Source organism: Rutidosis leptorrhynchoides, chromosome 5, assembly GCF_046630445.1.
Source record: "Rutidosis leptorrhynchoides isolate AG116_Rl617_1_P2 chromosome 5, CSIRO_AGI_Rlap_v1, whole genome shotgun sequence".
Lineage (NCBI taxonomy): Eukaryota > Viridiplantae > Streptophyta > Magnoliopsida > Asterales > Asteraceae > Rutidosis > Rutidosis leptorrhynchoides.
The window spans coordinates 81,739,593-81,811,681 of record NC_092337.1 but is presented as its reverse complement, the minus strand read 5'-3'; positions in this window follow the sequence as shown (position 1 = coordinate 81,811,681).

Below are 72,089 nucleotides of genomic sequence, written 5' to 3'. Positions count from 1 at the left end.
AGGTTTAACCTATATATATCAAATCGTAACAATAGACCACAAGATTTCATATTTCAATACACATCCCATACATAGAGATAAAAATCATTCATATGGTGAACACCTGGTAACCGACAATAACAAGATGCATATATAAGAATATCCCCATCATTCCGGGACACCCTTCGGATATGATATAAATTTCGAAGTACTAAAGCATCCGGTACTTTGGATGGGGTTTGTTAGGCCCAATAGATCTATCTTTAGGATTCGCGTCAATTAGGGTGTCTGTTCCCTAATTCTTAGATTACCAGACTTAATAAAAAGGGGCATATTCGATTTCGATAATTCAACCATAGAATGTAGTTTCACGTACTTGTGTCTATTTTGTAAATCATTTATAAAACCTGCATGTATTCTCATCCCAAAAATATTAGATTTTAAAAGTGGGACTATAACTCACTTTCACAGATTTTTACTTCGTCGGGAAGTAAGACTTGGCCACTGGTTGATTCACGAACCTATAACAATATATACATATATATCAAAGTATGTTCAAAATATATTTACAACACTTTTAATATATTTTGATGTTTTAAGTTTATTAAGTCAGCTGTCCTCGTTAGTAACCTACAACTAGTTGTCCACAGTTAGATGTACAGAAATAAATCGATAAATATTATCTTGAATCAATCCACGACCCAGTGTATACGTATCTCAGTATTGATCACAACTCAAACTATATATATTTTGGAATCAACCTCAACCCTGTATAGCTAACTCCAACATTCACATATAGAGTGTCTATGGTTGTTCCAAAATATATATAGATGTGTCGACATGATAGGTCGAAACATTGTATACGTGTCTATGGTATCTCAAGATTATATAATATACAATACAAGTTGATTAAGTTATGGTTGGAATAGATTTGTTACCAATTTTCACGTAGCTAAAATGAGAAAAATTATCCAATCTTGTTTTACCCATAACTTCTTCATTTTAAATCCGTTTTGAGTGAATCAAATTGCTATGGTTTCATATTGAACTCTATTTTATGAATATAAACAGAAAAGTATAGGTTTATAGTCGGAAAAATAAGTTACAAGTCGTTTTTGTAAAGGTAGTCATTTCAGTCGAAAGAACGACGTCTAGATGACCATTTTAGAAAACATACTTCCACTTTGAGTTTAACCATAATTTTTGGATATAGTTTCATGTTCATAATAAAAATCATTTTCTCTGAATAACAACTTTTAAATCAAAGTTTATCATAGTTTTTAATTAACTAACCCAAAACAGCCCGCGGTGTTACTACGACGGCGTAAATCCGGTTTTACGGTGTTTTTCGTGTTTCCAGGTTTTAAATCATTAAGTTAGCATATCATATAGATATAGAACATGTGTTTAGTTGATTTTAAAAGTCAAGTTAGAAGGATTAACTTTTGTTTGCGAACAAGTTTAGAATTAACTAAACTATGTTCTAGTGATTACAAGTTTAAACCTTCGAATAAGATAGCTTTATATGTATGAATCGAATGATGTTATGAACATCATTACTACCTTAAGTTCCTTGGATGAACCTACTGGAAAAGAGAAAAATGGATCTAGCTTCAATGGATCCTTGGATGGCTCAAAGTTCTTGAAGCAAAATCATGACACGAAAACAAGTTCAAGTAAGATCATCACTTGAAATAAGATTGTTATAGTTATAGAAATTGAACCAAAGTTTGAATATGATTATTACCTTGTATTAGAATGATAACCTACTGTAAGAAACAAAGATTTCTTGAGGTTGGATGATCACCTTACAAGATTGGAAGTGAGCTAGCAAACTTGAAAGTATTCTTGATTTTATGAAACTAGAACTTTTGGAATTTATGAAGAACACTTAGAACTTGAAGATAGAACTTGAGAGAGTTCAATTAGATGAATAAAATTGAAGAATGAAAGTGTTTGTAGGTGTTTTTGGTCGTTGGTGTATGGATTAGATATAAAGGATATGTAATTTTGTTTTCATGTAAATAAGTCATGAATGATTACTCATATTTTTGTAATCTTATGAGATATTTCATGCTAGTTGCCAAATGATGGTTCCCACATGTGTTAGGTGACTCACATGGGCTGCTAAGAGCTGATCATTGGAGTGTATATACCAATAGTACATACATCTAAAAGCTGTGTATTGTACGAGTACGAATACGGGTGCATACGAGTAGAATTGTTGATGAAACTGAACGAGAATGTAATTGTAAGCATTTTTGTTAAGTAGAAGTATTTTGATAAGTGTATTGAAGTCTTTCAAAAGTGTATAAATACATATTAAAACACTACATGTATATACATTTTAACTGAGTCGTTAAGTCATCGTTAGTCGTTACATGTAAGTGTTGTTTTGAAACCTTTAGGTTAACGATCTTGTTATATGTTGTTAACCCAATGTTTATAATAACAAAAGAGATTTTAAATTATTATATTATCATGATATTATGATGTACAAATATCTCTTAATATGATATATATACATTAAATGTCGTTACAACGATAAACGTTACATATATGTCTCGTTTCAAAATCATTAAGTTAGTAGTCTTGTTTTTACATATGTAGTTCATTGTTAATATAATTAATGATATGTTTACTTATCATAATATCATGTTAACTATATATATAACCATATATATGTCATCATATAGTTTTTTACAAGTTTTAACGTTCGTGAATCACCGGTCAACTTGGGTGGTCAATTGTCTATATGAAACCTATTTCAATTAATCAAGTCTTAACAAGTTTGATTGCTTAACATGTTGGAAACATTTAATCATGTAAACATCAATCTCAATTAATATATATAAACATGGAAAAGTTCGGGTCACTACACGAACTGGTTTAGGGATTCATCCCGTACGATCAGATGAAGGATTTTCGATAAGAAATAGATTATAGGATATAGATTAGTACCCTGCAGTACATAATTTACATATGCATATATAATACTAAAATTCCATAAGTTACGGAGAAATCTACGGAAGCTGTCAGGCATCGGTAACAATAACAGGTATGCTAAGGTATGAATTAGCAGATATGCTAAGATATAAATTTTTGTCTATACACTAATCATGCAATTAATGCAATAAGATGTGTCTAGACTAAGGATGATAAGCAAGTGATTCTCTAAGAATGATAAGCAGGAAATTTTTGACACAAAATGATAAGCAAAACTTTTGACATGCAAACACGGTCAAAGTCCAGACTCACTATTGCATCCTAACGACTTATCAGTTAGACACACTAATGCAGACCCGGTTCACTAAGACCACCGCTCTGATACCAATTGTGAAAGGACCCGTCCTAATCCATCGGGACAAAGTCCATATCGATTACAAACGATTCACAATAGTTGGTTACATCGCTAGGTACTTGACCTCTATATGATACATTTTACAAACATTGCATTCGTTTTTAAAAGACAAACTTGCTTTATATCGAAAATTGATGACATGCAAATCATTTCATAATATATTCAACTATAATTGACTAAATAATAATCTTGATGAACTCGACGACTCGAATGCAACGTCTTTTGAAATATGTCATGAATGACTCCAAGTAATGTCTTTTAAATGAGCAATTGTACAGCGGAAGACTTCTTTCATACCTGAGAATAAACATGCTTTCAAGTGTCAACCAAACGGTTGGTGAGTTCATTAGTTTAACATAAATAATCCTTTCATAATTTTAATAGACCACAAGATTTCATATCTCCATTTCTCATAAACATACGTCCCATGCATAGAGACAAAATATCATTCATATGGATTGAACACCTGGTAATCGACATTCACAATATACATATAAGAATATCCCCATCATTCCGGGATCCACCTTCGGACATGATATAAATTTCGAAGTACTAAAGCATCCGGTACTTTGGATGGGGCTTGTTGGGCCCGATAGATCTATCTTTAGAGTTCGCGTCAATTAAGGTGTCTGTTCCCTAATTATTAGATTACCAGATTTAATAAAAGGGGCATATTCGATTTCGATAATTCAACCATATAATGTAGTTTCAATTACTTGTGTCCATTTTGTAAAACAGTTATAAAAGCAGCGCATGTATTCTCAGTCCCAAAAATATATATTGCAAAAGCATTTAAAAAGGGAGTAATGAAACTCACACATATAAATATTGTAAAAACAGTTATTAAAACATTTGCATATATTCTCAGTCCAAAAATGTAAAGAGTAAAAGGGGCAAATGAAACTCACGCATATAAATATTGTAAAATAGTTATTAAAACATTGCATGTATTCTCAGCCCAAAAATATATATAAAAAGGGAATAATGAAACTCACGCATATAATTATTGTAAAACAGTTAATAAAATATTTGCATGTATTCTCAGCCCTAAAAATGTAAAGAGTAAAAGGGGAGCAAATAAACTCACGCATATAAATATTGTAAAACAGTTAATAAAACATTTGCATGTATTCTCAGCCCAAAAATATAATGAGTAAAAAGGGAGCAAATGAAACTCACACATATAAATATTGTAAAACAGTTAATAAAGCATTTGCATGTATTCTCAGCCCAAAAACGTAAAGAGTAAAAAGGGTAAATGAAACTCACGCATATAAATATTGTAAAACAGTTAATAAAGCATTTGCATGTATTCTCAGCCCAAAAACGTAAAGAGTAAAAAGGGCAAATGAAACTCACCATACTGTATTTCGTAGTAAAAATACATATGACGTCATCGAACAAGTATAGGGTTGACCTCGGATTCACGAACCTATATCATTTGTATATTTATTAATATACATAGTTGTAATCAAACGAATTTTCATATATTATTGATGATATAATTATAATATTAATAACCTATTTGTTTCATTAATTAGTTAACTATATTTATTTTATATATTTTAAATAAATACTTAGTATTTATTATAAAAATATAATATAGTTTATTTTATATGTAATAAATATATTTTCTTATATATAATATTGATTTAGTAAATTAATAATAATAATCGTAATAATAATATTAATGATTTTAATAATAATAATAATAATAATAATAATAATAATAATAATAATAATAATAATAATAATAATAATAATAATAATAATAACTACAATTGTAATAATCATTTTTATAATAATAATAGTGACACTAATAATAATTTTTATAAATGACATCAACATTAACAATAATAATAATAATAATAATAATAATAATAATAATAATAATAATAATAATAATAATAATAATAATAATAATAATAATAATAATAGATTTTACCATCATTATTTTAATATAATCTTAAACTTAATATACTACTTCCATATTTATACATATATCATTATTTTCTTATTTAAATTTATATTAACAATAAGACAATATAAATGATAATATATTAGTAATTACCATAATCTTAATCTTATAATAATAATACTTATTTTAATAATAGTAATAATATTAGTAATAATTAGGTTATCACTAATCACCAATAATAATAATAACAATAAGTAATAATGGTAATAATAAATTATAATAAGTAGGAATGAAGTTACTACCTTAATGAAATAGCCTTAAAAAAATAAACACCATTGCCCGGGTTCGAACCCGTGACCTCTCGTTCAAACCCAAAACTCCCTAACCACTCCGCTGCTCGTTTCTTTTCTGAATTATTTACTACACTTAATTTATTTATACCTAAACTCGGCCCAACAGGAAAGTCTCGGCCCAAATAAAGAACACGGCCCAAACTGCAATTACAAAGTTCTCGGTCCATAAAAAAAAATAAGACATTCGGCCCAACAACAAACCAATCTGTAACTTCGCTTCTCTTTTTTTTTAATTAACAGTAGTAGCAGATAGCATATAGAGTTGTTCTTGGGTGCGGCTTGGGTAAGGAAGAAAACCGAATCATCATAATCACGTCTATCATCATATACTCGAAGTATCACCATCTTTTATTTATTTTATTTTTTTTATTTTTTTTTTCGTTTATCATCTCCCCACATCACTTTCTTATCTTTAACATCGTATGTCATCATCATGTACATCATCATCGTCTTCATAACTGTAGGAGCAGGCACCGAATAAAATAGCAGAGCTTAACGGTGGTTTTTCGAATGCAAACAGAATCGATAATGAGTGAGTAGAAGTAGAAGTGAATCACAATGATGGTGGTGGCTGTTTCGATATTGAGAAGAAACAAAAACAGATAGTAGATGTGAGAGAGAGAGGATGAGAGAGAGTAAGGTTGTTACTAGTGATTTTATGATTGTGTTTTATGGTTATTAAAACAGAAACTTTCGGTGGTGGTGACGGATTTCCATGGTGGCTGTTGAGCTTGGTTTAAACCGCAAATAGTTGCAGTAAACTTTCTTCTTTTACTAGTAGTTATCGGTGGTGTTGGGTGGCGATTATGGTGATGGGTGGTTCCCGGTTATGGTGGCGGCAGTGATGATGATTGTATGGTAGCCGGTGGTGATTGGCGTCCATGGTGGTGATCAAGGTGTCGGGATGGAAGAGGGTGTTGGGTTCTCGTTTGATACTTAACCATTTGTATATACATATAACATATATACACATACACAATTGCAGTTAATCAAAAAAAAATATAATATAATATAAATATTATAATATAAAGTAAGATCAAATGAATCATGAGGGTACAGTAACAGCAGTGTTTTAAACTTATTCTACCGACACTTACATATTTTTACTTCGCGGAGTGCTATATCGTGTCCATTGCTAAACAGTTGACGTTTGAAAGTGTTCCTAAAAATCCCAAATTTTTAGGTTAAATATATTTAATTATTCCACTCATTTACTGTTTGAAACCTGATTAAAAAGGTTCAAAAATTATTTATTTTCTGTTCCGATTTATATGTACGGAGTACTAATATTTAAACTTTAAAAGATAAAAATACTTTTAACAAATCTAAAAGGTTCGAATTCGATTTACAGTTCAACTTTTATTTTAATCCGTCATAAACTTATATTAAATCTATATGAATACTAATGAAATATCAACCGAGTATTACTAACGTTTACTAATTAAGCTCGAATTCATTTAATTTTAATATGTTCTCTTTCTATATATAAACAGTGTTAAATAGCAAGTTTAACTACTAAAATAATATATTATATATTCTTAAACAAATAGATTATTTATATATTTACAAGTAATATTTATACACCTAATTATATATATATAGTTATCTATATATTTTTAATAATAGTTTTTATTATATCGCATACAATTTTACATATTTATTTCCAACAGATAAATCATATATTATTTCAAATAACATTTCAAATTATAATATTTAGATACATATGTATCTATTTACAAATAGTTGTTCGTGAATCGTCGAGAATGCTCGAAGGTCAACTGAATATATGAAACAGTTCAAAATTTTTTGAGATCCAATCTAACAGACTTTGCTTATCGTGTTGAAAATACAATATCCTATCGAGAGTTTGGTTTAAAATTAGTCGAAATTTTTCCGGGTCGTTACACTTTTACACTCATTGGCCTTATGACCAATTCCTTGGCACCGATAGCACGTTAGCTTGCCACATTCGCCAAAGTGATGTTTGTTGCATTTTTTGCAAAGAGGTAGGTTTCCGGCATAACCCTTCTTGCCGTCGGAGGTGTAAGGCTTCTTGGCAAAGTTGTTGTTGCTTGATTGGGGGGTTTCCCACTTTCTTTTGTTGTTACCCGACTTATCCTCGGCTTTAGGTGCCGGCACTACAATTTCGTCCACCGTTTCTATCAACTTGCTGGCCATGTTCAAAGCTTCTTGATGATTAGTGGGTTTGGATGACATTACCCCGTGTTTGATGCTCTTTGGGAGACCATCCATGTAAAGTTCAACCCTTAACGCTTCGGGGTTCACAAGGTTTGGGCACATCAAGGCTTGTTCGGAAAATCGTTGATTATAAGCCTTGAGATCATTTCCGACCGCTTTCAAAGTTCTTAGCTCTTGTTCGAGCCTTCGGGTTTCTTCACGAGGGAAATATTCGACGATCATCTTTTCCCTTAAGTCGGCCCAAGAGAGGGCGTGAGCTTCATCGGTACCCACCGATTGTACATAGGTGTTCCACCATGTGAGGGCGACACCGGCGAAAGTGTGAGTGGAATATTTGACTTTATCTTGGTCTCTACAACCGCTTATGCTAAAAACGGCTTCCGTTTGTTCGAACCATCGGGTGAGTACAACCGGTCCTCTGGTTCCATCAAAGGTGTGAGGTTTGCACCCCATGAAGGCTTTGTAGGAGCACCCTTCGCTTGAGTTACCGGCCCCTTGATTGTTATTGTTGTTATTGTTATTGTTGTTGGTGGAGTGATCGGCCATGGCCGCCTCTACGGCGGTGGCTACCATTCGTTGTAGAGCTTGTTCGGGTGTCTCATGGCATGGCACACGACGAGGAGGCATTGTTCCTTCAAAACACAAGAATACCGTTGATTAGTATTCTTAATAATACTAACCATGATATGGAATAAGGATAGAGAGAAATTTTCCTTGACTCGCCTTAAATTCTTTATGTCATAATGTTGGAATGTTCATATGAGTCACCGTAATATAATCCCGGAAATTATATTACCCTAATTCATATGTGCATTCGACACTATTTCATATAGTCAAGGTGGCGCGTCAATTAAATCAAGTAACGTGAGATTAAGGTTGAATAAGAATTAGATATGATAGAAGAGTTCGAGTATAATGCACAAGTAGTCAAGTAATTCCTACTTCAAGTCTATATGCCGGTTGTAGTCTAGACTCACTAATGTACCCTATGACTTGGGGTTGACACCAATGAACTCTAAATCCCTACAACCAAAGCTCTGATACCATCTGTAGCGACCCGACAAAATCGTCATTGACGGCGTCGGCTACTTAGGTCCCATTACGTGGTCATAAGTCTTTAAAATGACGTTTGACCGAAAATATGTCGCATTCATTTCAAAAGTTAATATTTGTTCCCAAGTTTACAAGAATCGTTCATCCAAAAGTTACGTTACAAAGTTATAAGTACAATTGAAATCTATGCGACACGATTTAAAAGTAGCCAAAAGATGCTCCATGTATGCATGTATATACTCGACATCCAAGCAAGTATCAAAAGTAATGAGCGGAAGCATGTATCACAAAACGTTCAAGGACCTGAGAAAAAGATAGGAATCTGTCAACGAAAACGTTGGTGAAATCATAGGTTTAAGTAATTAAGTACAAGTGAACCACAAGATTTGTAACATTGATATAATAGTAATACATTCCAAAAGTTTGTTTCACGAGCACCCAATTATCAATGCTTAACATTCCTTTCATAGAACCCCATCACAATAGTGTTAGAATATACACTGTTTGTTGAAAATATATTTCATTCGTAAACGGTAGCGAACCGTTTGAATGAGGGTTTGTCAAACCCATATGGCCATATAACATAAGTTCTCGCTTACACCCGGCAAGTGTAACTAATGATAATCGAATTGAGGATTTATGTTCAAACTCGTATGTAGAATGTTTGTTTTCATGTACTTGTGTTCACTTAGTAAAAAGAAACGTTTATGTTTTCTCATCCCAAATGTAAGTTCAAAAGAGTAAAAGTGGGACTATGATCTCACCTTGAGTGCACGTATGAAAAGTACTTCACAAAGTAACGTGTGCAAAGGACAATTCTAGTCTTGACCTAAACAAATAGGTCATATCAATAACGGTAAACACGATAGGTCAAAGATGTTCAATTAGTCCTATGGCTCGTTATGACTCGATTATGTAGCATGTGAATCAATTTGTCAAGTTTCATGCAAGATACAAGTATAGAAACAAGCTAGGAAGGTTGCATAATCATTTGGTTAAGTTTGACAAAAAGTCAAACTTTGGTCGGTCAAAGTCAACGAAAAAGTCAACACGTTCGGGTCGGGTCCCGAACTATTTTTCTGAGGTTTTTATTCATATATAAGCATGTTAGAACAAGTCTCATGTGAATCGGAGGTGCATAGCGTGCCAAACATTTTTCGTATTTTGACCAAGTAGGTCAGAACCTGGTCACGTTATATGTCGCGCCGCGACCCAAGGCTGCCGCGCCGCGGCATTTAACTGGTGCTGGTACCTAGTCAGTTTCAATTGTTCAAGTCTTTTTCCGAACTTCAATCAAACACAAAACACAAACCGCAAACACTTATGACACGCATCTTATATCATTGGAAAGGTAATTTGACAAGGAACACAACTAAATACATTTTACCAACCAAAACCTTATTTGCAATAACCGACTTTTCAAATCAAAAGATCAATCAATGCCCACATTTAATGCTTCAAATCTTACAAGTGCACATTTATGATTCGGGCATTTAAAGCATACATAAAACACGCCGTTTTGTAGGTAATCAAGCATACAATACAACTAACTACTTACTAACAATAATTCATGGCATTCAATGCATCAAATATTCATTTCAAGCTTATCAAACCCTAACCCAAATTCACCAAAATCACTAATCAAGTTTATGGAGTTTTCTCAAGCAACCTACACATCAAATTGAAGCTAGTGATACTAGGAACACATTTAATACATGCATTTATAACATTTAACAACATTCAAACAACCAAATCAGCAAATCAAGCACAACAAAGTTCATACTCAAGCTAGTTACTTTAAATAACAAAATCGAACATATAAATCATATATTCATGTTAGACTTGAGCCATAGACACTAATTAATAACTTTATAAGTTAAAAACATCAAGAACACAAAATCTAGTGATTTTAGAAAGTTACCCAAACGTAATGAAATCGGTATGGAATCGAAGAGGAAGTTGCAAGGATTCCAAATATGTAATTTGTTTTGCAAGACACCCGCTAGCTTGGATTTAGATGATGATTCTTTGTTTGAAGATTTGAGAGAAAAATGGAAAGTATAGAAAGAAAAGGAAAATGAAATGGAAAAGAAAGAGGAGGTGGGTTGACTAGTCAAATGCTAGTCACCTCTTTGTCACTTTGGCAAAACTAGTCCCTTGAGTTCGGTTGCGGGTGCGTGAATTTACCTAAACGAGATATTTTTAAAACGCGTATGAACGAGGGATGTCATAATCATATAATGGAATTTAAATAGTTAAACGGAAAAGTAAACGAAAAAAGGCGGGATGTTACATTACCTACTCCTTAAAAGAAATTTCGTCCCGAAATTTAAGTAGGCGTAGTATTCGTTGTTTCTTCTTCGAAATTTTGCGTTTCCGGAATCGGGAATAAGTGAGGGTATTTCTTCTGAATTTGATCTTGCCTTTCCCAAGTAAACTCGGGTCCCCTTTTGGCGTTCCAACGGACTTTAACAATCGGAATTCGGCTTTGTTTCAACGTCTTGATGGAGGTGTCCACAATTTCAACCGGTTTTTCCACAAAATGAAGTTTGTCATCAATAGTAAGTTCCTCGAGAGGGATGACGATATCGGGTTCGGCAAGACACTTTTTCAAGTTAGATACATGGAAGGTAGGATGAACGGAGTTCAATTGAGGTGGAAGATCTAAACGATAAGCAACGGTTCCAATACGCTCCAAGATTTCGAAAGGACCAATATACCGCGGATTTAGCTTCCTGCATTTCCCAAAATGGATTACACCTTTCCAAGGTGCGACTTTTAACATTACTCGGTCACCGACTTGAAATTCGAGGTCGTTGCGTCGTTTGTCGGTATAGCTCTTTTGACGACTTCGGGCCGTCCTAAGCCTATCTCGGATTTGGACGATTTTCTCGGTTGTTTCTTGAATGAGTTCGGGTCCGGTGATTTGTGTGTCGCCTACTTCGGCTCAACAAAGAGGTGAGCGACATTTTCGGCCATATAAAGCTTCGAATGGTGCGGCGTTAATACTCGCATGATAACTATTATTGTAAGAGAATTCAGTGAGAGGTAAGTGCTTATCCCAAGCTTTTCCAAAGTCGACAACGCAAGCTCGTAGCATGTCTTCCAATGTTTGAATTGTGCGTTCGCTTTGTCCGTCGGTTTGCGGATGGTATGCGGTGCTCATGTCTAAACGCGTTCCCAACGCTTCTTGTAAAGTACGCCAAAATCTAGAAACAAAACGGCCATCTCGGTCGGAGATAATCGATAACGGTACACCGTGTCGGGCTACGATCTCCTTGATGTAAAGTTGTGCAAGTTTCTCCATTTTGTCGGTCTCCTTCATGGCGAGAAAGTGTGCGGATTTGGTGAGACGGTCAACAATAACCCAAATGGTATCATAACTGCCCATTGTTTTTGGTAGTTTGGTGATAAAATCCATTGTTATTCCTTCCCACTTCCATTGCGGGATTTCGGGTTGTTGAAGTAACCCGGACGGTCTTTGGTGTTCGGCTTTGACTTTGGAACATGTCAAACACTTGGAAACGTAAGTAGCTACGTCCCTTTTGATGTTCGGCCACCAATATTGTTGTTTAAGGTCGTGGTACATCTTATTGGCACCGAGGTGAATCGAGTATCGTGACTTATGGGCTTCATCTAAAATAAGACTTCGTAGGTCCCTATAACTAGGCACCCAAATCCTTCAGGCAAAATATCGGAGTCCGGTTTCCTTAGTTTCGAATCGAGAGATGAGAATGCTCAAGAGCTCGCATGAAACGTTTTCACCCTTGAGAGCTTCATCTTGGGCTACCCGAATTTGGCTATTAAGGTTTGTGTGGATGGTGATGTTTAAGGCTCGGACACGAAGAGGCACCGCTCTTTCTTTTCGACTTAAGGCATCGGTTACTACATTTGCCTTTCCGGGATGGTAACGAAGCTCGCAATCATAATCATTTAAGGTTTCAATCCACCTTCGTTGTCTCATGTTTAGTTGCTTTTGATCGAAGATGTGTTGGAGACTTTTGTGATCGGTAAAGATAGTACTCTTGGTTCCATAAAGATAGTGTCTCCACATTTCAAGTGCAAAGACAACGGCTCCGAGTTCGAGATCATGTGTCGTGTAGTTTCGTTCATGAATTTTGAGGTGTCGAGAAGCATAAGAAATGACTTTCGTTCGTTGCATCAACACACACCCAAAACCATGTTTCGAGGCGTCACAATACACAACAAAATCATCGTTTCCCTCGGGAAGTGACAAGATAGGAGAAGTGGTTAGCTTTGTTTTCAAGATTTGAAATGCGGATTCTTGTTCGGTTGCCCAAACGAATTTTCTTCCCTTATAAGTTAACGCGGTTAGAGGACGAGCGACCAAAGATAAATCTTTGATGAATCTACGATAGTATTCGGCGAGACCCAAGAATTGACGAATGTGAGTAGGAGTAGTAGGAGTCTCCCATTTACTAATGGCTTCGATTTTCGTTGGATCGACTTTAATACCTTGGTCACTTACAACATGACCAAAAAATTGAACTTCCTTCAACCAAAATTCACACTTGGAGAATTTGGCATAGAGTCGTTCTTGTCTTAAAAGTTCAAGCACAAGTCGGAGGTGTTTCTCGTGTTCTTCTTCACTTTTAGAATAAACCAAAATATCATCGATGAATACGATAACGAAATTGTCAAGATACGGTTTGCACACGCGGTTCATAAGATCCATGAACACTACCGGTGCGTTAGTGAGACCAAATGGCATTACAAGAAATTCATAGCTACCATAACGAGTTCGGAAAGCGGTTTTGGAGACATCTTCCCCCTTAACCCTTAATTGATGATAACCCGAGCAGAGATCGATTTTTGAATATACACGTGATCCTTGTAATTGATCAAAGAGGTCATCGATGCGCGGAAGAGGATATCAGTTCTTAACTGTCAATTTGTTTAGTTCACGATAATCAATGCACATTCGTAGGGATCCGTCTTTCTTTTTAACAAACAAAATCGGAGAGGCCCAAGGTGAATGGCTAGGTTGGATAAAACCACGATCAAGTAGTTCTTGGATTTGACTTTGCAATTCTTGCATTTGGGATGGAGCGAGTTTATATGGTGCACGTGCTACGGGTGCGGCTCCCGGAATAAGATCGATTTGGAATTCAACCGGTCGATGAGGTGGAAGACCCGGAAATTCGTCGGGAAATACATCGGAATAGTCACTAACAATTGGCACATCATCGATGTGCTTCTCATTGGACTCGACTTTCTTAATGTAAGCAAGGATCGCAAAACAACCCTTACGGAGTAGTTTTCTAACTTTAATGCATGAAACGAGGTTGAGTCCGGTGCAACTCTTATCGCCATAGACAATCAAAGGTTCACCATTCTCAATAGGAATTCGGATTGCGTTAAGATCACAAAGGATGTGAGATTTTGTTTTGGCTAGCCAATTCATACCAATTATTACATCGAAGCTTCCTAGTTCCATGGGTATTAAGTCAATTTCAAACTCATTACCCAAAATGTTTAACGTACACTCCCGGTAATATGTGTCGGCACTTAATAGTTTTCCGTTGGCCACTTCAATGGTATAAGTGGTATCTAGTGGAAGTGGTGGAGTGTTAAAAGAATGAGTCAAAGTCTTGAATACAAAACTCTTAACGGCACCCGAATCGAATAAACAAGTAACATAAGTGTTGTTGAGAAGAAACGTACCCGTGACTAGTTCATTGTCATCCCGGGCTTCCTCGGTGTTGATGTTGAAAGCTCGGCCGCGTGTGTTGGGGTTATCTTTCTTCTTTGGGCATGCATTTCTATAATGGCCCGTTTGGCCACATTCGTAACAAGTGCCCGTTTTTGGTGCATTGGGCCCCTTTCGAGCGATGGGGGCGACACTTTTACACTCATTGGCCTTATGACCAATTCCTTGGCACCGATAGCAAGTTAGCTTGCCACATTCGCCAAAGTGATGTTTGTTGCATTTGTTGCAAAGAGGTAGGTTTTCGGCATAACCCTTCTTGCCGTCGGAGGTGTAAGGCTTCTTGGCAAAGTTGTTGTTGCTTGATTGGGGGGTTTCCCACTTTCTTTTGTTGTTACCTGACTTATCCTCGGCTTTAGGTGCCGGCACTACAATTTCGTCCACCGTTTCTATCAACTTGCGGGCCATGTTCAAAGCTTCTTGATGATTAGTAGGTTTGGATGACATTACCCCATGTTTGATGCTCTTTGGGAGACCATCCATGTAAAGTTCAACCCTTAACGCTTCGGGGTTCACAAGGTTTGGGCACATCAAGGCTAGTTCGGAAAATCGTTGATTATAAGCCTTGAGATTGTTTCCGACCGCTTTCAAAGTTCTTAGCTCTTGTTTGAGCCTTCGGGTTTCTTCACGAGGGAAATATTCGACGATCATCTTTTCCCTTAAGTCGGCCCAAGAGAGGGCGTGAGCTTCATCGGTACCCACCGATTGTACATAGGTGTTCCACCATGTGAGGGCAACACCGGCGAAAGTGTGAGTGGAATATTTGACTTTATCTTGGTCTCGACAACCGCTTATGCTAAAAACGGCTTCCGTTTGTTCGAACCATCGAGTGAGTACAACCGGTCCCCCGGTTCCATTAAAGGTGTGAGGTTTGCACCCCATGAAGGCTTTGTAGGAGCACCCTTCGCTTGAGTTACCGGCCCCTTGATTGTTGTTGTTGTTATTGTTATTGTTGTTGGTGAAGTGATCGGCCATGGCCGCCTCTACGGCGGTGGCTACCATTCGTTGTAGAGCTTGTTCGGGTGTCTCATGGCGTGGCACACGATGAGGAGGCATTGTTCCTTTAAAACACAAGAATACCGTTGATTAGTATTCTTAATAATACTAACCATGATATGGAATAAGGATAGAGAGAAATTTTCCTTGACTCGCCTTAAATTATTTATGTCATAATGTCGGAATGTTCATATGAGTCACCGTAATATAATCCAGGAAATTATATTACCCTAATTCATATGTGCATTCGACACTATTTCATATATTCAAGGTGGCGCGTCAATTAAATCAAGTAACATGAGATTAAGGTTGAATAAGAATTAGATATGATAGAAGAGTTCGAGTATAATGCACAAGTAGTCAAGTAATTCCTACTTCAAGTCTATATGCCGGTTGTAGTCTAGACTCACTAATGTACCCTATGACTCGGGGTTGACACCAATGAACTCTAAATCCCTACAACCAAAGCTCTGATACCATCTGTAGCGACCCGACAAAATCGTCATTGACGGCGCCGGCTACTTAGGTCCCATTACGTGGTCATAAGTCTTTAAAATGACGTTTGACCGAAAATATGTCGCATTCATTTCAAAAGTTAAGATTTGTTCCCAAGTTTACAAGAATCGTTCATCCAAAAGTTACGTTATAAAGTTATAAGTACAATTGAAATCTATGCGACATGATTTAAAAGTAGCCAAAAGATGCTCCATGTATGCATGTATATACTCGACATCTAAGCAAGTATCAAAAGTAATGAGCGGAAGCATGTATCACAAAACGTTCAAGGACCTGAGAAAAACATAGGAATCTGTCAACGAAAACGTTGGTGAAATCATAGGTTTAAGTAATTAAGTACAAGTGAACCACAAGATTTGTAACATTGATATAATAGTAATACATTCCAAAAGTTTGTTTCACGAGCACCCAATTATCAATGCTTAACATTCCTTCCATAGAACCCCATCACAATAGTGTTAGAACATACATTGTTTCTCGAAAATATATTTCATTCGTAAACGGTAGCGAACCGTTTGAATGAGGGTTTGTCAAACCCATATGGCCATATAACATAAGTTCTCGCTTACACCCGGCAAGTGTAACTAATGATAATCGAATTGAGGATTTTTGTTCAAACTCGTATGTAGAATGTTTGTTTTCCTGTACTTGTGTTCACTTAGTAAAAAGAAACGTTTATGTTTTCTCATCCCAAATGTAAGTTCAAAAGAGTAAAAGTGGGACTATGATCTCACCTTGAGTGCACGTATGAAAAGTACTTCACAAAGTAACGTGTGCAAAGGACAATGCTAGTCTTGACCTAAACAAATAGGTCATATCAATAACGGTAAACACGATAGGTCAAAGATGTTCAATTAGTCCTATGGCTCGTTACGACTCGATTATGTAGCATGTGAATCAATTTGTCAAGTTTCATGCAAGATACAAGTATAGAAACAAGCTAGAAAGGTTGCATAATCATTTGGTTAAGTTTGACAAAAAGTCAAACTTTGGTCGGTCAAAGTCAACGAAAAAGTCAACACATTCGGGTCGGGTCCCGAACTATTTTTCTGAGGTTTTTATTCATATATAAGCATGTTAGAACAAGTCTCATGTGAATCGGAGGTCCATAGCGTGCCAAATATTTTTCGTATTTTGACCAAGTAGGTCAGAACCTGGTCACGTTATATGTCACGCCGCGACCCAAGGCTGCCGCGCTGCGGCATTTAACTGGTGCTGGTACCTGGTCAGTTTCAATTGTTCAAGTCTTTTTCCGAACTTCGATCAAACACAAAACACAAACCGCAAACACTTATGACACGCATCTTATATCGTTGGAAAGGTAATTTGACAAGGAACACAACTAAATACATTTTACCAACCAAAACCTTATTTGCAATAACCGACTTTTCAAATCAAAAGATCAATCAATGCCCACATTTAATGCTTCAAATCTTACAAGTGCACATTTATGATTCGGGCATTTATTGCATACATAAAACACGCCGTTTTGTAGGTAATCAAGCATACAATACAACTAACTACTTACTAACAATAATTCATGGCATTCAATGCATCAAATATTCATTTCAAGCTTATCAAACCCTAACCCAAATTCACCAAAATCACTAATCAAGTTTATGGAGTTTTCTCAAGCAACCTACACATCAAATTGAAGCTAGTGATACTTGGAACACATTTAATACATGCATTTATAACATTTAACAACATTCAAATAACCAAATCACCAAATCAAGCACACCAAAGTTCATACTCAAGCTAGTTACTTCAAATAACAAAATCGAACATATAAATCATATATTCATGTTAGACTTGAGCCATAGACACTAATTAACAACTTTATAAGTTAAAAACATCAAGAACACAAAATCTAGTGATTTTAGAAAGTTACCCAAACGTAATGAAATCGGTATGGAATCGAAGAGGAAGTTGCAAGGATTCCAAATATGTAATTTGTTTTGCAAGACACCCGCTAGCTTGGATTTAGATGATGATTCTTTGTTTGAATATTTGAGAGAAAAATGGAAAGTATAGAAAGAAAAGGAAAATGAAATGGAAAAGAAAGAGGAGGTGGGTTGACTAGTCAAATGCTAGTCACCTATTTGGCACTTTAGCGAAACTAGTCCCTCGAGTTCGGTTGCGGGTGCGTGAATTTACCTAAACGAGATATTTTTAAAACGCGTATGAACGAGGGATGTCATAATCATATAACGGAATTTAAATAGTTAAACGGAAAAGTAAACGGAAAAAGGCGGGATGTTACATTACCTACTCCTTAAAAGAAATTTCGTCCTGAAATTTAAGTAGGCGTAGTAGTCGTTGTTTCTTCTTCGAAATTTTGCGTTTCCAGAATAGAGAATAAGTGAGGGTATTTCTTTTGCATTTGATCTTGCCTTTCCCAAGTAAACTCGGGTCCCCTTTTGGCATTTCAACGGACTTTAACAATCTGAATTCGGCTTTGTTTCAACGTCTTGACGGAGGTGTCCACAATTTCAACCGGTTCTTCCACAAAATGAAGTTTGTCATCAATAGTAAGTTCTTCGAGAGGGATGACGATATCGGGTTCGGCAAGACACTTTTTCAAGTTAGATACATGGAAGGTAGGATGAACGGAGTTCATTTGAGGTGGAAGATCTAAACGATAAGCAACGGTTCCAATACGCTCCAAGATTTCGAAAGGACCAATATACCGCGGATTTAGCTTCCTGTGTTTCCCAAAACGGATTACACCTTTCCAAGGTGCGACTTTTAACATTACTCGGTCACCGACTTGAAATTCGAGGTCGTTGCGTCGTTTGTCGGTATAGCTCTTTTGACGACTTCGGGCCGTCCTAAGCCTATCTTGGATTTGGACGATTTTCTCGGTTGTTTCTTGAATGAGTTCGGGTCCAGTGATTTGTGTGTTGCCTACTTCGGCCCAACAAAGAGGTGAGCGACATTTTCGGCCATATAAAGCTTCGAATGGTGCGGCGTTAATACTCGCATGATAACTATTATTGTAAGAGAATTCGGCGAGAGGTAAGTGCTTATCCCAAGCTTTTCCAAAGTCGACAACGCAAGCTCGTAGCATGTCTTCCAAGGTTTGAATTGTGCGTTCGCTTTGTTCGTCAGTTTGCGGATGGTATGCGGTGCTCATGTCTAAACGCGTTCCCAACGCTTCTTGTAAAGTACGCCAAAATCTAGAAACAAAACGGCCATCTCGGTCGAAGATAATCGATAACGGTACACTGTGTCGGGCTACGATCTCCTTGATGTAAAATTGTGCAAGTTTCTCCATTTTGTCGGTCTCCTTCATGGAGAGAAAGTGTGCGGATTTGGTGAGACGGTCAACAATAACCCAAATGGTATCATAACTGCCTGTCGTTTTTGGTAGTTTGGTGATAAAATCCATTGTTATTCCTTCCCACTTCCATTGCGGGATTTCGGGTTGTTGAAGTAACCCGGACGGTCTTTGGTGTTCGGCTTTGACTTTGGAACATGTCAAACACTTGGAAACGTAAGTAGCTACGTCCCTTTTGATGTTCGGCCAACAATATTGTTGTTTAAGGTCGTGGTACATCTTATTGGCACCGGGGTGAATCGAGTATCGTGACTTATGAGCTTCATCTAAAATAAGACTTCGTAGGTCCCCATAACTAGGCACCCAAATCCTTCTGGCGAAATATCGGAGTCCGGTTTCCTTAGTTTCGAATCGAGAGACGAGAATGCTCAAGAGCTCTCGTGAAACGTTTTCACCCTTGAGAGCTTCATCTTGGGCTACCCGAATTTGGCTATTAAGGTTTGTGTGGATGGTGATGTTTAAGGCTCGGACACGAAGAGGCACCGCTCTTTCTTTTTGACTTAAGGCATCGGCTACTACATTTGCCTTTTCGAGATGGTAACAAAGCTCGCAATCGTAATCGTTTAAGGTTTCAATCCACCTTCGTTGTCTCATGTTTAGTTGCTTTTGATCGAAGATGTGTTGGAGACTTTTGTGATCGGTAAAGATAGTACTCTTGGTTCCATAAAGATAGTGTCTCCACATTTTAAGTGCAAAGACAACAGCTCCGAGTTCGAGATCATGTGTCGTGTAGTTTCGTTCATGAATTTTGTGTTGTCGAGAAGTATAAGAAATGACTTTCGTTCGTTGCATCAACACACACCCAAAACCATGTTTCGAGGCATCGCAATACACAACAAAATCATCGTTGCCCTCGGGAAGTGACAAGATAGGAGCGGTGGTTAGCTTTGTTTTCAAGATTTGAAATGCGGATTCTTGTTCGGTTGCCCAAACGAATTTTCTTCCCTTATGAGTTAACGCGGTTAGAGGACGAGCGACCAAAGAGAAATCTTTGATGAATCTACGATAGTATCCGGCGAGACCCAAGAATTGACGAATGTGAGTAGGAGTAGTAGGAGTCTCCCATTTACTAATGGCTTTGATTTTCGTTGGATCGACTTTAATACCTTGGTCACTTACAACATGACCAAGAAATTGAACTTCCTTCAACCAAAATTCACACTTGGAGAATTTAGCATAGAGTCGTTCTTGTCTTAAAAGTTCAAGCACAAGTCGGAGGTGTTCCTCGTGTTCTTCTTCGCTTTTAGAATAAACCAAAATATCATCGATGAACACGATAACGAATTTGTCAAGATACGGTTTGCACACGCGGTTCATAAGATCCATGAACATCGCCTGTGCGTTAGTGAGACCAAATGGCATTACAAGAAATTCATAGCTACCATAACGAGTTCGGAAAGCGGTTTTGGAGACATCTTCCCCCTTAACCCTTAATTGATGATAACCCGACGTGAGATCGATTTTTGAATATACACGTGATCCTTGTAATTGATCAAAGAAGTCATCGATAAGCGAAAGAGGATATCGGTTCTTAACCGTCAATTTGTTTAGTTCACGATAATCAATGCACATTCGTAGGGATCCTTCTTTTGTATTAACAAACAAAATCGGAGCGCCCCAAGGTGAATGGCTAGGTTGGATAAAACCACGATCAAGTAGTTCTTGGATTTGACTTTGCAATTCTTGCATTTCGGATGGAGCGAGTCTATATGGTGCACATGCTACGGGTGCGGCTCCCGGAATAAGATCGATTTGGAATTCAACCGGTCGATGAGGTGGAAGACCCAGCAATTCGTCGGGAAATACATCGAAATAGTCACTAACAATTGGCACATCATCGATGTGCTTCTCATCGGACTCGACTTTCTTAACGTGAGCAAGGATCGCAAAACAACCCTTACGGAGTAGTTTTCTAACTTTAATGCATGAAACGAGGTTGAGTCTGTAGTGACCCGAAATTTTCCATGTTTATATATATATTAAATGAAATTTTTATTTACATGATTAAGTGTTTCCAACATGTTAAGCAATCAAACTTGTTAAGACTTGATTAATTGAAATAGGTTTCATATAGACAATTGACCACCCAAGTTGACCGGTGATTCACGAACGTTAAAACTTGTAAAAACTATACGATGACATATATATGGTTATATATATAGTTAACATGATTTTATTATAAGTATGTATCTCATTAGGTATTTTAACAATGAGTTATATACATAAAAATGAGACTATTAATTTAAGAAACTCGAAAACGATATATATAACGATTATCGTTATAACAACGTCTTACTAGGTACATATGAATCATATTAAGATATTGATACACTTGGTTAATTATGTTAAATGATAAGTAAATATATTATTAAGTGTATTAACAATGAAATACATATGTAAAAATAAGACTACTAACTTAATGATTTCGAAACGAGACATATATGTAACGATTATCGTTGTAACGGCATTTAACTGTATATATATCATACTAAGATATATTATATATCATAATATCATGATAATATAACAATTTAACATCTCATTTGTTATAATAAACAATGGGTTAACAACATTCAACAAGATCGTTAACCTAAAGGTTTCAAAACAACATTTACATGTAACGACTAACGATGACTTAACGACTCAGTTAAAATGTATATACATGTAGTGTTTTAATATGTATTCATACACTTTTGAAAGACTTCAAGACACTTATCAAAATACTTCTACTTAACAAAAATGCTTACAATTACATCCTCGTTCAGTTTCATCAACAATTCTACTCGTATGCACCCGTATTCGTACTCGTACAATACACAGCTTTTAGATGTATGTACTATTGGTATATACACTCCAATGATCAGCTCTTAGCAGCCCATGTGAGTCACCTAACACATGTGAGAACCATCATTTGGCAACTAGCATGAAATATCTCATAAAATTACAAAAATTTGAGTAATCATTCATGACTTATTTACATGAAAATAAAATTACATATCCTTTATATCTAATCCATACACCAACAACCAAAAACACCTATAAACACTTTCATTATTCAATTTTCTTCATCTAATTGATCTCTCTCAAGTTCTATCTTCAAGTTCTAAGTGTTCTTCATAAATTCCAAAAGTTCTAGTTTCATAAAATCAAGAATACTTCCAAGATTGCAAGTTTACTTCCAAGTTTTCTAAATCCATTCCAAGTAATCATCCAAGATCAAGAAACCTTTGTTACTTACAGTAGGTTATCTTTCTAATACAAGGTAATAATCATATTCAAACTTTAATTCAATTTCTATAACTATAACAATCTTATTTCGAGTGGAAATCTTACTTGAAATTGTTTTCGTGTCATGATTCTGCTTCAAGAACTTTCAAGCCATCCAAGGATCCTTTGAAGCTAGATTTATTTTTCTCATTTCAAGTAGGTTTATCCAAGGAACTTGAGGTAGTAATGATGTTCATAACATCAATCGATTCATACATATAAAGCTATCTTATTCGAAGGTTTAAACTTGTAATCATTAGAACATAGTTTAGTTAATTCTAAACTTGTTCGCAAACAAAAGTTAATCCTTCTAACTTGACTTTTAAAATCAACTAAACACATGTTCTATATCTATATGATATGCTAACTTAATGATTTAAAACCTGGAAACACGAAAAACACCGTAAAACCGGATTTACGCCGTCGTAGTAACACCGCGGGCTGTTTTGGGTTAGTTAATTAAAAACTATGATAAACTTTGATTTAAAAGTTGTTATTCTGGGAAAAATGATTTTTATTACGAATATGAAACTATATCCAAAAATTATGGTTAAACTCAAAGTGGAAGTATGTTTTCTAAAATGGTCATCTAGACGTCGTTCTTTCGACTGAAATGACTACCTTTACAAAAACGACTTGTAACTTATTTTTACAACTATAAACCTATACTTTTTCTATTTAGATTCATAAAATAGAGTTCAATATGAAACCATCGCAATTTGATTCACTCAAAACGGATTTAAAATGAAGAAGTTATGGGTAAAACAAGATTGGATAATTTTTCTCATTTTAGCTACGTGAAAATTGGTAACAAATCTATTCAAACCATAACTTAATCAACTTGTATTGTATATTATGTAATCTTGAGATACCATAGACACGTATACAATGTTTCGACCTATCATGTCGACACATCTATATATATTTCGGAACAACCATAGACACTCTATATGTGAATGTTGGAGTTAGCTATACAGGGTTGAGGTTGATTCCAAAATATATATAGTTTGAGTTGTGATCAATACTGAGATACATATACACTGGGACGTGGATTGATTCAAGATAATATTTATCAATTTATTTCTGTACATCTAACTGTGGACAACTAGTTGTAGGTTACTAACGAGGACAGCTGACTTAATAAACTTAAAACATCAAAATATATTAAAAGTGTTGTAAATATATTTTGAACATACTTTGATATATATGTATATATTGTTATAGGTTCGTGAATCAACCAGTGGCCAAGTCTTACTTCCCGACGAAGTAAAAATCTGTGAAAGTGAGTTATAGTCCCACTTTTAAAATCTAATATTTTTGGGATGAGAATACATGCAGGTTTTATAAATGATTTACAAAATAGACACAAGTACGTGAAACTACATTCTATGGTTGAATTATCGAAATCGAATATGCCCCTTTTTATTAAGTCTGGTAACCTAAGAATTAGGGAACAGACACCCTAATTGACGCGAATCCTAAAGATAGATCTATTGGGCCTAACAAACCCCATCCAAAGTACCGGATGCTTTAGTACTTCGAAATTTATATCATATCCGAAGGGTGTCCCGGAATGATGGGGATATTCTTATATATATGCATCTTGTTAATGTCGGTTACCAGGTGTTCACCATATGAATGATTTTTATCTCTATGTATGGGATGTGTATTGAAATATGAAATCTTGTGGTCTATTGTTACGATTTGATATATATAGGTTAAACCTATAACTCACCAACATTTTTGTTGACGTTTAAAGCATGTTTATTCTCAGGTGAATACTAAGAGCTTCCGCTATTGCATACTAAAATAAGGACAAGATTTGGAGTCCATGTTTGTATGATATTGTGTAAAAACTGCATTCAAGAAACTGATTTCGATGTAACATATTTGTATTGTAAACCATTATGTAATGGTCGTGTGTAAACAGGATATTTTAGATTATCATTATTTGATAATCTACGTAAAGCTTTTTAAACCTTTATTTATGAAATAAAGGTTATGGTTTGTTTTAAAAATGAATGCAGTCTTTGAAAAACGTCTCATATAGAGGTCAAAACCTCGCAACGAAATCAATTAATATGGAACGTTTTTAATCAATAAGAACGGGACATTTCAGTTGGTATCCGAGCGTTAGTCTTAGAGAACCAGAATTTTGCATTAGTGTGTCTTATCGAGTTTGTTAGGATGCATTAGTGAGTCTGGACTTCGACCGTGTTTACTTGAAAAATGATTGCTTAACAAATTTTGTTGGAAACTATATATTTTTAACATGTGAATATTATGTGATATATTAATCTCTTAACGCGTTTGATATTATGTGATAGATGTCTACCTCTAGAACAAGTCCCATTGACTCACCTATTAATAATGAAGAGTCAAATATAAATTGAAATGATTCGTGGACTGATTCACAAGTTCCCGAAGAGGAACCGGAAGAAGAGTCGGAACCGGAAGAAGAATCAGAACCGAAAGAGGAGGAACCGGAGGAGGAAATAGAACCGGTGGGGGAAATAATAAAACGGTTAAGTAAAAGAAAATCCTCAACCAACCGACCAAGGTTAATTATGGTCAATGGTGTTTCCACCAAGGAAGCAAAATATTGGGAGGATTACCAATTCTCCGATGAATCGGATTCCGACGAGAATTCCGATAATGTTATAGAAATTACCCCAACTGAATTTAAAAAGGCAAAAGAAAATAATAAGGGAAAGGGCATAAAATAGAGAAATCTAATTCCAACCCCGATGAACTTTATATGTATCGTCAACCCCCGAAGCCCTTAAGTTGTAACAATGACCCGGGAACCTCTAAACCACCAGGTTTTTCTAAACCAATGTGGAAAACGACGGCTCGTATTAGGGGAACATCATATATCCCTAGAAACTTGGCAAAACGAACCAAAACCGAAGAAGAAGAAACGAGCGAGTCGGAATAAGATAGTTGTATTAGTGTGGTGTAATATATGTAATATAGTGTGCTTATGCTTTATGATATATGTAAAAATTGCTTGTATTAATAAGTAATTTTTTTTATGAATCTAACTCTTGTCTATTTTACAGTTTAAAAACACAAAATGGATAGACAACCCAATATTTTAAGAGACCTACCCGGAGACATGATTGATGAAATCTTGTCTAGAGTCGGTCAGAATTCCTCGGCACAACTATTTAAGGCAAAATCAGTTTGTAAGACATTCGAAGAACGTTCCAAGAATGTCTTGGTTTATAAGAGACTTTCGTTTGAAAGATGGGGGATATCACATTGGGAAACCCATAAGTTACGATGTGTTTACTTTGACGCATATATTGCGGGGAACCCAAATGCTATTTTACGCAACGGGTTAAGAAATTATTTTGACTCAATGTATCCGAATATAGGACTTCATGATTTAGAAAAAGCGGCTAACATGCAACATAAAGAAGCATGCTATGCTTACGGGTTAGTAATGTTCGCTTCTCACCAAAGTGAGAACAAGAACATCGGGCTACAACTATTAAATAAAACGTTCCCACAAGTAACGGAGTCGGTAATTGGGGTAAGAAATGAGCTTTTTAGATTGTTACGGGACTGTTGGACATTACGTAACCCTCCCTTTGACGACGTTACAACACGCTGTCTTATCAACGGCCATAACAGTTATGTTCCACAAGACCAAGGATGGGAAGTAGTCCTAGTAAAACCAGAATGCATGACTTGTTTTTGGACGTATGAATTACGTGTCTTTATTGCCTTTGCTGAACGACTTGTGTACTAGCTAGAATTATCTTCACAACTATCTTGTATCAAAGTTATTGTGTGCTATATTTCATGCTTTATGTAAAATAAGCGGTATTGTAAGTTTGTAAAATATTGTATAAAAGTTTGAACGCGAAATATTATTATAATCAGTTTTTCATATAGAATTGTAGTAGTTGAATTGTATATTAGCTACTAAGTATGAACTTAACGGGTAGGTACTACCCGAATTTAAACTTATAAAATGCTAATATGAAGAAAAAGCTTTTATAAATGAGTTCATATTATGCTACGAAATACTATTAACTACTCTTAATATTCTGTATGATTAACTTGTTCCATTTGACTATTTTGAAGGAAATGGCACCGACTACTCGACACACCGTGAATATGAATGAAGAGGAATTCCGTACTTTTCTAGCTTCAAACATAGCCGCAGTACAGGCTGCGCTACATACCAACAATAACCTTGGATCTAGCAGTACAGGAAATCGTGTAGGATGCACCTACAAAGAATTCACTGCCTGTAAACCTTTGGAATTTGATGGAACCGAAGGACCGATCGGATTGAAACGATGGACCGAGAAGGTTGAATCGGTGTTTGCCATAAGTAAGTGTACTGAAGAGGACAAAGTGAAGTACGCTACGCATACCTTCACAGGTTCTGCGTTAACATGGTGGAATACCTATCTAGAGCAAGTGGGACAAGATGATGCGTACGCACTACCGTGGTCAGCATTCAAGCACTTGATGAACGAGAAGTACCGTCCCAGAACCGAGGTCAATAAGCTCAAGACAGAACTTAGAGGGTTACGAACCCAAGGATTTGATATTACCACATACGAAAGACGATTCACAGAATTGTGCCTATTGTGTCCGGGAGCGTTCGAAGATGAGGAAGAGAAGATCGACGCGTTTGTGAAAGGATTACCGGAAAGAATCCAAGAAGGTATAAGTTCACACGAGCCTGCCTCCATACAACAGGCATGTAGAATGGCTCACAAACTAGTGAACCAGATTGAGGAAAAAATTAAAGAACAGATGGCTGAAGAGGCCAATGTGAAGCAAGTCAAAAGAAAGTGGGAGGAAAACGGTGATAAGAATCACCAATACAACAACAACAGCAATTACAATAATAATCGCAACAATTATCCCAACAATCGCAACATCAATTGCAACTACAACAAACGGCCCAACAACAACAACAACAACAACAACAACAACAACAACATCAATAACTACAACAATCATCCCAACAACAATAACAACCGCAACAATAACAACAATCAGAAGCAGCTATGCCAAAGGTGTGAAAAGTATCACTCGGGGTTCTGCACCAAATTTTGCAACAAGTGTAAAAGAAATGGTCATAGCGCGGCGAAGTGTGAGGTCTACGGACCAGGGGTTAACAGAACGAAAGGAATAAATGGTGTTGGAACGAGTAATGGCGGAGCAAGTAGTGTCGGAGCAAGTTATGCCAATGTAGTTTGTTATAAATGTGGAAAACTGGGCCACATTATTAGAAATTGCCCGAACCAGGAGAACATGAATGGACAAGGCCGCGGAAGAGTTTTCAATATTAATGCAGCAGAGGCACAGGAAGACCCGGAGCTTGTTACGGGTACGTTTCTTATTGACAATAAATCTGCTTACGTTTTATTTGATTCGGGTGTGGATAGAAGCTATATGAGTAGAGATTTTTGTGCTAAATTAAGTTGTCCATTGACGCCGTTGGATAGTAAATTTTTACTCGAATTAGCAAACGGTAAATTAATTTCAGCAGATAATATATGCCGGAATCGAGAAATTAAACTGGGTAGCGAAATATTTAAGATTGATTTGATACCAGTAGAGTTAGGGAGTTTTGATGTAATAGTTAGCATGGACTGGCTGAAGAAGGTGAAAGCAGAGATCGTATGTTATAAAAATGCAATTCGCATTGTACGAGAAGAAGGAGAACCCTTAATGGTGTACGGAGAAAAGGGCAACATGAAGCTACATCTTATTAGTAATTTGAAGGCACAAAAACTAATAAGAAAAGGTTGCTATGCTGTTCTAGCACACGTCGAGAAAGTACAAACTGAAGAAAAGAGCATCAATGATGTTCCCGTCGCAAAAGAATTTTCCGATGTATTTCCGAAAGAATTACCGGGACTACCTCCACATCGATCTGTTGAATTTTAAATAGATCTTGTACCAGGAGCTGCACCAATAGCTCGTGCTCCTTATAGACTCGCACCCAGCAAGATGAAAGAACTGCAAAGCCAACTGCAAGAACTATTAGAACGTGGTTTCATTCGACCAAGCACATCACCATGGGGAGCTCCTATTTTGTTTGTCAAGAAGAAGGATGGTACATTTAGGTTGTGTATTGACTACAGAGAGTTAAACAAACTTACCATCAAAAACCGTTATCCACTGCTGAGAATTGACGACTTATTTGATCAACTACAAGGCTCGTCGGTTTATTCAAAGATCGATTTACGTTCTTGATATCATCAAATGCGAGTAAAGGAGGATGATATTTCAAAAATTGCTTTTAGGACGCGTTATGGTCATTACGAGTTTATGGTTATGCCGTTTGGATTGACTAACGCACCGGCTGTGTTCATGGACCTTATGAACCGAGTGTGTGGGCCATATCTTGACAAGTTTGTCATTGTTTTCATCGATGACATACTTATTTATTCAAAGAATGATCAAGAGCACGAAGAATATTTGAGAAAAGTGCTAGAAGTATTGAGGAAAGAAAAACTGTACGCTAAGTTTTCAAAATGTGCATTTTGGTTGGAAGAAGTTCAATTCCTCGGTCACATAGTGAACAAAGAAGGTATCCAGGTGGACCCGGAAAAGATCGAAACCGTTGAAAAGTGGAAAACCCCAAAAACTCCGAAGCATATACGTCAATTTTTAGGATTGGCTGGTTACTACAGAAGATTCATCCAAGATTTCTCCAAAATAGCAAAACCCTTGACTGCATTAACGCATAAAGGGAAGAAATTTGAATGGAAGGATGAACAAGAAAAGGCATTTCAATTATTGAAGAAAAAGCTAACTACGGCACCTATATTGTCATTGCCTGAAGGGAATGATGATTTTGTGATTTATTGTGACGCATCAAAGCAAGGTCTCGGTTGTGTATTAATGCAACGGACGAAGGTGATTGCTTATGCGTTTAGACAATTGAAGATTCACGAGCAAAATTATACGACGCATGATTTGGAATTAGGCGCGGTTGTTTTTGCATTAAAGACTTGGAGGCACTACTTATATGGGGTCAAAAGTATTATATATACCGACCACAAAAGTCTTCAACACATATTTAATCAGAAACAACTGAATATGAGGCATCGTAGGTGGATTGAATTGTTGAATGATTATGACTTTGAGATTCGTTACCACCCGGGGAAGGCAAATGTGGTAGCCGACGCCTTGAGCAGAAAGGACAGAGAACACATTCGAGTAAAATCTATGAATATAATGATTCACACTAATCTTACTACTCAAATAAAGGAGGCGCAACAAGGAGTTTTAAAAGAGGGAAATTTAAAGGATGAAATACCTAAAGGATCGGAGAAGCATCTTAATATTCGGGAAGACGGAACCCGGTATAGGGCTGAAAGAATTTGGGTACCAAAATTTGGAGATATGAGACAAATGGTACTTAGAGAAGCTCATAAAACCTGATACTCAATACATCCTGAAACGGGGAAGATGTACAAGGATCTCAAGAAACATTTTTGGTGGCTGGGTATGAAAGCCGATGTTGCTAAATACGTAGGAGAATGTTTGACGTGTTCTAAGGTCAAAGCTGAGCATCAGAAACCATCAGGTCTACTTCAACAACCCGAAATCCCGGAATGGAAATGGGAAAATATTACCATGGATTTCATCACTAAATTGCCAAGGACTGCAAGTGGTTTTGATACTATTTGGGTAATAGTTGATCGTCTCACCAAATCAGCACACTTCCTGCCAATAAGAGAAGATGACAAGATGGAGAAGTTAGCACGACTGTATTTGAAGGAAGTCGTCTCCAGACATGGAATACCAATCTCTATTATCTCTGATAGGGATGGCAGATTTATTTCAAGATTCTGGCAAGACATTACAGCAAGCATTAGGAACTCGTCTAGACATGAGTACTACCTATCATCCACAAACTGATGGACAGAGTGAAAGGACGATACAAACGCTTGAAGACATGCTACGAGCATGTGTTATTGATTTCGGAAACAGTTGGGATCGACATCTACCGTTAGCAGAATTTTCCTACAACAACATCTACCATTCAAGCATTGAGATGGCGCCGTTTGAAGCACTTTATGGTAGAAATTGCAGGTCTCTAATTTGTTGGAGTGAAGTGGGGGATAGACAGATTACGGGTCCGGATATAATACAAGAAACTACCGAGAAAATCATCCAAATTCAACAAAGATTGAAAACCGCCCAGAGTCGACAAAAGAGCTACGCGGACAGTAAAAGAAAAGATATAGAGTTTGAAATTGGAGAAATGGTCATGCTTAAGGTTTCACCTTGGAAAGGCGTTGTTCGATTTGGTAAACGAGGGAAACTAAATCCAAGGTACATTGGACCATTCAAGATTATAGATCGTGTCGGACCAGTAGCTTACCAACTGGAGCTACCTCAACAACTCGCAGTTATACATAACACTTTCCACGTCTCAAATTTGAAGAAATATTTTGCTAAAGAAGATCTCACTATTCCGTTGGACGAAATCCAAATCAATGAAAAAATTCAATTCATTGAAGAACCCGTCGAAATAATGGATCGTGAGGTTAAGAGACTTAAACAAAACAAGATACCGATTGTTAAGGTTCGATGGAATGCTCGTAGAGGACCCGAGTTCACCTGGGAGCGTGAAGATCAGATGAAGAAGAAATACCCGCATTTATTTCCAGAAGATACGTCAACACCTCCAACTGCTTAAAATTTCGGGACGAAATTTATTTAACGGGTAGGTACTGTAGTGACCCGAACTTTTCCATGTTTATATATATATATTAAATGAAATTGTTATTTATATGATTAAGTGTTTCCAACATGTTAAGCAATCAAACTTGTTAAGACTTGATTAATTGAAATAGGTTTCATATAGACAATTGACCACCCAAGTTGACCGGTGATTCACGAACATTAAAACTTGTAAAAACTATACGATGACATATATATGGTTATATATATAGTTAACATGATTTTATTATAAGTATGTATCTCATTAGGTATTTTAACAATGAGTTATATACATAAAAATGAGACTATTAATTTAAGAAACTCGAAAACGATATATATAACGATTATCGTTATAACAACGTCTTACTAGGTACATATGAATCATATTAAGATATTGATACACTTGGTTAATTATGTTAAATGATAAGTAAATATATTATTAAGTGTATTAACAATGAAATACATATGTAAAAATAAGACTACTAACTTAATGATTTCGAAACGAGACATATATGTAACGATTATCGTTGTAACGGCATTTAACTGTATATATATCATACTAAGATATATTATATATCATAATATCATGATAATATAACAATTTAACATCTCATTTGTTATAATAAACAATGGGTTAACAACATTCAACAAGATCGTTAACCTAAAGGTTTCAAAACAACATTTACATGTAACGACTAACGATGACTTAACGACTCAGTTAAAATGTATATACATGTAGTGTTTTAATATGTATTCATACACTTTTGAAAGACTTCAAGACACTTATCAAAATACTTCTACTTAACAAAAATGCTTACAATTACATCCTCGTTCAGTTTCATCAACAATTCTACTCGTATGCACCCGTATTCGTACTCGTACAATACACAGCTTTTAGATGTATGTACTATTGGTATATACACTCCAATGATCAGCTCTTAGCAGCCCATGTGAGTCACCTAACACATGTGGGAACCATAATTTGGCAACTAGCATGAAATATCTCATAAAATTACAAAAATATGAGTAATCATTCATGACTTATTTACATGAAAACAAAATTACATATCCTTTATATCTAATCCATACACCAACGACCAAAAACACCTACAAACACTTTCATTCTTCAATTTTCTTCATCTAATTGATCTCTCTCAAGTTCTATCTTCAAGTTCTAAGTGTTCTTCATAAATTCCAAAAGTTCTAGTTTCATAAAATCAAGAATACTTCCAAGATTGCAAGTTTACTTCCAAGTTTTCTAAATGCATTCCAAGTAATCATCCAAGATCAAGAAACCTTTGTTACTTACAGTAGGTTATCTTTCTAATACAAGGTAATAATCATATTCAAACTTTAATTCAATTTCTATAACTATAACAATCTTATTTCGAGTAGAAATCTTACTTGAAATTGTTTTCGTGTCATGATTCTGCTTCAAGAACTTTCAAGCCATCCAAGGATCCTTTGAAGCTAGATCTATTTTTCTCATTTCCAGTAGGTTTATCCAAGGAAATTGAGGTAGTAATGATGTTCATAACATCATTCGATTCATACATATAAAGCTATCTTATTCGAAGGTTTAAACTTGTAATCACTAGAACATAGTTTAGTTAATTCTAAACTTGTTCGCAAATAAAAGTTAATCCTTCTAACTTGACTTTTAAAATCAACTAAACACATATTCTATATCTATATGATATGCTAACTTAATGATTTAAAACCTGGAAACACGAAAAACACCGTAAAACCGGATTTACGCCGTCGTAGTAACACCGCGGGCTGTTTTGGGTTAGTTAATTAAAAACTATGATAAACTTTGATTTAAAAGTTGTTATTCTGGGAAAATGATTTTTATTATGAACATGAAACTATATCCAAAAATTATGGTTAAACTCAAAGTGAAAGTATGTATTCTAAAATGGTCATCTAGACGTCGTTCTTTCGACTGAAATGACTACCTTTACAAAAACGACTTGTAACTTATTTTTTGACTATAAATCTATACTTTTTCCATTTAGATTCATAAAATAGAGTTCAATATGAAACCATGGCAATTTGATTCACTCAAAACGGATTTAAAATGAAGAAGTTATGGGTAAAACAAGATTGGATAATTTTTCTCATTTTAGCTACGTGAAAATTGGTAACAAATCTATTCCAACCATAACTTAATCAACTTGTATTGTATATTATGTAATATTGAGATATCATAGACACGTATACAATGTTTCGACCTATCATGTCGACACATCTATATATATTTCGGAACAACCATAGACACTCTATATGTGAATGTTGGAGTTAGCTATACAGGGTTGAGGTTGATTCCAAAATATATATAGTTTGAGTTGTGATCAATACTAAGATACGTATACACTGGGTCGTCGATTGATTCAAGATAATATTTATCGATTTATTTTTGTACATCTAACTGTGGACAACTAGTTGTAGGTTACTAACGAGGACAGCTGACTTAATAAACTTAAAACATCAAAATATATTAAAAGTGTTGTAAATATATTTTGAACATACTTTGATATATATGTATATATTGTTATAGGTTCGTGAATCAACCAGTGGCCTAGTCTTACTTCCCGACGAAGTAAAAATATGTGAAAGTGAGTTATAGTCCCACTTTTAAAATCTAATATCTTTGGGATGAGAATACATGCAGGTTTTATAAATGATTTACAAAATAGACACAAGTACGTGAAACTACATTCTATGGTTGAATTATCGAAATCGAATATGCCCCTTTATTAAGTCTGGTAACCTAAGAATTAGGGAACAGACACCCTAATTATCGCGAATCCTAAAGATAGATCTATTGGGCCTAACAAACCCCATCCAAAGTACCGGATGCTTTAGTACTTCGAAATTTATATCATATCCGAAGGGTGTCCTGGAATGATGGGGATATTCTTATATATATGCATCTTGTTAATGTCGGTTACCAGGTGTTCACCATATGAATGATTTTTATCTCTATGTATGGGATGTGTATTGAAATATGAAATCTTGTGGTCTATTGTTACGATTTGATATATATAGGTTAAACCTATAACTCACCAACATTTTTGTTGACGTTTAAAGCATGTTTATTCTCAGGTGAATACTAAGAGCTTCCGCTGTTGCATACTAAAATAAGGACAAGATTTGGAGTCCATGTTTGTATGATATTGTGTAAAAACTGCATTCAAGAAACTGATTTCGATGTAACATATTTGTATTGTAAACCATTATGTAATGGTCGTGTGTAAACAGGATATTTTAGATTATCATTATTTGATAATCTACGTAAAGCTTTTTAAACCTTTATTTATGAAATAAAGGTTATGGTTTGTTTTAAAAATGAATGCAGTCTTTGAAAAATGTCTCATATAGAGGTCAAAACCTCGCAACGAAATCAATTAATATGGAACGTTTTTAATCAATAAGAACGGGACATTTCAGAGTCCGGTGCAACTCTTATCGCCATAGACGATCAAAGGTTCACCATTCTCGATAGGAATTCGGATTGCATTAAGATCACAAAGGATGTGAGATTTCGTTTTGGCTAGCCAATTCATACCGATTATTACATCGAAGCTTCCTAGTTCCATGGGTATCAAGTCAATTTCAAACTCATTACCCAAAATGTTTAACGTACACTCCTGATAATATGTGTCGGCACTTAATAGTTTTCCGTTAGCCACTTCAACGGTATAAGTGGTATCTAGTGGAAGTGGTGGAGTGTTAAAAGAATGAGTCAAAGTCTTGGACACAAAACTCTTATATGCACCCGAATTGAATAAACAAGTAACATAAGTGTTGTTGAGAAGAAACGTACCCGTGACTAGTTCATTGTCATCCCGGGCTTCCTCGGTGTTGATGTTGAAAGCTCGGCCGCATGTGTTGGGGTTATCTTTCTTCTTTGGGCATGCATTTCTATAATGGCCCGTTTGGCCACATTCGTAACAAATGCCCGTTTTTGGTGCATTGGGCCCCTTTCGAGCGATGGGGCCGACACTTTTACACTCAATGGCCTTATGACCAATTCCTTGGCACCGATAGCAAGTTAGCTTGCCACATTTGCCAAAGTGATGTTTGTTGCATTTGTTGCAAAGAGGTAGGTTTTCGGCATAACCCTTCTTGCCGGCGGAGGTGTAAGGCTTCTTGGCAAAGTTGTTGTTGCTTGATTGGGGGGTTTCCCACTTTCTTTTGTTGTTACCCAACTTATCCTCGGCTTTAGGTGCCGGCACTACAATTTCGTCCACCGTTTCTATCAACTTGCGGGCCATGTTCAAAGCTTCTTGATGATTAGTGGGTTTGGATGACATTACCCCGTGTTTGATGCTCTTTGAGAGACCATCCATGTAAAGTTCAACCCTTAACGCTTCGGGGTTCACAAGGTTTGGGCACATCAAGGCTAGTTCGGAAAATCGTTGATTATAAGCCTTGAGATCGTTTCCGACCGCTTTCAAAGTTCTTAGCTCTTGTTCGAGCCTTCGGGTTTCTTCACGAGGGAAATATTCGACGATCATCTTTTCCCTTAAGTCAGCCCAAGAGAGGGCGTGAGCTTCATCGGTACCCACCGATTGTACATAGGTGTTCCACCATGTGAGGGCGACACCGACGAAAGTGTGAGTGGAATATTTGACTTTATCTTGGTCTCGACAACCGCTTATGCTAAAAACGGCTTCCGTTTGTTCGAACCATCGAGTGAGTACAACCGGTCCCCCGGTTCCATCAAAGGTGTGAGGTTTGCACCCCATGAAGGCTTTGTAGGAGCACCCTTCACTTGAGTTACCGGCCCCTTGATTGTTGTTGTTGTTATTGTTATTGTTGTTGGTGGAGTGATCGGCCATGGCCGCCTCTACGGCGGTGGCTACCATTCGTTGTAGAGCTTGGTCGGGTGTCTCATGGCGTGGCACACGACTAGGAGGCATTGTTCCTTCAAAACACAAGAATACCGTTGATTAGTATTCTTAATAATACTAACCATGATATGGAATAAGGATAGAGAGAAATTTTCCTTGACTCGCCTTAAATTCTTTATGTCATAATGTCGGAATGTTCATATGAGTCACCGTAATATAATCCCGGAAATTATATTACCCTAATTCATATGTGCATTCGACACTATTTTATATAGTCAAGGTGGCGCGTCAATTAAATCAAGTAACGTGAGATTAAGGTTGAATAAGAATTAGATATGATAGAAGAGTTCGAGTATAATGCACAAGTAGTCAAGTAATTCCTACTTCAAGTCTATATGCCGGTTGTAGTCTAGACTCACTAATGTACCCTATGACTCGGGGTTGACACCAATGAACTCTAAATCCCTACAACCAAAGCTCTGATACCATCTGTAGCAACCCGACAAAATCGTCATTGACGGCGCCGGCTACTTAGGTCCCATTACGTGGTCATAAGTCTTTAAAATGACGTTTGACCGAAAATATGTCGCATTCATTTCAAAAGTTAAGATTTGTTCCCAAGTTTATAAGAATCGTTCATCCAAAAGTTACGTTACAAAGTTATAAGTACAATTGAAATCTATGCGACACGATTTAAAAGTAGCCAAAAGATGCTCCATGTATGCATGTATATACTCGACATCCAAGCAAGTATCAAAAGTAATGAGCGGAAGCATGTATCACAAAACGTTCAAGGACCTGAGAAAAACATAGGAATCTGTCAACGAAAACGTTGGTGAAATCATAGGTTTAAGTAATTAAGTACAAGTGAACCACAAGATTTGTAACAATGATATAATAGTAATACATTCCAAAAGTTTGTTTCACGAGCACCCAATTATCAATGCTTAACATTCCTTCCATAGAACCCCATCACAATAGTGTTAGAACATACATTGTTTCTCGAAAATATATTTCATTCGTAAACGGTAGCGAACCGTTTGAATGAGGGTTTGTCAAACCCATATGGCCATATAACATAAGTTCTCGCTTACACCCGGCAAGTGTAACTAATGATAATCGAATTGAGGATTTTTGTTCAAACTCGTATGTAGAATGTTTGTTTTCCTGTACTTGTGTTCACTTAGTAAAAAGAAACGTTTATGTTTTCTCATCCCAAATGTAAGTTCAAAAGAGTAAAAGTGGGACTATGATCTCACCTTGAGTGCACGTATGAAAAGTACTTCACAAAGTAACGTGTGCAAAGGACAATGCTAGTCTTGACCTAAACAAATAGGTCATATCAATAACGGTAAACACGATAGGTCAAAGATGTTCAATTAGTCCTATGGCTCGTTACGACTCGATTATGTAGCATGTGAATCAATTTGTCAAGTTTCATGCAAGATACAAGTATAGAAACAAGCTAGAAAGGTTGCATAATCATTTGGTTAAGTTTGACAAAAAGTCAAACTTTGGTCGGTCAAAGTCAACGAAAAAGTCAACACATTCGGGTCGGGTCCCGAACTATTTTTCTGAGGTTTTTATTCATATATAAGCATGTTAGAACAAGTCTCATGTGAATCGGAGGTCCATAGCGTGCCAAATATTTTTCGTATTTTGACCAAGTAGGTCAGAACCTGGTCACGTTATATGTCGCGCCGCGACCCAAGGCTGCCGCGCTGCGGCATTTAACTGGTGCTGGTACCTGGTCAGTTTCAATTGTTCAAGTCTTTTTCCGAACTACGATCAAACACAAAACACAAACCGCAAACACTTATGACACGCATCTTATATCGTTGGAAAGGTAATTTGACAAGGAACACAACTAAATACATTTTACCAACCAAAACCTTATTTGCAATAACCGACTTTTCAAATCAAAAGATCAATCAATGCCCACATTTAATGCTTCAAATCTTACAAGTGCACATTTATGATTCGGGCATTTAATGCATACATAAAACACACCGTTTTGTAGGTAATCAAGCATACAATACAACTAACAACTTACTAACAATAATTCATGGCATTCAATGCATCAAATATTCATTTCAAGCTTATCAAACCCTAACCCAAATTCATCAAAATCACTAATCAAGTTTATGGAGTTTTCTCAAGCAACCTACACATCAAATTGAAGCTAGTGATACTAGGAACACATTTAATACATGCATTTATAACATTTAACAACATTCAAACAACCAAATCACCAAATCAAGCACACCAAAGTTCATACTCAAGCTAGTTACTTCAAATAACAAAATCGAACATATAAATCATATATTCATGTTAGACTTGAGCCATAGACACTAATTAACAACTTTATAAGTTAAAAACATCAAGAACACAAAATCTAGTGATTTTAGAAAGTTACCCAAACGTAATGAAATCGGTATGAAATCGAAGAGGAAGTTGCAAGGATTTCAAATATGTAATTTGTTTTGCAAGACACCCGCTAGCTTGGATTTAGATGATGATTCTTTGTTTGAAGATTTGAGAAAAAAATGGAAAGTGTAGAAAGAAAAGGAAAATGAAATGGAAAAGAAAGAGGAGGTGGGTTGACTAGTCAAATGCTAGTCACTTCTTTGGCACTTTGGCAAAACTAGTCCCTCGAGTTCGGTTGCGGGTGCGTGAATTTACCTAAACGAGATATTTTTAAAATGCGTATGAACGAAGGATGTCATAATCATATAACGGAATTTAAATAGTTAAACGGAAAAGTAAACGGAAAAAGGTGGGATATTACAATATATATATATATATATACTCAATTATGTTTTAAATGTTTAGTGTATACTTAATTATATATATTAAACAATTAACCTCAACGTACATCATTATATATTTAATATTTTGATAACGTTGGCAAACCAAGTTTGAATCATTTATATACAATGTACTAAAAATAACAAGCTTTAGTTATTTAAAGCTATTTTTTTCATAATTACTAAATTACTTAATAGTTCATTAATATAATTAATATAATTTTTTTTTTTACATATATAATTATTTATATTTACTTTTCGGGTTACAATTAAAGGTTCGTGAATCGTCAGCACAGTCATAGGTCAAATGTATACATAAACACTGTTCAAGGTTTTTGATGTTTAAATATTACAGACTTTGCTTACCGTGTCGAAACATATAAAGATTAAGTTTAAATTTGGTCGGAAATTCCCGGGTCGTCACAGTACCTACCCGTTAAAGAAATTTTGTCCCGAAATTTGAGTGAGATGATCATGGCTAACAATAAAAATGTTTTCCTGACGAATATGAGTCGATAAATAGAATTTTATCATCATTGAGTAATATGGATAAAACAATTCGATTATTTGAAGAGTACGAATGAAGCTATAACAAAAGAGTGAAATGAGAAAATAAGTTTCATCATAACTTTTGACGTAGATAGGGTTGGTTTCCGGAGTTCAAGGGATTTGAAGAAAATCTTTAAAATCTATAAGATCTGATTCTTCGGGATTTATGGAAATTAAGATCTCTATAATTAAATACGGTGATCTGCCTCGATTACTCTGTCTGATATTTTCCTTATAAATTAAACTCTTCCGTTCCATTATTTTCCACCACTTCCCTACCTTCTTTCTCAGTTCATATATCCAAAAGATTATAATAATGCTTAATCCGATTCTAATCCTTGTTCTTATTCTGATTATCGCAATGATCGTTCTTCTTTTCCAACTCTCACCGGAAGAATCTGTTTATTTATACTATGCTCTAGGGATTATTATATTTATAATCCTCCCGTGTCTTTATATTGCTATACATACTTATGTCCACAGTTTGTAATTTCGGTGTTGTTGTTGGGCTTTATATTTTCCCTATATATCGGAGTTTCATGTTCTTGTTTTCTTTTCCCGACTTTATGTCAAGCGAATAATGATCCAGAATTTGTAGGTATGAAGTTTCGAATGAACATGACTAATGTTCTAAGAGAGAAATTGTAGTAGCATGATCTTGATTGGTTAAATTACCAGAATTCAAAGGAAAAGATAGAACTATCAAGAAATTCCGTTCTTGATATGTTTAAAGATTAAGTAGAATGTAAAAGTCGTGTAACATGTCACATGATGACGTTATGATCTGTGAATCATCATGTCCCATTAGAAACTCGGCATGACTTACTATAATATAATCACGTTGATCAGGTGTCATTATATTATACTAACTCATGCATCAATTCCCAACATTACTTCAATAACATTCATATTTTAAGCTCGAAAGTTTACAGAATATAGAAACTAATAGTTTCTATATGATGTAACACTGATAGCACTAATAGATTAATGATTCAGATACGAATAGTTATGAAAATATCTTCAGAAATATGGAGGATGTTTATAATGAAAGATACGATGATATCTTGGAATTTTTTTTAATCAAGTTGTGATGAAGAAATTCATTCATAATTCAAACTCGAATTTTAAAGAAATTTAGAAACTAAAGTAGTTTCCTTTATGATGTAATATAGATAGCAGGAAGAAATAAATAATTTCGGACGAGAATATTTATGAAAATATCTTCAGAAATATCGAACATATTTATGATGATATTTTGGAATTTCTAAGTTCGTTGGTTGATGAAAAAGATTTTCCGCAAGATTTTAACGTGAGTACGGAGCAAGATATTCTCTAGAGATTTCAACGGATCCAGAATTACCTGGATTATTTGAATATAGGGTATGGTCCTTGTATTTGTCTTTGGTCTCCTTCGTGATTAGCTCAATCCGCTTTCTAGTTCCAACTTTTTTAAGTTTTTCCAACATACTATTCTTTATCATCAAACTTTCGATGATTAAGGTCGTTTACGGTTGTCTATGGTTTCTTCTGCTTCATTAAGCTTTTTCAACATTCAGAGTATTGATTTGTGACTGAGTGCTTTTCAGAATTTCAGAATGAGAGATCATAATTCTAAGAGATAAATGTCATACATATAACTGTTGATGTAGATATGTTGTGAGTTTTCAAAGTACTGATTGCTGATTCCCTGTAATTGTTATGGCAGTTCTCATTACAAGATGCGGATGAGTATATGATAGGGTTTCAATGAATAAATATAATGATTTGTAAGAGAGATTTAAGCCAAAAAGCAACGAGGTTGCTGGTATGTCTGCTGGTAATATGGTGGGATATAAAAGAATTCTTCGGTATCAAAAGGGTAATTGTATATATCAGGATTATAGTAAGGTTACTTTGAATGAAAAGTCGAAGTTGACTTGCTAGAGCTGTGACAAAATTGGCTACTTTGAAAAGAGATCGCAAAGTTATTTTTGCTAATAAATGCCAAAGGATCTGACGCGGCTACGTGTTAAACTTTTACTCAGTTGCCGAGAGTTTCTCAGGTGCATAACTATATGCAATAATCTTTCCTTCCGTAGATGAAGTGCGGTTGATTCATCCTATCGATTGAGATGTTTTCAAGAATCATGAAAGGTTTGATCGCAGATTGTAATCGTCAAGATACAAATGGGGTTTAAGATAAAATCAAGTGGCAAACTTGAAGAATTGTTTAGTTTCATATGTTATAATCATAATTTTAATTCATTTTAATCGTCCAATGTTTGTAGTCCACAATCGATAGTCCACAATTAACAGTCCAATAATTCATATATAGTTTAATATATAATATTCGAATTGATTAATACATATCATGACCCGTGTACATGTCTCAGACTCGATCACAACTCAAAGTATATATATTAATATAGAATCAACCTCAACCCTGTATAGAGAACTCGATCATTACTACATATAGAGTGTCTATGGTTATTCCAAATAATATATATATATATATGCGTCGATATGATATGTCAAAACCTTGTATACGTGTCCCGATATTTAAAGTGCGAAAAATAAATACAGAAATTAAATGACGATAAATAAAATTGCGAGAATATAAATTGCGATAAATAAACTGCGATAAATAAATTGCGATAATTAAAAGGTAATACGGAATTAACAGTTAGCTAGGAGTAGTTAGCTAGGATCTTGTTAGCATGGTTTCTTAACAAAATTTCATATTGTTAATTAGTCTGTTTCTAATCAATTTTTATTGTGTCCATTATTTCTTCATTATGCCACTTGTTGGATTCTGATAGGTCAGAATTCAAATATGAAATTGAATGAAAATGATTATTCTGTGATGAACCGATTCGTATATCTGTAGATGTAAGTAGGATAGTAAATGAATGTTGAATCAGATTTGAAGAACGTACAATGTAACTTATTAATGTAAAATTTAAATATTCCTCGGGTATTACCTACCCGTTAAAATATTTTCACCATTAACAGTTTGTACAAAAGAATTTTTAATTACAATCTTTATGAAAACATATATACATATATACTTTCTTCAGATGTAATCATGGATTTAATGAGTTATCATAATATTAAACTCATTTAGTTTTCGGTTGAAACTAGAATAAATAATCTCTAAAACTTTAGAGATTACATATTCGCCATGTCGAACGAAGATAAATGAGGTAAAACGATACGTAGAACGAAGATCATACTCGAAGTATAGATGGTGATATTGAGGCATGGATTGTTGATGGTACTGATGCTGTTATTCATGGTACTACTGGTGCCGGTGATGTTGCTGAAGCTGGTACGTTTTGCACCATATTTTCTAAGGCTACAACTTGGGCTCGAAGCTCGTTGACTTATTACTCTAGAATGATTGTCGGTAGGAACGAGCGAATGAATAAAGTTTTAGAATTTTTGATATCATAATATCATTGCGTGGTATCCTGGAAATGAGTGTGAAAATGGTGTTTCGGACAGGTTCGCCGGTAAGTGCTTCAGGTTCTTCGCCAAGAGGTAAATTCGGTTGGTGGAAGGGATCGCCTTCTTCTATTCTTCATTGATTAAGTCGATTATGAACCCATCAGATGAATTGGGGATGGCTGATTGGTTGCTCCATTCCGGTTACACTGCTTTCGGAGTTCGAGTGGAAATCCATATCGGAATAGCTGTCAGAATAACTATTGGAATAGCTATCGTAATCTAAGGGACTCGAACTGGTTGAGGGATTCATCTCATATGACCAGATAAAGGATTTTCGATAAGAAATAGATTATAGGATGTAGATTAGTACCCTGCAATACATAATTTACATATGCATATATAATACTAAAGTCCCATAAGTTACAGAGGAATCTACGGAAGCTGTCAGGCACATGTAACAATAACGGATATGCTAAGATATGAATTTATCTATACACTGTCTATGTAATAGAGGCATTAAGACATGTCTAGACTTTAAGGATGATAAGCAAATAATTTTCGACACGAAATGATAAGCAAAACTTTTGACATGCAGACACGGTCGAAGTCCAGACCCACTAATGCATCTAAACAACTATCAGTTAGATACACTAATGCAAGACCTGGTTCGCTAAGACCACCGCTCTGATACCACATGTCATACCCCGTCCAAAATTCTTCCTGAACAAACACAATAACATATGGTACCATTGCGATAAACGGACCTCTATATGCCATGAACGACTCTATGTAATATGAGCAAATGCACAGCGGAAGATTTCTTTCATACCTGAGAATAAACATGCTTTAAAATGTCAACCAAAAGGTTGGTGAGTTCTTAAGTTTATCAGAAAACAATAAAATTCAACATTTTGATAGACCACAAGATTTCATATTTCCATTTCTCATAAACATACGTCCCATGCATAGAGACAAAAATCATTCATATGGATTGAACACCTGGTAACCAACATTCACAATATACATATAAGAATATCCCCATCATTCCGGGATCCTCCTTCGGACATGATATAAATTTCGAAGTACTAAAGCATCCGGTACTTTGGATGGGGCTTGTTGGGCCCGATAGATCTATCTTTAGGATTCGCGTCAATTAGGGTGTCTGTTCCCTAATTCTTAGATTACCAGACTTAATAAAAAGGGGCATATTCGATTTCGATCATTCAACTATATAATGTAGTTTCAATTACTTGTGTCTATTTCGTAAAACATTTATAAAAATTGCGCATGTATTCTCAGCCCAAAAATATAAAGGGTAAAAAGGTAAATGAAACTCACGCATGTAAATATGATAAAACAGTTAATAAAGCATTTGCATGTATTCTCAGCCCAAAAATGTAAAGAGAAAAAGGGCAAATGAAACTCACGCATCTAATTATTGTAAAACAGTTAATAAAACATTTGCATGTATTCTCAGCCCCAAAAATGTAAAGAGTAAAAGGGGAGTAATGAAACTCACTAAATGTATTTTGTAGTAAAAATACATAGAACGACATTGAACAAGTATAGGGTTGGCCTAGGATTCACGAACCTATATCATTTGTATATTTATTAATACACATAATCGTAATCGAACAAATTTATTTATTATATCTTAATTTATATTATATATTTAATTTTTGTATATATTCAAAATGATTAATATTTATATTAATATATATATTTGGTTAGTATTATATTAAAATACTTAAATTGTTTATATATAATTATTTATATATTAAATGTTCATATGATTATTAAATACTTATATGTAATATTACTAAAAGTACATTTTATATACAAAATTTTTATTTGGTAATATAATCTCAATAATAGTAATAAAAGTTGTTTTTTATTATAATGATAATATACTACTAATAATAATAACTCAAAAAAAAATAATAATAATAATAATAATTATCTTAATAACTACAATGGTAATAATACTACGAATAATAATAACTAATACTTACTTATGACTACAGATTCTATAACCTAAGCTCATAGTCGTATTCATAATTGTACATGTATTCATTTAATTATAACCATTTTTCATAATTTTTATCATATCACTTTTATTATAATTTCGTAACACGAATGTTGTTTAACATGCTCATAATCATATTAATGATGATGATCATAATAATACAATAATAACACTAATAATAATACTTAATGATATTTCATAATACCAAAAATGATAATAATATTAATCATAGTACTTGTGTCAACATATTAATAACAATAATTAATGATAACAATAATAATAATAATAATAATAATAATAATAATAATAATAATAATAATAATAATAATAATAATAATAATAATAATAATAATAATAATAATAATAATAATATTGGTATGAAAAAACTACCTTCCAAAGGCTTTTTAAAAAAAACTGTCCTGAACCGAGTTTGTACCCGCGATCTCTCGTTCCCTCATCAAAGACCCAACTATCACGCTGCTCTTGTTTTTCTGATTATCCTTACACTTAAATGCTTTTAACCCTGATATCTATATGTCCTACTTCTTCTTCTTCAATCTAACAGGAATCGTATTCCTCAATTCTTCTAAACAACGAAGTGGATTTTAAAATTTCAAACGAATCTTACTAATCAGATTATGGACATTTTATTATGGAAAATGAAAAAAAAAAATTATATCAATCCTGTACTAACAACATTGCAACATTGGAAGTTGGGATTTTGCAGGTAGTCTGAGTGATGGATTACTAACAACATTAAATTACAAGTTTTGAAATTAAATTCGAAATCGAAATTTGAGTAATTATGGTCAAGAACAGAGATATATGAACTGGGTTTCGGTTCTTTTTCTGGAAAAAAAAATGAAGTTACAATTAATACTTGATAATTGATGTTTGAAAACTGGTTCCATAAGTACAAAAGGATCGATGGCTTATTAACATATATTATCGACAACTTTAGCTCACCCAGTACATAATTTAAATAAAAAAATAAAAAGTGAAAGTGATTGTTAACAAACTTTGATCTTAATGGGATTGATTCGTACGATTTCTGATATAGAAAACAAGATTAAACACAGTATGATTTTAACTTGAAACTGTTTTTGATTCTGTGATTATTTAACTCCGTAATATTTAATCTAAATTAATAATTTTTAATATTAATAGAATAATACAACTTCCTTCAATATATCTGTATTATATATATATATATATATATATATATATATATATATATATATATATATATATATATATATATATATATATATTATTAATTTTTTTTAAATAACCTTATTAATAGATATAAATATAAGTATAATAATAATACACTTATTAATAATAATATAAATTTTTACTAATGATAATAATAATATTTTTGCTAATGATGATTATAATATTCACTATAAAATATATATCAATAATATTATTAATAACAATAATACTAATTATAAAAATGTTAAAATATTATTAATAATAACAATAATATCAATGATATCAATACCAATAATAATGCTATTAATATTATTCATAACCCTTGATAATATAAACAACTTAAATGTATTTCCTATCAATGATATAACTAAAATTGTAATTTTACTACTAATTATGATAACAATAATATTAGTGATATATATATATATATATATATATATATATATATATATATATATATATATATATATATATATATATAAATTTTCATATATCTATAAATTATATATTGGAACTAATAATATAGTTAACACAAATATTAATATGAATATTAACAATAATATTATATCAACTTAAACATATCAAACTTATATATATATATATATATATATATATATATATATATATATATATATATATATATATATATATATATACACACATAATATTAAGGTTATAATTATAAATTTTATTATTAATAATAATATTAATGAAAGTAATAATAATTATAACAATTAAAATTTTTAACTTGTGCTTACAACATAATCTTGATTTAGAAATTCATACCTAGATTTATATTTATACATATATATATATATACACACTATATATATATACTCAATTATGTTTTAAATGTTTAGTGTATACTTAATTATATATATTAAACAATTAACCTCAACGTACATCATTATATATTTAATATTTTGATAACGTTGGCAAACCAAGTTTGAATCATTTATATACAATGTACTAAAAATAACAAGCTTTAGTTATTTAAAGCTATTTTTTTTTCATAATAACTAAATTACTTAATAGTTCATTAATATAATTAATATAATTTTTTTACATATATAATTATTTATATTTACTTTTCGGGTTACAATTAAAGGTTCGTGAATCGTCAGCACAGTCATAGGTCAAATGTATACATAAACACTGTTCAAGGTTTTTGATGTTTAAATATTACAGACTTTGCTTACCTTGTCGAAACATATAAAGATTAAGTTTAAATTTGGTCGGAAATTCCCGGGTCGTCACAGACCTATCACTCTTCGTCGGTCACATGTGTGTGTTTGGGCATGTAGCGAGTGATTAATGTTTGACCTATCACTCTTCGTCAGCTACATGTGTATGTTTAGATATGTGGTGAGTGATTAATGTTTGACCTATCGCTCTTCGTCGGCCGCATATGTGTGTTGGGGTAAGTGGTGAGTGTATCCGTTTGGGGATCCACTCTTCGTTGGCCACTTATCGTGGGATGGTAAGCGGTTTCGCTTTTCGTCGGCTATCTTTGTGATTGAGGTAAGTGTTAACGTTTTGGTTGCACTTTTCATCGGCCTCATGGTGCGTAGTGGTGAGTAGTTAACGATTTTGACCTACTACTCTTCGTCGGCCACATACGCGTGCGATGGGTGGTGAGTAGTTAACGATTTTGACCTACTACTCTTCGTCGGCCACCATCGAGTCGAATGTCGACATTGGGTATATTGGGATGTGTAATTTTATTAGCATTGTACGTATTTGTATTTGGCGTATATTATTATTGAGATCTCTATGCTAATGATGTTGACTTGTTGTACGTACGATTATTCGTTTATTCGATATTGCGGTTTGCTAATGTTATTGTGTTATTGTGTAGGTTTATGAAAGTAATTGGATTATGTATGTATGCGTATAAGTATTGCATTCACTAAGCATTAGCTTACCCTCTCGTTGTTTACATTTTTAGGTTCGGAGGCGGACGTGGCAAGGGTATGCTCGGGATTTAGATGATTTCCCTTTTTGGTTGCTTGCTTGGATTACTTGTGGATTCGGCCTAGGATTTGGGTAGTTTATCCCCAAACATCATGCTCGTAGTTTGTTTGGAAATTAAACTAATGTGGTTGAAACTCAAACTTTTGTATGAAACTCGTAAAACGGCCGATGTGGGCACCACTTTGTAAAACTTATTTTATGTTTGAATCGTGTTAGTTATACATATTTGAAGAAGTGGGTAAAAGCGTTTCGTCTAAATATGTCGGGAAGTGGCCAATCTTTTTCACGTTTAAAGACTTTTTGGACAGACCAGTTTGGCGCGCCGCGCGGCCATATGGCGCGCCGCGCCATTTGCTGAACAAACAAAATTTTTTTTATTTTTGCATATTTCGGTTGCATAAGGGTTGGGTTGTTACAAGTGGTATCAGAGCATGGTCTAAGGGATTTAGGTGACTTGAGATAGGCGCCTAGACTTAGACTTTTTGTGGGTGCTTATTTATTGCGGGACTTGTAGGATTACGGGTCGGTTCGGGTTTTAGCTAGTGCCTTAGATTGTAGGTGAACTAGCTATGTATTGATTATGTGTTACTAATCATGTTGTTTTGTGTTGAACGTCTAGCGAGATGGTTGTTGTATTCATGAGCTAGGCATGGCGTGTGAGCGTAATAATGCTTCGCGACCATTATTACGATTGCAAGCCAAGTTATGCAAGTGATGTACAACAAGTATTGGACTAGATGGGATGCACGAACGTTGGCATACTTATATGATTGTGAATTTTGTTCGTGGCGGTGTATGTACTTTATTCGTGTTGCGTTCCTAACCAAGTTCATTTCTTAGAATGAAGACGAGGAACGGACATGATAATGGTGATCAAGGCGATGACTCCAAGTTCACGGCCAAGGTTGAGGCCATTATACAAGGTTATCGTGTGGAACTTCTAGAGAACGTTAGGAAGATGTTCCAAGACTCGATTAACGAGGAATTAGTCGATCTAGTCAAGGAACAAGTTAAGAATGTCCTTCACGAGGATAATGTGAGGCGGCGAGACTTCTACTACAAAAATTTCAAGGATTCTCAACCTCCCACTTTTGATGGTGAACGAGACCCACTTAAGAGTGCTCGTTGGATCTCCGATATGGAGGGGGCTTTTCGTACTAGTGAGTGCCCTCTCGACAAGAAGACGAGGTATGGTAGTAGTATGCTAAGGGGCGACGCCAAGTTGTGGTGAGATGCAAAAATCCAACTATATGGTGAGGAACAATGTATGGACTTCACATGGGACGAGTTTAAGACGGAATTTTTCAATGAGTATCGAACTTCGACCGATCTTTCTAGGCTTAAGGACGAGTTGCGTGCTTTGAGGCAAGGGTCAATGGATTTAAACACTCTCAAATCCGTTTTCTTATCAAAGACCCAATTTTGCCCGGAGTATGTCAGTAATGATAAAATGTTGAAGGAAGACTTCTATCGAATCTTGAACGATGGTTATCAAGAGAAGATTAGCGTAAACGTGGTGAAAACTTTTGACGAGTTGTTTGACATGGCGAAGGGTTTTGAGGCGCTTGTCTTTAGGAAAAGTGTTTCCGATGTTAGTAAGCAGAAGTCCGAGACTACGATGCATTCGAACAAGAAAAGTAAGAGCACTTTCGAGGGTGGCGGAAGTGTGAAGAAGAGTGGCACCGGTGGTTTTGTGCCCACGTGTTATAATTGCGGGGAACGGGGTCATTTGTCGCGTGAATGTACGAATGCGAAGACTAACAAGGTTACTTGTTTTAATTGTCGAAAAGAGTGACACCGAAAGTCGGCGTGCCCGGATCTAGTTTGTGATGCATAAGAACCTGACGACGGTGTTCAGGTACTTTTCGACTATCTTATTGAAATGTACTTAGGATGTTGTGTAATGCGTTTTGTGTTAGTGCGTAGTGTAATGAGGGGTAGCGTTCCTTATGGAATTACCCTATGTTGATGGTCCGGTTGTCGGGCAAAGGGCGTAAGACTTAGTGCAACCAAGCATTCTTTGATATTTGGGAAATGTTTATACCAAGCCATATGGGTGAAACCCTTGAGATCAAGTGTTTTGAGTCCCGATGTATGATTTGTGAAGGAGTCTACACGACGCGATGTTAGGTGCCTCTTTCATACCTACAAGTGTAGTGTTCAACTCCGATGGTGATGCGGTTACAATGTACTTAGGGTACCGGAGAAACCCTTAGGTACATGAGTGACCAAGTGGAATTTGACAAGCCATAGCAATTGGATGATTGCGAGAGTAAAGTTGTGTAACTTGTGGTAAACTCTTTGTTCGAAGTGTTTAAGGATTGATTGAAATCCTTCGTGTGCTCATGGTTGGAGCAAGATGGGGTGATGGGTCGTGTGAACCCAATTGTTAGTAAAGTCTACCTTTGGTAGCATTGTATAGTTGTGCAAAATGCGGTTATGGAACGTAGTTCCAAGTGGGGGAGTTACACTCCCACACGAGGAGGTTTTTAGTGTGAGATTTCGGATGATGCTCATAGTGGATCTGAAAATTTGTGTCGAGACCTAGATTTGGTCGATTTGCGGTAGAGTACAATTTCGGTTAAAATTGTACTTATGATTTTGGACTTAAAATTATCACCGAGGTGGTAATGTGGGAAATCTCGTTGAGAGATAATGGACGTGTTTGACAAGCAAGGAAATCCCTCGGTTAAGGGATGTGCATGTTGAATTCTCTTCTAGAGAATTATTTTTTTGTGCCTATGTGCGATATAGGTGGTTCTTGCTCGATTGTGATGGCGATATTCGCGCGTGCGGATATTTCATGTGCAGAAATTCCTGGATGTGTGGAATGATTCTAAGTATGCGCATATACTTAATTTGTTTGTATGTATTGTGGCAAGTGCTATCCAATTGTGAGAATTCACTTTTCGTTGGCCACGGTTGAGGTGTGATAAGTAGTAAGTGTTATCCGCGGTGACACACTTTTCGCCGGCTACTTATTGTTGTGCGGAGTGCATTTTTCAGTTAGGAATCGCACTTGTTTGGCCATATGCGAGGAGAGGTAAGTGTGATCCGTAAGGATGCGCTTTTCTTCGGCCTCTTGTTGCGTAGTGGTAAGTGGTTAACGTTTGATCTACCTCTTTTCGTCAGCCACGTACGCGTGAGAATATGGGACAAGTGGTATCCAATCGTGAGGATTCACTTTTTGTCGGCTCCATTGTAATGTTTGTTGGCCATGTTATCGATGTGTTGTTACTTTAGCGATGTACGGGAAAAGGGTACGCTAAAGGGATTGCTAACTTGGTACGGGATTTGGAATGTTAACTTGTTTATGTCATGCGGTCGAGGCATGAGTTCGTTCCGGTTTAGGAATGAAGCGAGACTTAGTGCTCGGTTTGGTAGATTTGGTAAATCAAGGATGATGATTTAAATCGGAAAGGTAACTTTGTGTAAAGTCGCCTAAGGGAATTGTGTGAATCTTCGGAGTTGTGGAAATTGTTGAGGACATTGAATTTGGACGGATGTCGGAGGACCATAAATTGTGGTTCCTGTTTGTTAGAATGGCAAGGACCACGAGGACGTGATCGAGTTTAAGTGGGGGAGATTTGTAAGACCCAAATATTTATGGTACATAATGTATTTATGGTGTACGATGCGTGTATGAGGTGTACGAAGCATGTACGTGTCACTTGCTCGAACGTCGAAGGAAACTGGGCGTTGTCTGAAGTAACAAGGTGTGTGCGTATCTTTTCAACCCCAAATAAAGTTTGTGTTGATGTTTCAAAGACTTGCCATTGGAAATAAAATCTTATTACGTTTCCAACGATATTTGATTCATCGAAAATGGAGTTACGGTCGAAAAGTTATGGCCAAAACAAGTTGCTGAAACCTGTTTTGGGCTCGACCACAAATTCCAGTTGTTTAAAGCGGCGCTCCACCTTTTGGCGCGGCGCGCCGATTGCCCCTGAAGCATTTTTCAGCCTTTTTAAAAGGTTCAAATGAGAGGTACTTTGGTCTTTTCATTTAGGGTCAGTTTAGGGTCACCAAAACTGATCTAGAACTCCATTGGAGCTCTTTTCACACCCACACAAACACTCTCATCCATATCTAGAGAGAGAGGAAGAGTTCTAGAGTGAGAGAGCTTGAATTGGAGAAGAAGGAGTTGGATTCTCACCAAAGCTCGGGTTTTAAAGTTGTTCATCTCGCTCCTAGCTATGTTTTGGTAGTATTGGTAAGTTCTAACTCCGAATTTCATTTGTTAGATTTGATATTCAAGTTAGGGTTTGAGATTGTTAGTTGTAAAACCCATTTGGTTGATGAAAAGGGTTTATGGAAACTTGCTATTTTGATATTTGGCGGGTTTTAGGTTGGTTAATGATTTAACCATGTTTAAGACTTGTAAATGGTGTATAATCACTAGTGTTAGTGATTATTGGTGTTTTGGAAACCATTAGGGTTCTTATGGTTGACTAATTTTGACTAGAGTCAAAATTAGGGTTTGTTGGTGATTATGACTCAATTGTCGATTTAATAAGGTTTATAAAATTAAAATGGATTAAGTTGAAGCATAGAACCGAGTTAAATATGTTTTGGTGTCAAAACTTGCTAATGGCGTGATATTGACTTCTTATGGGTCAAATTAGGGTTTAAGTGTCATTTTGGGCAAGATAGGTGTTTAACACCTATGATTGGGTTTGATTGGCATATTAGGACCATTCTCACTTGTGTTAGTGATTATTGATTAGTTTGGGCGCGGTTTGTGCTTGGAAGTGCAAATGGGTCGAAATTGCACTTATTGGTGTTTTGGGCATAAGCTAGAGTGTTTAGCTTATTTGTTTGTGAATTACTTAGGTAAAGTGCATTTAGACGATTAGGAGCTCAAGCGGGATTGCTTTTCAAGTAATCAAGGTGAGTGGAATATTTATACGCTTATGTATATAATTTGGTTGCTTGTGTGCGATGTGGTAAGTGACATCCGTTAGGATTCACTTTTCGTGGACCACATTTGAGTTGGGAAAAATATAGTGACTGATATCCGTGTGGATAGCTCTTCGTTGGCTATAATCGTTTTGTGTATGTGGCGAGTGATAAACGTATGACCTATCACTCTTTGTCGGCCACGTGTGTATATATATGGTGTTTGGAATGTGGTGAGTTATATCCGAAAGGAATGACTCTTTGTTGACCACGATTGGAGGTGAGCATGTGACGAGTGATTAATGTTCGACCTATCACTCTTTGTCGGTCACATGTGTGTGTTTGGGCATGTAGCGAGTGATTAACGTTTGACCTATCACTCTTCGTCGGCTACATGTGTATGTTTAGATATGTGGTGATTGATTAATGTTTGACCTATCGCTCTTCGTCGGCCGCATATGTGTGTTGGGGTAAGTGGCGAGTGTATCCGTTTGGGGATCCGCTCTTCGTTGGCCACTTATCGTGGGATGGTAAGCGGTTTCGCTTTTCGTCAGCCATCCTTGTGATTGAGGTAAGTGTTAATGTTTCGGTTGCACTTTTCATCGGCCTCATGGTGCGTAGTGGTGAGTAGTTAACGATTTTGACCTACTACTCTTCGTCGGCCACGTACGCGTGCGATGGGTGGTGAGTAGTTAACGATTTTGACCTACTACTCTTCATCGGCCACCATCGAGTCGAATGTCGACATTGGGTATATTGGGATGTGTAATTTTATTAGCATTGTACGTATTTATATTTGGCGTATATTATTGTTGAGATCTCTATGCTAATGATGTTGACTTGTTGTACGTACGATTATTCGTTTATTCGATATTGCGGTTTGCTAATGTTATTGTGTTGTTGTGTAGGTGTATGCAAGTAATTGGATTATGTATGTATGCGTATAAGTATTTCATTCACTAAGCATTAGCTTACCCTCTCGTTGTTTACATTTTTAGGTTCGGAGGCGGACGTGGCAAGGGTATGCTCGGGATTTAGATGATTTCCCTTTTTGGTTGCTTGCTTGGATTACTTGTGGATTCGGCCTAGGATTTGGGTAGTTTATCCCCAAACATCATGCTCATAGTTTGTTTGGAAATTAAACTAATGTGGTCGAAATTCAAACTTTTGTATGAAACTCGTAAAACGGCCGATGTGGGCCCCACTTTGTAAAACTTATTTTATGTTTAAATCGTGTTAGTTATACATATTTGAAGATGTGGGTAAAAGCGTTTCGTCTAAATATGTCGGGAAGTGGCCAATCTTTTTCACGTTTAAAGACTTTTTGGACAGACCAGTTTGGCGCGCCACGCCATTTGCTGAACAAACAAAATTTTTTTTATTTTTGCATATTTCGGTTGCATAAGGGTTGGATTGTTACACATTTGCCTCAAGATTGTACAAAGCCTCCTTCAACAAACAAGCTCACTTGTTTTAATTGCAACAAGGAAGGACACCGAAAGTCGGAGTGCCCCGACTTGAACACCGATCATGTTAAACGGTTGGAGAAAGCGGTGGGCACGGCTAGGGGTCGCAACTATTTGATGAAGAATGAGGAGGCCAAGCAATCCAACGAAGTCGTTTCAGGTACTTTCATGGTTAACTCTAATCCGGCACGAATCCTATTTGATAGTGGTGCCAATTTATCGTTTGTTTCTCCAAGATTCGTGCCTAAGTTAAATAAACTGCTAGTTAAGTTAAGTCGTCCGGTAGAAGTTGAAATAGCGGATGGCAAGACGGCGCTAGTGGTTGATGTGTGTAAAAATTGTAACGTTGTGTTTGGTGCCGAAAATTTTAAAATCGATCTCATTCTGATGACTTTGTGTGATTTTGATATCGTCGTTGGTATGGATTGGCTCGATCATAATAGAGCCGATATTGCATGCCATGATAAGTTTATTCGGGTAAAAACCTCAAGTTGGGGAGAGTTAATTGTTCACGGTGATAAACGAAGAAGACTTGTACCGATATGCACTTTTGCACGGGCACGTCGTTTCCTTGTTAGTGGTGGCATGGCTTTTCTAGCCCATGTTGTTGATACTCGATATGAGCCACCCTCCATTCGTGAAATTCCGGTGGTAAATGAGTTTGAAGATGTTTTTCCGGATGAGTTACCGGGTGTTCCGGCGGAAAGACAAGTTGAATTTCGCATTAAGTTGGTTCCAGGGGCTACCCCCATTGCTAAAACTCCTTATCGTTTAGCGCCGACGGAAATGCAAGAGTTGTTAAATCAAACCCAAGAGTTACTTGAGAAGGGTTCCATTCGACCGAGTGCTTCGCCATGGGGTGCTCCGGTTCTATTCGTGAAGAAGAAGGATGGTAGTATGCGGATGTGCATCGATTATCGGGAGTTGAATAAAGTGACGATCAAGAATCGTTATCCATTGCCTCAGATTGACGATTTATTTGACCAACTCCAAGGTGCAACGTATTTCTCTAAAATCGACCTACGGTCCGGCTATCACCAAATGCGGGTCCGTGAGGAAGATATCGAGAAAACGGCTTTTCGAACGTGTTATGGGCATTTTGAGTTTGTGGTAATGCCTTTTGGTCTTACGAATGCACCGGCGGCATTCATAGATCTTATGAACCGAGTGTGCCAACCTATGTTGGACAAGTCGGTAATTGTGTTCATTGACGACATACTTGTCTATTCGAAGAGTATGAAAGAACATGAACTTCATTTGCGATGTGTGTTAAAGACGTTGCAGAAGGAGAAGTTGTATGCTAAATTCTCCAAATGTGAATTTTGGCTAAGGGAAGTTCAATTCCTTGGCCATATTGTGAACGAAAATGGTATTCAAGTAGATCCGAGGAAGATAGAGACAGTGAAGAGTTGGAGACGACCGACTACGCCTACGGAAATCCAAAGTTTTCTCGGATTGGCAGGTTATTATCGTCGATTTATCCAAGACTTTTCTAAGATCGCTTCTTCATTGACGAAATTGACGAGGAAGAACGCGAGGTTTATTTGGGAGAACGAGCAAGAAATTGCCTTTCAATTGTTAAAAGAAAAGTTGTGTCAAGCTCCGGTGTTGGTGTTGTCGGAAGGTACGGAAGACATGACGGTTTATTGTGATGCTTCGCTAAATGGGCTCGGGTGTGTTCTAATGCAAAGAGGTAAAGTTATCGCTTACGCCTCTCGACAATTAAAGGAACACGAGATGAGATATCTGACTCATGATCTTGAGTTGGCGGCGGTTGTGCATGCGTTGAAAATTTGGCGCCATTACTTGTATGGTGTCAAGTGTACGATTTATTCGGATCACAAGAGTTTGAAACATCTTTTTGATCAAAGAGATTTGAATTATCGTCAACGTAGATGGATGGATGTGGTGAAAGATTATGATTGTGAAATACTTTATCATCCGGGCAAGGCGAATGTGGTCGCGGATGCTTTAAGTCGAAAGAGTTACCACCTGGCGTTACGATTAGGATTGTTACGTATGATTATTACTAACGATTTTCTTAAAAAACTTGGTGAGATTCAAATTGAAGCTTACGTTCACAACAAGCATGCGGAACGAATTGTGGGTCAATCGGAATTCATTACTATGGGTTCGTGTGGTTTGTTGTCTTTTCAAGGAAGAGTGTGGGTGCCTAAGATGGGGGATTATTGACGAGTGCTACTTGATGAAGCACATAAGTCAAAGTATTTCATTCATCCGGGCGCGACGAAAATGTATCTTGATTTGAGAAAGGATTATTGGTGGCCGGGCATGAAACGTGATGTTGTTAGGTATGTTGAGCAATGTGTCACGTGTTTGCAAGTTAAAGCCGAACACCAAAAGCCGTATGGTAAGTTACAACCGTTGAAAATTCCGAAATGGAAATGGGAGCACATTACCATGGATTTCATTACAAAATTACCAAAGACGGCGAGAACCCAATTTGATTCGATTTGGGTGATAATTGATCGATTGACGAAAAGTGCCTTGTTTCTTCCCATTCGAGAAGCGATATCATCGGAGACTTTGGCTAAGTTGTTTATCAAAGAGGTAGTCGCTCAACATGAGGTTCCTATATCTATTATTTCGGATCGAGATACCCGTTTTACATCTCGGTTTTGGGAAAAGTTTCATGAAGATATGGGCACACAATTGAAATTGAGCACGGCGTATCATCCTCAAACGGACGGTCAAACCGAACGTACGAATCAAACTTTGGAGGATATGTTACGGGCGTGTATTATTGATTTCGGTGGTAGTTGGGATGAGCACTTACCTTTGGTGGAATTCTCGTACAATAATAGTTATCATACTAGTATCGGGATGCCACCTTATGAGATGCTTTATGGGCGAAGGTTTCGAACTCCGATTTGTTGGGGTGAGATTGGTCAAAATGAAATCGGGAGTACCGATTTGGTATTAGAAACGAATAGCAAGATTGATATGATTCGGGATCATTTTAAAAAGGCGCAAGATAGACAAAAGTCGTATACAGAAAAGCGTAGATGAATGATCGAATTTCAAGAAGGTGACATGGTGATGCTTAAGGTTTCGCCATGGAAAGGTGTTATTCGGTTTCGAAAATGGGGAAAGTTAGCTCCTCGGTTTATTGGGCCATTTAAGGTTTTAGCTCGTGTTGGTGAAGTCGCGTATCGTTTGGAATTACCCGAAGAGCTTGCGGGAATCCATAATACATTTCATGTTTCCCATCTCCGCAAGTGTCTTGCGGATGATTCATCTTGGGTACCGTTAGACGAGATTGAGCTAAACAATAAGTTAGAATATATTGAGGAGCCGATTGCCATACTCGATGAGAAGGTCAAAAGGTTGAGAAATAAAGAAGTGAGAACTTTTAAAGTTCAATGGCATCGTAGTAAAGGTTCCGAATTTACTTGGGAGCCCGAAGAGTTTGTGTTGGTTTATCTTCCCTCTTGTCATGCGGCTTGGATCGCGAGGACGCGCTCCGATTCAAGTGGGGGAGAGTTGTAAGACCCTAATCTTCATTGTACAACAGAGTAAATAGGGTACATGAAGTGTGGGTGACCTTGTATATTAAAACAGAGGTCAGAGGGCGAACTGAGCAGGGTGCGCTCAGCGCACACTTAGGGGTGCGCCTGGCGCACTCCTCACTGTAGCCGGGTTCTGTTTGGTTTATTCAGATATTTTGATGGGCTTTTTGGTAATTTCACTTGTGGACGAGTTGGAGGCCAGTAGGTCAGATCTTGGGGTATCATTCACTCCATTTTCAACAACCTTATCTTCTTCACTTTAATTTTGGAGAGAAAGTGTGATTTCTTGAGTAAGAAAGCTTAAATCCAAGAGGAAGAAGTTGTTCTCGGGCCAAAGCGCGGGTATTAAAGTCGTTCATCTACTCACTAGCTACGTTGTGGTTGTAGTGGTAAGCTCTAATCTTGATTTCCTTACTTTGATTTTGTGTAGGGTTAGGGTTTGGGTAAATGAAGAACATAAAACCCATATTTGTTGATTTTGGGTGTTCTTGGGTAAGATGGAGTCATGAAGACTCAATGGTAACTAACCTAGGGTTTCAAAGTGTTAATTGATGTTTATGAGTCCTAATTGGTTAGTTAATTACTAGCACACCTAGCTAATTGGTAAATGGGTGTTAGTTGGGTTAGTGGATGACCCGAAATAGGTGTGTTGACTTTAAATGAGTCAAAGGGGATAATGATTGACCTAGTTGGGGATTATGGGTATGAATTACCCTAATTGTGTTATAGTTAGTGTTGATAGACCTTAATCACTAGCTTTTAAGTGATTGACTATGGTCTTGACCCTTAAGGGGCGGTTTTGGTGAAAATGGGGCATTTAATGCATTTAAGTCATTAAATGCACTTGAGTGAATTGTTGGTGTTTAGCCCAACAAGTTTGTTTGTTGATTGAGTACTTATTGTATTAGGTACTCGGCTTTGAAGCATTCGGAAGTATAAAATCATCACCAAATCGTTGAGGTGAGTGGAATAATTATATATGTGTGTATATGATTTATTTACTTGTGGGGTATGGGTTAAAGTTTGATGTTGACGATACCATATCCTAGAGTATATTGTTGGTTCGTTTTAATGAGGGTTTAAGTTCAATGTTGACGATACCTCATGTATGGATTTAAAGTTCGATGTTGACGAAGCCATACCGCTATTGTAGTGAAATTCGATGAGGGTTTAAGTTCGATGTTGACGATACCTCATATGTGGGTTTAAGTTCGATGTTGACGATACCACATTTATTAGGGCGAATGGGAATTAAGTTCGATGTTGACGATGCCATTCGTTGAGCTAGCCTTGGGATTCGAATACTAATGGATGTTGTGAACATCAATGCTTATGTATTGTGTTGTAACATATTGTGTTCTTGTGTTATATGAATTTATTATACTAGCTTATGTTATCGAGGATTTAGCGTTATACATTGTAAAGGTATGCTAATTATGTTGCTAGTATGTATGCGGATTTGTTGTAAGTGTTTGCAAGTAAGTAAGTTATATATGTATATGTATAATTATTGCATTCACTAAGCTTTAGCTTACCCTCTCGTTGTTTATCTTTTTATAGGCTCGGGCGTTGACAAGGGTAAGGGTGTACGGTTGGATTAGAGATTCCCGCTTGTTTGATAGGGGACGCTTTTGGATGTGATAGCTTTTGGAGTTTGACCGAGATTTGGGTAGTTTAACCCCAAACACCATGCTCTTAGTGTCGTTTGGAATTTAAACTAATGTGGTCGAAACTCGTGTTTTGTATGAAACTCGTAAAACGGCCGATGTGGGTCCCATTTTGTAAAACTCATTTTATTATTGAATCATGTGAGTTTTAACTATTATGACATGTTGTGAAAAGCGTTTCGTCTAAATATGTCGGGAAGTGGGAGATCTTTATTTGAAAAATTGCAAAACCGGACAGAACTGAAAATAGACCTGTGCGCGCCGCGCACCCTGAGGTGGTGCGCGTGGCACACTCCACTGTTATATAAAAAAAAAATATTGTTTCGCGTATTTGGTTGGTTATTGGTTTGCGTTGTTACAAGTGGTATCAGAGCATGGTCTAAGGGATTTAGGCGACTTGAGATAGGTGCCTAGACTTAGACTTATTTGTGTATGCGCTTTATGCGGGACTTGTAGGAGACGGGTCGGACCGGGAGTTGATTAGTGCTTAGGTTTATGTGAATTAACCTTGCACTAATTGTTTTGTGTTGTTTTAGCGATCATCAAGCGAGATAGGCGTTGTACTAGCAAGTTAATGCGACGTGCTCACGTAACAATGATTAGCTACCATTGTTACGGGTTCAAATCGCGTTAAACGAGCGATGTACGATGATTGTTGAGCAAGATGGGGTAGTGTGGTGTATATGTATATACATATGTGTTAAGTCCTTTTGTTTCGTTGCTTAATTTACTTCGTTTTATAGAATGAAGATGAGAAATGGACACGACACCAATGACGGAAGTACGAGTTAGGACGTTGAACTCACGACCAAGGTCGAGGCCATCTTTAAAAGGCTAAAAAAGGATTTTCTTGACGATGTTCGAAAGGTTTTCCAAGAGTCGGTTAATGGACAAGTGACCGAAATGATAAATGAATGAATGAAATCCGCAATAGAGGAGGCTTTGGAAGCTAGAAACATTTATCCTCGAGGCGAAGGGGGTGAAGGTAATGGTGGGGTGGAAGGCGGGACTTCCACTACATAAATTTCAAGGATACTCAAACTCCGATGTTTAATGGGGTGAGGGATCCATTGAAAAGCACTTGTTGAATTTCCGATATCGAGGGAGCTTTCCGTACCGCAAAATGTCCTCCCGAGAAGAAGACGAGGTATGGGTCTAGCATGTTGCGCGAAGAAGGCAAGTTGTGGTGGGACGATAAAATCAAATTATATGGTGAAGAGCAATGCATGAGCTAGACATGGGAGGAGTTTAAGAAGGAATTTTTCCAAGAATACCGAACTTCTTCCGATCTTGATAGAATCCGAGACGAGTTGCACAATTTGCAACAAGGTTCGATGGACTTGGTTACTCTCAAGTCTACCTTCTTGGTAAAGACTCGTTTCTGTCCGGAATATGTTGGTGACGATCACAAGCTAATGAAAGATTTCTACCGTACCATGAATGATGAGTATAAGGGTAAGATTAGTCGAGGAGCGGCTAAGTCTTTTGAAGAGTTATTTGAATTGGCTCGGGGATTTGAGCCGGAGGTTCCAAGAAAAAGCGATTTCACCAAGAACCATGATGAGCATCAAGCACCAAGAACCCCACCGGAGCACTTGTTTACTGTTTTTGGGGATCTGATCAGATTCCTGGACTTCTGGAAAATTGATTTTCAGTTAGTTCGTTTCGAGTAGATGACTTTTAGTTTAGGCCTCGACTTAATCCGACATACGGTTTAGGATTTATGGCCTACCAAAAGTACTACGCCCTTGTAACGTTGTGCTGAAATTTCTGACCTACTCGCACTTAAACCGTCACCACGGTCAAACGAAGACGAGTTAGGTTCTGAAAATTGGTCAGCGGTTAGAGGACTCATATACGGATCCATAGCCACTGACTACGCGTCTTTTCGTTTTGTATAGAGGTCGTAGAAGCTGACCGAAGTCAGCCTATTGTTTCGATCTCTATTCTTGTCAAACTTACTTAGCTTTTATGATGATGAATGATGATAATGATGACACTTAAACTTAATTTATTCATTTTTAAACTTATTGGGACAACATAATGACCTAGTAACCTTTGACTTAGGTTGACGACCTTTCGGACCGACTTACTACCTGCATACGTTTCATATCGACTTTTACTGCTTATTCACTGTGAGTTATAGCTTCCCTTTTTACTTATACTATTTTTGGGACTGAGAATACATGCGATTTTTATGTTTTACTTACTTGACACGAGAAATTAAACTTTACATATGTGTTGGTTATATAACGGCATAAACTTTCCCCTTAGCACGGTAACTTTTAATCATTGGTTTTGAACCGGTGAACGCGAATATTAGATATGGATCCATAGGGTTTGACATCCCCACTCCGGCTAGTCGCGCTAGCATTTAACGGGTGTTTGATACTTCGAGGACATACGCACTCGCCAAGTGTACTTTTAGGGGTATTACTATTACGTTGAGTTAGTTACCGGGTGCCCACGGACAAGCATATACTTTTCATACTGATTTAAACTGCTGGTTGAAGCAATGAAATCTTGTGGTCTAAATTACTTTACTGATTACAAACTATAGCTCACCACCATTCGTGTTGACTTTTAAGCGTGTATTTCTCAGGTTCTTAGACAATGTTGCTTCCGCTGTTAGACTTGCTATCTTGGTGTTTTAGACTTGCTGTTATGGACCTGCTGTGTTAGATTTCCGCTGCATTACTTAGAGATGTCTCAATCATTGAACTTTTATCTTGCATTCGTAACTTATGTTATTTTTAAATAATGACTTTGTAACGACCTTTGTGTCACGTTATCTTTTGTAAACGCTATCTTTTTATGAATGCAAATTGGTTTTCAAACAGCATGTAGTACTTGACTGTGTAAAGATCCTGTTGTTGACGAATCGTACACGATGGTTTTGTACGGGGCGTCACATTTGGTATTAGAGCATCGGTTGTAGGGAATTAGGTTGCATTAGTGAGTCTTGACCGAGCCGAGTAGGATTCGCTAATATGACTAATCTACAACTTGCTTGTTTAACTGTTTCTGCGGAACGTACTGCATGCTACTGCTTACTTTTACTACTATGTGTACTTGATGTATGCTACTGCATGCTACTATCTGTTCTCGATTGCATGATACTTTTGTAGGATTTTGTTAATATTGCCATGATATGTACTGCTAGGATGTTGTAGTGCCTAATTACGTGCTTGCTATATATCTTACTGACATGGAAAAAGTTATTTTTCCTTGTTCAGATGTCAGACATGCTGCCCATGAGTTATACGTTTCATATCGACTTTTACTGCTTATTCACTGTGAGTTATAGCTTCCCTTTTTACTTATACTATTTTTAGGACTGAGAATACATGCGATTTTTATGTTTTACTTACTTGACACGAGAAATTAAACTTTACATATGTGTGGGTTATATAACGGCATAAAATTTCCCCTTAGCACGGTAACGTTTAATCATTGGTTTTGAACCGGTGAACGCGAATATTAGATATGGATCCATAGGGTTTGACATCCCCACTCCGGCTAGTCGCGCTAGCATTTAACGGGTGTTTGATACTTCGAGGACATACGCAATCGCCAAGTGTACTTTTAGGGGGTATTACTATTACGTTAAGTTAGTTACCGGGTGCCCACGGACAAGCATATACTTTTCATACTGATTTAAACTGCTGGTTGAAGCACTGAAATCTCGTGGTCTACATTACTTTACTGATTACAAACTATAGCTCACCAACATTCGTGTTGACTTTTAAGCGTGTATTTCTCAGGTGCTTAGACGATGTTGCTTCCGCTGTTAGACTTGCTATCTTGGTGTTTTAGACTTGCTGTTATGGACCTGCTGTGTTAGATTTCCGCTGCATTACTTAGAGATGTCTCAATCATTGAACTTTTATCTTGCATTCGTAACTTATGTTATTTTTAAATAATGACTTTGTAACGACCTTTGTGTCACGTTATCTTTTGTAAAAACTATCTTTTTATGAATGCAAACTGGTTTTCAAACAGTATGTAGTACTTGACTGTGTAAAGATCCTGTTGTTGACGAATCGTACACGATGGTTTTGTACGGGGCGTCACATTTGGTATCAGAGCATCGATTGTAGGGAATTAGGTTGCATTAGTGAGTCTTGACCGAGCCGAGTAGGATTCGCTAATAGGACTAATCTACAACTTGCTTGTTTAACTGTTTCTGCGGAACTTACTGCATGCTACTATTTACTTTTACTACTATGTGTACTTGATGTATGCTACTGCATGCTACTATCTGTTCTCGATTGCATGATACTTTTGTAGGATTTTGTTAATATTGCCATGATATGTACTGCTAGGATGCTGTAGTGCCTAATTACGTGCTTGCTATATATCTTAATGACATGGAAAAAGTTATTTTTCCTTGTTCAGATGTCAGACATGCTGCCCATGACCTTTGACTTCGAGAGTGACTCAGAGACGACTGTTGCCTCGCCTACCATTGTTGCTGACTCACCGCTACTCGTCGACAACTCTGGCGATTCACCTTCCAGCGGACTCGTGCTTAACCTTATGGACGTCTCAGACGGAGACGAGGATCCAGAGGAGATTCCAGCTCCACCTAGCCCTAGACTCCCGGGGCCACAGCACCATCCCGGTGGTACTGTGATTCCTGGGGGAAATGAGGACGGTCATTTCCGTAACGAACATGGACATTGGTCTAGACGCACCGCTGATGGACGTGTTTGTGCCGATTCCACCAGGCAGATATCGACTTATGACCACCGGCCGAGCAGATCCACCTTCAGATGATTCAGACGATTTATCATCCGATGACTCCATCGAGGAGGATTCCGAAGAGGATCCCGAGGATGATTTCGAGGAGGACCCTGAGGAGGAGCCCGTGCAGCCGCCCTCTACCCCGCCGAAGAATCGGTATCGTTTCAATGGTACCGTTATCCTAGAGATTAACAAAGGAAGACCGTTCGTGGATGCACATGGACAGTTGGTTAGGGTTACAGCCCGTAAGAGGGTCGTACCGTATCCCGCCGATCCATTCGTGCATAAGACCACCCGCACTGTGCCGTCTACATCTGCACCATCTGCACCACCTACCCTACCAGCATCCCCCGTCGTCGAGGAACTGATGAGGGAAGTGCATATCCTCCGTGCTCGGGTAACTGAGCTCGAGGATCAGATGTCCCACCTGATGGACATCATTTACCCACCATCATCGTAGGATTATTGTATTAGATTTCCTTATCTCTGTTAGTAGTTTCATGTTTTACTCATGTATTGTACGAACCTTATGCGGATGTATGCAACTTTCTTATTAATGAATAGAACTTAATGTTGTTTAAATTTTATACGGTGTTCTATTTACGCTACTGTATGATGATTTTGTTGTATAGGTATCTGGTTGCTTTACTTAATTGTGTGTTGTGTTCCATACTGGGTGCCTACTGAAATGTCCCGTTCTTATTGATTAAAAACGTTCCATATTAATTGATTTCGTTGCGAGGTTTTGACCTCTATATGAGACGTTTTTCAAAGACTGCATTCATTTTTAAAACAAACCATAACCTTTATTTCATAAATAAAGGTTTAAAAAGCTTTACGTAGATTATCAAATAATGATAATCTAAAATATCCTGTTTACACACGACCATTACATAATGGTTTACAATACAAATATGTTACATCGAAATCAGTTTCTTGAATGCAGTTTTTACACAATATCATACAAACATGGACTCCAAATCTTGTCCTTATTTTAGTATGCAACAGCGGAAGCTCTTAATATTCACCTGAGAATAAACATGCTTTAAACGTCAACAAAAATGTTGGTGAGTTATAGGTTTAACCTATATATATCAAATCGTAACAATAGACCACAAGATTTCATATTTCAATACACATCCCATACATAGAGATAAAAATCATTCATATGGTGAACACCTGGTAACCGACATTAACAAGATGCATATATAAGAATATCCCCATCATTCCGGGACACCCTTCGGATATGATATAAATTTCGAAGTACTAAAGCATCCGGTACTTTAGATGGGGTTTGTTAGGCCCAATAGATCTATCTTTAGGATTCGCGTCAATTAGGGTGTCTGTTCCCTAATTCTTAGATTACCAGACTTAATAAAAAGGGGCATATTCGATTTCGATAATTCAACCATAGAATGTAGTTTCACGTACTTGTGTCTATTTTTTAAATCATTTATAAAACCTGCATGTATTCTCATCCCAAAAATATTAGATTTTAAAAGTGGGACTATAACTCACTTTCACAGATTTTTTTACTTCGTCGAGAAGTAAGACTTGGCCACTGTTGATTCACGAACCTATAACAATATATACATATATATTAAAGTATGTTCAAAATATATTTACAACGCTTTTAATATATTTTGATGTTTTAAGTTTATTAAGTCAGCTGTCCTCGTTAGTAACCTACAACTAGTTGTCCACAGTTAGATGTACAGAAATAAATCGATAAATATTATCTTGAATCAATCCACGACCCAGTGTATACATATCTCAGTATTGATCACAACTCAAACTATATATATTTTGGAATCAACCTCAACCCTGTATAGCTAACTCCAACATTCACATATAGAGTGTCTATGGTTGTTCCGAAATATATATAGATGTGTCGACATGATAGGTCGAAACATTGTATACGTGTCTATGGTATCTCAAGATTATATAATATACAATACAAGTTGATTAAGTTATGGTTGGAATAGATTTGTTACCAATTTTCACGTAGCTAAAATGAGAAAAATTATCCAATCTTGTTTTACCCATAACTTCTTCATTTTAAATCCGTTTTGAGTGAATCAAATTGATATGGTTTCATATTGAACTCTATTTTATGAATCTAAATAGAAAAAGTATAGGTTTATAGTCGGAAAAATAAGTTACAAGTCGTTTTTATAAAGGTAGTCATTTCAGTCGAAAGAACGACGTCTAGATGACCATTTTAGAAAACATACTTCCACTTTGAGTTTAACCATAATTTTTGGATATAGTTTCATGTTCATAATAAAAATCATTTTCTCAGAATAACAACTTTTAAATCAAAGTTTATCATAGTTTTTAATTAACTAACCCAAAACAGCCCGCGGTGTTACTACGACGGCGTAAATCCGGTTTTACGGTGTTTTTCGTGTTTCCAGGTTTTAAATCATTAAGTTAGCATATCATATAGATATAGAACATGTGTTTAGTTAATTTTAAAAGTCAAGTTAGAAGGATTAACTTTTGTTTGCGAACAAGTTTAGAATTAACTAAACTATGTTCTAGTGATTACGAGTTTAAACCTTCGAATAAGATAGTTTTATATATATGAATCGAATGATGTTATTAACATCATTACTACCTAAAGTTTAGTAGGCAAACCTACTGGAAGTGACAATAAATGATCTAGCTTCAAAGGATCTTGGATGGCTTGAAAGTTCTTGAAGTAGGATCATGACACAAAAACAAGTTCAAGTAAGATTTTTACTCGAATTAAGATAGTTTATAGTTATAGAAATTGAATCAAAGTTTGAATATGAATATTACCTTGAATAAGAAAGATAACCTACTGTATATAACAAAGGTTTCTTGATCTTAGATGATTACTTGGAATGGATTAGAAAGCTTGGAAGTAAATTAGTAAACTTGAAGGGATTTTTGAAGTGTTCTTGAAGTGTTCTTCCTATGATGATTATAGCTTGATTCTTGAAGTGATTTTTGATGAAGATGATGATTAACTACTGGAAAAATACGTTCATAATAGTGTGTGTGTGTGTGTTGAGAGAGAATTAGAAAGAGAATTGGAAGTGAAATGGAGTGAATGATGAGTGGTAATTGGTGAGTGGTGAGTGGGGTTAAAAGGAGTTCTAGTTAGTTGACTAGCTCATGGTAGAAGTTAAAATTGATTAGTCATACATGACATAATCAAGAGTGGAATCCCATGCTAGTTCCTATTGGTATATACCCATAGTAAGTACGTTTTGAAGCTGTGTATAATACGGGTAAGAATACGACTAGAATTCTTGATGAAAGAAAAGAATGGGAAAGTAACTGTAACCATTTTCGTTAAGTATGAGTGTTTTGATATATGTCTTGAAGTCTTCCAAAAGTATTTTAATACATCTAAATACACTACATGTATATACATTTTAACTGAGTCGTTAAGTCATCGTTAGTCGTTACATGTAAGTGTTGTTTTGAAACCTTTAAGTTAACGATCTCAATTAATGTTGTTAACCCATTGTTTATTATATCTAATGAGATGTTAAATTATTATATTATCATGATATTATGATATATTAATATATCTTAGTATGATATATATACATTTAAATGTCGTTACAACGATAATCGTTACATATATGTCTCGTTTCGAAATCCTTAAGTTAGTAGTCTGGTTTATATGTATATAACTCATTGTTAATATACTTATGGAGATACTTACTTATCATAATCTCATGTTAACCATATGTATATCCATATATATATCATCATGTCGTTTTTACAAGTTTTAACGTTCGTGAATCGCCGGTCAACTTGGGTGGTCAATTGTCTATATGAAACATATTTCAATTAATCAAGTCTTAACAAGTTTGATTGCTTAACATGTTGGAAACATTTAATCATGTAAATATCAATCTCAATTAATATATATAAACATGGAAAAGTTTGGGTCACTACAGTACCTACCCGTTAAATAAATTTCGTCCCGAAATTTTAAGCTGTTGAAGGTGTTGACGAATCTTCTGGAAATAGATGCGGGTATTTCTTCTTCATCTGATCTTCATGCTCCCAGGTGAACTCGGGTGGTAACGAATCTCAAAGTCTTTAATGCAAAAACAACCGCGCCTAATTCCAAATCATGCGTCGTATAATTTTGTTCATGAATCTTCAATTGTCTAGACGCATAAGCAATCACCTTCGTTCGTTGCATTAATACACAACCGAGACCTTGCTTTGATGCGTCACAATAAATCACAAAATCATCATTCCCTTCAGGCAATGACAATATAGGTGCCGTAGTTAGCTTTTTCTTCAATAACTGAAACGCTTTCTCTTGTTCATCATTCCATTCAAATTTCTTCCCTTTATGCGTTAATGCAGTCAAGGGTTTTGCTATTCTGGAAAAGTCTTGGATGAACCTTCTGTAGTAACCAGCTAGTCCTAAAAACTAGCGTATGTGTTTCGGAGTTTTCGGGCTTTCCCACTTTTCAACAGTTTCTATCTTTGCCGGATCCACATTAATACCTTCTTTGTTCACTATGTGACCGAGTAATTGAACTTCTTCCAACCAAAATGCACACTTTGAAAACTTAGCATACAATTCTTCCTTCCTCAATACTTCTAACACCTTTATCAAATGTTCACCGTGTTCTTGGTCATTCTTTGAGTAAATAAGTATGTCATCAATGAAAACAATGACAAACTTGTCAAGGTATGGTCCATATACTCGGTTCATAAGGTCCATGAATACAGCTGGTGCATTAGTTAAACCAAATGGCATGACCATAAACTCGTAATGACCGTAACGTGTTCTGAAAGTAGTCTTTGGAATATCATCGTCTTTCACCCGCATTTGATGATACCCGGAACGTAAGTCAATCTTTGAATAAACAGACGAGCCTTGTAGTTGATCAAATAAGTCGTCGATTCTCGGTAGTGGGTAGCGGTTCTTGATGGTAAGTTTGTTCAACTCTCGGTAGTCGATACACAACCTGAATGTACCATCTTTCTTCTTGACAAACAAAACAGGAGCTCCCCGCGGTGATGTGCTTGGTCGAATGAAACCACGCTCTAAAAGTTCTTGTAATTGGCTTTGCAGTTCTTTCATCTCGCTGGGTGCGAGTCTGTAAGGAGCACGAGCTATTGGTGAAGCTCCTGGTACAAGATCTATTTGAAATTCAACGGATCGATGTGGGGGTAATCCCAGTAATTCTTTCGGAAATACATCGGAAAATTCTTTTGCGATGGGAACATCATTGATGCTCTTTTCTTCAGTTTGTACTTTCTCGACGTGTGCTAGAACAGCATAGCAACCTTTTCTTATTAGTTTTTGTGCCTTCAAATTACTAATAAGATGTAGCTTCGTGTTGCCCTTTTCTCCGTACACCATTAAGGGTTTCCCTTTTTCTCGTATAATGCGAATTGCATTTTTGTAACAAACGATCTCTGCTTTCACTTCTTTCAACCAGTCCATACCGATTATCACATCAAAACTCCCTAACTCTACTGGTATCAAGTCAATCTTAAATGTTTCGCTAACCAATTTAATTTCTCTATTCCGACATATATTATCTGCTGAAATTAATTTACCATTTGCTAATTCGAGTAAAAATTTACTATCCAAAGGCGTCAATGGACAACTTAATTTAGCACAAAAATCTCTACTCATATAGCTTCTATCTGCACCCGAATCAAATAAAACGTAAGCAGATTTATTGTCAATAAGAAACGTACCCGTAACAAGCTCCGGGTCTTCCTGTGCCTCTGCCGCATTAATATTGAAAACTCTTCCGCGGCCTTGTCCATTCGTGTTCTCCTGGTTCGGGTAATTTCTAATAATGTGGCCCGGTTTTCCACATTTATAACAAACTACATTGGCATAACTTGCTCCGACACTACTTGCTCCGCCATTACTCGTTCCGACACCATTTGTTCCTTTCGTTCTATTAACCCCTGGTCCGTAGACCTCACACTTCGCCGCGCTATGACCATTTCTTTTACACTTGTTGCAAAATTTGGTGCAGAACCCCGAGTGATACTTTTCACACCTTTGGCATAGCTGCTTCTGATTGTTGTTGTTGTTGCGGTTATTATTGTTGTTGGGATGATTGTTGTAGTTGCTGTTGTTATTGTTGCTGTTGTTGTTGTTGGGCCGTTTGTTGTAGTTGCGATTGATGTTGCGATTGTTGGGATAATTGTTGCGATTATTGTTGTAATTGCTGTTGTTGTTGTATTGGTGATTCTTATCACCGTTTTCCTCCCACTTTCTTTTGACTTGCTTCACATTGGCCTCTTCAGCAGTCTGTTCTTTAATTCTTTCTTCAATCTGGTTCACTAGTTTGTGAGCCATTCTACATGCCTGTTGTATGGAGGCGGGCTCGTGTGAACTTATATCTTCTTGGATTCTTTCCGGTAATCCTTTTACAAACGCGTCGTCTTCTCTTCCTCATCTTCGAATGCTCCCGGACACAATAGGCACAATTCTGTGAATCGTCTTTCGTACGTGGTAATATCAAATCCTTGGGTTCGTAACCCTCTAAGTTCTGTCTTGAGCTTATTGACCTCGGTTCTGGGACGGTACTTCTCGTTCATCAAGTGCTTGAATGCTGACCACGGTAGTGCGTACGCATCGTCTTGTCCCACTTGCTCTAGATAGGTATTCCACCATGTTAACGCAGAACCTGTGAAGGTATGCGTAGCGTACTTTACTTTGTCCTCTTCAGTACACTTACTTATAGCAAACACCGATTCGACCTTCTCGGTCCACCGTTTCAATCCGATCGGTCCTTCGGTTCCATCAAATTCCAAAGGTTTGCAGGCAGTGAATTCTTTGTAGGTGCATCCTACACGATTTCCTGTACTGCTAGATCCAAGGTTATTGTTGGTATGTAGCGCAGCCTGTACTGCGGCAATGTTTGAAGCTAGAAAAGTACGGAATTCCTCTTCATTCATATTCACGGTGTGTCGAGTAGTCGGTGCCATTTCTTTCAAAATAGTCAAATGGAACAAGTTAATCATACAGAATATCAAGAGTAGTTAATAGTATTTCGTAGCATAATATGAACTCATTTATAAAAGCTTTTTCTTCATATTAGCGTTTTATAAGTTTAAATTCGGGTAGTACCTACCCGTTAAGTTCATTCTTAGTAGCTAATATACAATTCAACTACTACAATTCTATATGAAAAACTGATTATAATAATATTTCGCGTTCAAACTTTTATACAATATTTTACAAACTTACAATACCGCTTATTTTACATAAAGCATGAAATATAGCACACAATAACTTTGATACAAGATAGTTGTGAAGATAATTCTAGCTAGTACACAAGTCGTTCAGCAATGGCAATAAAGACACGTAATTCATACGTCCAGAAACAAGTCATGCATTCTGGTTTTACTAGGACTACTTCCCATCCTTGGTCTTGTGGAACATAACCGTTATGGCCGTTGATAAGACAGCGTGTTGTAATGTCGTCAAAGGGACGAGGGTTACGTAATGTCCAACAGTCCCGTAAC